At 42.2% G+C, this 71,227-nt stretch overlaps 1 protein-coding gene and 3 pseudogenes across 3 annotated transcripts; 2 read left to right on the top strand and 2 right to left on the bottom strand.

The window, feature by feature from the left end:
* The first annotated feature begins 18,062 nt into the window (after positions 1 to 18,062).
* LOC143440882 (paired immunoglobulin-like receptor B) lies at positions 18,063 to 26,425 on the top strand (annotated as a pseudogene). Its single transcript, XR_013108224.1, has 9 exons — positions 18,063 to 18,157; positions 18,316 to 18,351; positions 18,540 to 18,824; positions 18,979 to 19,284; positions 20,274 to 20,558; positions 20,684 to 20,993; positions 21,219 to 21,515; positions 21,788 to 22,090; positions 24,952 to 26,425. The product of XR_013108224.1 is annotated as a paired immunoglobulin-like receptor B (transcript).
* Positions 26,426 to 31,346: 4,921 nt separating this feature from the next.
* Positions 31,347 to 35,644, top strand: LOC143440594 (paired immunoglobulin-like receptor B; annotated as a pseudogene).
* Positions 35,645 to 59,707: 24,063 nt separating this feature from the next.
* LOC143440880 (pyruvate dehydrogenase E1 component subunit alpha, somatic form, mitochondrial pseudogene) lies at positions 59,708 to 63,632 on the bottom strand (annotated as a pseudogene).
* Positions 63,633 to 63,655: 23 nt separating this feature from the next.
* LOC143440879 (paired immunoglobulin-like receptor B) lies at positions 63,656 to 70,739 on the bottom strand. 2 transcript variants are annotated; one of them, XM_076927783.1, is made up of 15 exons: positions 70,627 to 70,739; positions 70,433 to 70,468; positions 69,967 to 70,251; positions 69,524 to 69,829; positions 68,486 to 68,770; positions 68,050 to 68,358; positions 67,531 to 67,827; positions 66,993 to 67,295; positions 66,652 to 66,702; positions 65,593 to 65,709; positions 65,207 to 65,282; positions 65,087 to 65,124; positions 64,803 to 64,855; positions 63,918 to 64,073; positions 63,656 to 63,839 (listed from the first exon to the last, which is right to left on the bottom strand). In XM_076927783.1, exons 1-15 carry the CDS (start codon positions 70,658 to 70,660, stop codon positions 63,660 to 63,662), a joined length of 2,526 nt encoding a protein of 841 aa, XP_076783898.1. In that variant the 5' UTR covers positions 70,661 to 70,739; the 3' UTR covers positions 63,656 to 63,659. The 2 variants fall into 2 exon arrangements, with proteins under 2 accessions (XP_076783898.1, XP_076783897.1); XM_076927782.1 differs by lacking the exon at positions 67,531 to 67,827 and having other exon boundaries at positions 70,627 to 70,715.
* Positions 70,740 to 71,227: the final 488 nt, after the last annotated feature.

Here is a 71,227-nt window from a genome sequence, read left to right as displayed (position 1 = left end):
GTATATCTGCTTGGAGTTAAGATAAAGCCTTTTTTGTTTCCTATTCTTCAGTGATGCATTACAATCGAGCATTGCAATGTCATATACACACGTGCACACACAAACAATCACACACATACAACTTGTGTAATTGGCTTTACTTGTACAATGTTGATCCTATCTTTCACAGACACATGTCTTTTTTTTTTTTTTTAGAAATGTACTTTTCTTTTTTTCCTTTTTTATTGGATATTTTGTTTACATTTCATATACCATCCCCTTTCCCCCTTTCCCCTCCCTAGAAAACCCCTAAGCCATGCCCCCTTTTCCTTTTTGCTTTTATATAATTTTTAAAAAATGTTAATCAAAGGCTTTATAAGTTTGGTAATGCTCAATCAGAAGTTTAACCCAATACCCAACCTAGATATATCAACTATCTTTGACTAGTGGAGACACGTGAACATCTGCCTCCATGTCCCCCCTCTCTTTCTCTCTCTCATCACCCAGCTTCTTCTCTCCTTCTTCTTCTCCTCTCCTTGCTCCTTCTCTCCCTCTCAGTACTCCTCCCAACTTAGCTCCTCCTACACATCACCCTTCCTGTTAAAATAAAACTTTTCTCTCAAAATACAATTAGAACATAATTATGCCTATTTGTACCAGTGAGGTACAAGATAGTCCTAATACCCAGTCCATCATTTTGTTGACTAACCAGAACCTCTGTCATCTCTCCTAAGTACAACACTTAGTTCTGAACGTGGCTTTTTTCTTGACTTTAGAATGAATCACAGACACATGTCTTTTAGGTGTCAGCAGGCACCTATGCACTGAGCCAACTCACTGACCCAACACTTATACCCATCATTTTCCTAAGTCCTTCTGCTTCAGTCAAAAAAAATTTTGATCCTAGGTATCCTGGGCCCAAAATATTGTCATGTTTTAGTTTCTTGGGATATAAGTTGTCTCTGTATGAGTATGGCCACGATTCTTCTTGCTGCAGTTCACTGCACAGTGGTGCAGGCATGGGCAGCATTTGTGAGCACCAGTGTATCTCCATATTGCAGTTGTAAACTTGAGAAGCTAGCAAAGGGGTTGCTGAATGATGCTACCACAGAGGTGCAGCATCAGGTACAGCGTGGACTCTTTCTTGATGTTTTTCATGCTTGTTCTCCAACATTGCCCCATGGACTCCAATTGATGGCACTCCTTATACAACATAGTCACTGAGCATATACTGAGAGGGACTCTGCTGTGTTAGACGTACAATCCTATGTGTCTATCAGGGTTTTCCCACCTGAAGATAAATCCTGTTGTTTCTCAGGAACAGGACCATGCTGGGAGAGGGTAGTTTTCCCTCCCGAATCACTGTTAGCTTTGGGCTCTGCCATGAGTCCAATATTTTATCTGTTGTGAGCAGGTTGTGATAAGGCTTTAGTAACCCCGAGGGGAGAGGAATGATAGGCCTTCTCCACTCAGGTGTTGTATACTGGATTGACTGTGAGATTTACCAGCTCCACGAGAGAGAGAGGAGAGAGTAGGCTAGAGACAGAGGGTTTGGCAATCAACTGTTCTATAATAATGTGTAGTAAACAATATATTATTACCAATGCCAAAACTAATGTAACAATGAGGTATTGCCACATTCCCTATGCATTGCCTCATCAATATCAGTACATCAAACACAAATAATAAGTTGCTAATTAATGAGGAAATAAGCCTAGCAATAAGTACATCATTAATCATGAGTTATACGACCTGAGTCCTTGTGACTGCAGTTTCCAGCAGCTCAGATCCGGAGAGTGCTTGACCACAAAGATAGTGGCATTCTGCGGCTTCCACCAGCTCACTTCCTGAGAATGCTTGACCATGAAGATAGGGGCGTTCTGCAGTTTCCAGCAGCTCAAATCCAGAGAGTGCTTGACCAGGAAGATGGAGGCAGTGGTGTCTTGGCTGCTGCTTTGATGATCCAGTGCAGAGAAGGCCTGAAAGGAGGATCACAGTAGCCAATCATGGCTACCCATGTGATAAAGTTCTCCAGATGGGGTCTCCTCTTTTATGATTGAATTGGAGTTTCTTCTGACGTGCATGGCAGATAACCAGTCGTGTCTGGTTATCTTTGGGCTATGACTTCATTGCAGATGGTTATCTTACTTATTATAATTTATCTCTATGTACACACATTTGGATTCATAAGGTTTCAAAGTAACATCTGGTTATCAGAACTTCAAGACTTGTTCAGACTTGTTTTCTTTCCTATCACAATATGGAGTCAGTCCTGTTAGGGGACCTGCACTTTACATTCCATCCCCTGATACCTGAAATGATGTCAACATGAAAAGTGTCACTCAGCAATCACAGTTGGGGGATTTACATTAATTTGGCACAAGGCTCTTTGATAATTTCCATTCATCATATCCATTACTGCATAGTCTCCTTTCATACAATCTATTGGGTGTTCTGGTATATTATTAGCTTTTTTTTTTTTTTTTTTTTTTAGCTATTTTATATGTTCCAAGCTGAGTACCAATCTAATTATCCTTCAAATTCAAAATTCAAACAATAAATGGTAGATAAATGGTCTAATCAGTGCTCTGCTAGCAAATGATTGTAAGCTTTTAGGTGAGTGTGTTTTATCATAAGTAATTCATAGCACAGTGCCAGTCTCCATCTAGGAGATGCAGGGCTTCCCAAGTGCTGTGTCTTATCATTGTTCTGCATAGCTCATAACGGGGGTAGTTTGTTGGGCCTTGAACGAGATAACTCCATTTAACCTGTTACCTTCAGTCACGTAGGACAGGTAGAGGGTGTGACTAACAAGTCTCCACCTCCAGATATTTAAATATTAATGAACTATCAAAAGGCCAGGGGCGTAGCTAATTAAGTTATTCCCTCCCCTTTCTCCCTTCCCTATAAGACTGGTCTCCCCTGGCTTTTGGCTGGGGGGTGGGGGGGAAGCACGTACCAGTTGCGCCCATTCACCATGTCATGAACAATAAAAGCTTTGGAAAACCGGACTCCACGTGTCCATGGTCTCTCCACCTGATTCTCAGCTTTTGGAACCCTGGAACCTTGCCAATGCCACCGCTGGCCCGCCCACTGACAGCTTCGTGAATGTGGGATCCTCTGCTGGCTTCCTGGGAAGCCCTGATTTCGGAGAGCCCTGAGACTCTGTCGCCGGACTCCCTTCCCCCCGCCCGCGAGATTCTTCCCCACAGTAGTTGCCTTTAGTTAAGTAGCAACTAATCATGCTACTGAGCAAGTGACATAAATGGTCAAATGGGTGTTTCGTATTCTAGCATTTCTGTTGTGATTTTCATGGTGTAGTATGTGGTTTATGAGCTCTGCCAATGGATCAGATTGTTTGGGTGAGTGTTAAAAGGTGGTGTACCTGTGTTTGCAGAAATGGCAAGTTCCTCCTAAACAATGGGGATTATGCCCATTCTTGCAACAATATCTTCTAAGGGTCGCCAATGTTTGATCCATAGAAATCTAAGTGCTTTTTTAATTCCTCCGCTCTGCAGGAAATCACATTTTCTGCTGGAGTGGCTGCCATAATGTTTTGGTGTTCTTCTTTTTCCTGGCATCCTGGAAGAGAGGGTTTACACACATGATGATTTTAAAGGTAACACAGCCTATCAACATGTAGATTATTAGCCATGCTGTTTGTTTTATCCATTGCCACCAATTGTATATTGGGGTGCCTGTTATGTCAAATTGGCTCAATCTTGCTAAATAATGCCAGAAAGAACATTCCTTAAGTTTTTTTGTCCCAGTCTTTATGGATTTAGGTATTTGCTCTTAAGATACCTACTAGGTTATGTAGGTCTGTTTGGGAATGTGATGGGTCAGCTTCTGCTTTGGTAATTGTGTTGTAAATGCCTTTAAATTGTTTTTTGTTATGTTGTATAATGCTGTGTAATTTGTTCATGTCTTCCTTGAATCTATTGTAAGCATCCATGTCCACTGTGTCATCCCAATTACTGTCTCCAGACATTGTGTGATGATGTTCAATAGATAGGCTGGTGACTAGAGTTTGGTTTAGCGTTTGAAGCATGCTGCAGTTGTGTATTATCCAGCATCCTTCTGCTACTGGTTTTATGAAGGTTTCCCAAGTTCTGGATGTGGTATAAAGGTTTGTGCATGTTTCATTCTGTGGGGAGTTTGAGCTTATTAAAAAGTTATGGTCCCCTAGAGAAGTGACTGTGTCATAAACCATGGTGTTAGTCAATCTGCTCTGTTCTATTCTAGTCGTTGCTTTGTGTGGGTATATATATATGTGTTTGCTCCATTTCCATGCAATCAGGCATTGGTATAAATGCTGGTATATTGTCTACTGGTGTCCATAGAAATTCATCAATGGGTGTTGTCCCTTTGTGCTACCATTCGTGGAAGGGAGTCTTTTTATTGGTCCATTTTTGTGGTATGGGTCTAGTGTGGTATGATTGTAATGCATTATGTGTGTATATTTGTAATAAATGGAAATAGCAGAGGCCTGACTCAGAGCCTGAGCCCTTTTCGGCATTCAGGAGTGTTTGAAATTCTGGTTCTCTGCGTCCTATGCCTGTGGACAATTAGTGAGTGATTTCTGATTGTACCTGTGACAGATGTACTCTATATTGATTGCATAGGAAGTTGTTATGGGATTCAAATTGTATGTGTTGTATCACCTTTGTAGCATGTTTGAAAAAGTCTTTTAGAGTGTTAAGTTCTAGTTGCATCTGGGAAGTTAGTATGTGTAAGGTGTCAATGGCACGGCTTGTTGCTGCCATTGCTTGAGCTGATTTGTGAGTAACCTGTTGTATGGGTTAATTTCAGGCTTAATTGGTTCTAACATTGCGGCTGAGACACCTCCTCCCATAATTCCTCTTAGGATGGCGCCTGCCATTATTCCTCCAAGTAACATTCCTATTTGTAAGGATTTCCTGCCAATTCTAACAGGAGAAGAGTATGCTAGCTCTGCTTGTTCTGTCACTGTCATTTTACATCCATATTCTTTGGGTGGAATAAGGTTGTTAAAATCTATTTCTAAATCTATTAGTCTGAATCTGGGCATTAGGATTACCATAGCTGGGGTTGTTAAATCTGGCACTATCATGGGTGCATGGATTGCTCCTGGTGTATATTTTGGTGGGATTGCTAGGCCTTTCTTGTAGTGAATGCTATATAAGTGATATTGTGTGTGGTTCCTGGTTATCATTCCTCTATATAACAATCTGAGTTGTGTGTCTGTAATGTTAGGCCAAATGTCCCATGAGAGGGGCATGTATAGTATATAATCCCAATTGTCTTGGTCATAGACCTGCATTCCTTTGAGTCTATGGGTCATGATGTCTGTTTGCACCCATCCATTAGTCTGTGAGTGGGTGGTTAGTAAATAGGTATAGTAGGGTGGGCCTTTGTGAATTAGTTTTTTATTTTTTTATGATATAATATTCGTAGTTTTAAACCACTCTAAATTCATAGTAAAGTTGTTACTGTATGTGATCCATGCTTTGGCATCTCTGAGCTCATCATTATTAAGTGGGTTAGTTACTGTCTAAAAGTCTGAGTAGGAGCCAGTTTTTGCTATGTCCTGTCCTTTGGCATGGTAATCTCTGGCTCTAAATGTAATGCTTCCTGGTAGGGGGAGGCTCTGTGAAGTCTGGGTCTAAGGTTTAGTTCATAGACGGCTTCATTGATAGCCATTTGTAAGTTTGGGTGTTTTTCTATCAATAATTTATGTTTTAATAATCCATTGAATAATTCTATTGCTCCTGCAGCTGTGGGGGTATATGGTTGATGAACATCCCACATTACATCTAGGTTCTTAGCAAATTGTTGTACTATTTTAGAGGTGAAATGTGTTCCTTGATCTGATTGTATTATCTATGGTGTATTATATGCTGTAATCCATTTCCAGTCTGCGACGTGCAGCAGCTAGGCCTAATCCTGTGGTGACATCTACTATCGTACATGCATACATGTTGTTCTAGCAAGTCAATGGGCCAATCCAGTCTATCTGTATGTATGATTAAAGGTTAATCTATGTCCTATCTGTCCATGATAATTATGTCTGAATCTTAACCCTGTAGAGGGGCATTTTGTATGTGTTTCCATGGTATTTTGATATTTCTTTGGTCAAACCATGATTTAAAGGTATGTATTTCTATATGTCCCATGTGTGTGTGTAAATGTAGGATTTCATCCTTAGTAGGGGGGAGTTCCTTAACTGGTTGTTCAATTTTCCATCCCCTTGATATTTGTAATTTGGTGTGTCCTAATGGGGTTGTCTTATACTGGGCTTCTAATTTTATTGCCAGAGATGCCAGTTTGTCTGCTTATTGTTGTATTCTGCCTCTTTGGTGTTGTTTGCTTTATGGGCATCCACATGTTTAACTTGAATTTTAATTTTCTGTCCTAATTCCCATATTTTTTGCCAAGCTTCTTTGGACCATAAAGGTTTCCCACCACTTTGCCAATTTCTGTGTTTCCATTTACCTGACCAAATAAATAGCTATGCCATTGCAAATACACCAGGAATCTGAAAAAAGTGTTATGGCGTGTGCCTGTTCCTCAGGGCATTGACTCATTGCTAGTAGTGCTGCTATGACTTCTGCGTGTTGAGTTGATTTGGATTTTCCTTCTTGACTTATGACCTTATTGTCACTGGGTCTGTAAGCTGCAGCTTTCCACTGAGTTATAGTAGGTTGAGTAATGGATGAACCCTCAGTAAACCGTGCATTCTTCAGGGAGGCTTCATAGTTCCCTGTGTACCACGTGCCTATTGGTTGTGGAATCTGCTCTATTTCTGGCTTGGATATGATGTCTGGAACCTGTATTTGTGTCCTAAGAGCATTCACAGAGGTTTCTGTCATTTTATTGGTATAAATTGTCTGTAATTGTTCTGTCAACTATGCCATATACCACTTCCATTAGAGTACTTTAGGCTCCATGGGGAATCCTGCCCAGGATTCTCCTGGTGCTATAATCCAATCCTTTATTGGCAATTCTGTTTTGATAATTAATTTATTTTGTTTTATGAGGCTGTGAATAGCTCTTAACACCTGATAAGTAGTCCAAATCGTTCTTTCGAACAATGAGTATCTGTTTTTGCTCTATGGGAAGTGCTTACAGTAGAATCCAATGGGGTTATGAAGTGCATTATGTTCTGAGAACATGTTCCAGTTACCATAGCCTTTTAAGTATAATATTTTAGGTATATTATACCATGTTGTTTAATGCGAGTTGTTGGTATTCCTGAATATACTGTATTGCTCTTTTGAATGCTTCTTCCTGCTCCTTACCCAATCAAATGTTTCTGATTTCTTAATGACCTTATACATTGGCTGTAAAATTAATTGCAGGTATGGGATGTGCTGGCACCAATAGCCAAACATCCCTACTACATGTGTGCCTGAGTTTTGGATTTGGGGGTTTCTAGTGCCTGTATCTTATCATAACTGACGGTGGTATAGTGGGGCCTGTGACTGACCATTCTACTCCAAGGATTTAACTTTAGTACCTACTGAATGTACCTTATCAGGGTTAATAGTCCAGCCATAGGATCTTAGGTGAGTTATGAGGTTGGTAAGGGTCTGCTCAACCTCTGTTTTATTGTCACTATATGTTATGACATATATGAGGCTATATATGAGTCATATTCGATATTTCCTGTAGGTTGGAAATCCTTCAGGGTGGTCACTAGAGTAGAGTGGGCTATGATTGGGCTATTTAAGTCTCCCTGTGGTAGTCTAAGAAATTTGTATTGCTTTTCTTGCCAAGTGAAGGCTGTATATTCCTGAGAATTGGGGTATAGCAGTATGCCAAAGGACATATCTGATAAGTCCAATGATGCCAGCCATTGTGGGACTTTTTGTCTAATTTTTAAACTTCTTTTTAAAAATTAATTAATTAATTAATTAAAAATAAATTTCAGATTTTATCCCCTCACCTTATTCCTCCCACCAACAGGAACTCCATATCCCATCCCCCCTCCTGCCTCCACAAGAGTGTGCCCCCACCTACTCCCCACTCCCCTCTCCCCACCCTCGAATTCCTCCCTGCTTGGTGTTCAGCCTTCATGGGATCAGGGATCTCCTCTCCCACCCATGCCCGACAAGGCCATCCTCCCCTAAGTATACAGCTGAGGTCATGAGTGCCTCCGTTTGTGCTCCCAGGCTGGTGGTTTAGACCCTGGGGAGCTCTGGTTGGCTGGCACTGTTGCTCTCCTCTTGGGGCCACCAATCCTTTCAGCTCCTTCAGTCCCCTAACTTCTTCATTGGGAGCCCTTGATCAGATCAATGGGTAGCTTCAAGCATCCACCTCTGGATATGTCAGACTCTGGCAGACCTTCGAGGAGACAGCTGCATCAGGCTCCTTTTAGCATGCACTTTCTGACATCCATATTGGTGTCTATCTTTGGAGACTGCACATGGGATGGATACCATGGTAGAGTGGTCTCCCAATGGCCCCTCCTTGACTTTCTGTCCCACACTTTGTCGCTTTATTTACTCTCTTGAGCAGTCTGTCACTCCTTCCAAGAAGGACCAAGACATCCACACTTGGTCTTTCTTCTTTATGAGCTTCATCTGGTCAGTTAGTTGAATCTTGGCTATTTCAAGCTTTTGGGCTAACATCTGCTTATCAGTGAGTAAATACCATGTATGTTCTTTTGTGATTGGGTTACCTCACTCAGGATGATAGTTTCAAGTTCCATCGATTTACCAAAGAATTTCTAGAATTCATTATTTTTAATAGCTGAGTAGTACTTCATTGTGTAAATGTACCATATTTTTTGTGTCCATTCTTCTGTTGAAGGACATCTAGGTTCATCCAGCTTCTGGCAATTATAAATTAGGCTGCTATGAGCACAGTGGAGCATATGCCCCTGTTATATGTTGGAGCATCTTCTGGGTATACGCACAGGAGTGGGATAGCTGGATCCTCAGGTAATGCTATGTCCAGTTTTCTGAGGAATCGCCAGACTGATTTCCAGAGTGGTTGTACCAGCTTGCATTTCCACCAACAATGGAGGAGTGTTCCTCTTTCTCCCCATGCTCACCAGCATCTACCATCACTTGAATTTTTTATCTTAGCCATTCTGACTGGTATGAGGTGGTATCTCTGGGTTGTTTTGATTTGCATTTCCCTGATGACTAAGGATGTTGAGCATTTCTTAAGGTGCTTCTCAGCCATTTGAATTTCCTCAGTTGAGAATTCTTTGTTTAACTCTGTACCCCATTGTTAATGGGGCTATTTGGTTTTCTGGAGTCTAATTTCTTGAGTTCTTTGTATATATTGGATATTAGCCCTTTGTCAGATCTAGGATTGGTAATGATCTTTTCCCAATCTGTTGGTTGCTGTTTTATCTTATTGACGGTGTCTTTTGCCTTACAGAAGCTATGCAATTTTATGAGGTTGCATTTGTCAATTCTTGATCTTAGAGCATAGGCCATTGGTGTTCTGTTCAGGAACTTTTCCCCTGTGCCTAGGTATTCGAGGGTCTTCCCCACCTTCTCTTCTATTAGTTTAAGTGTATCTGGTTTTATGTGAAGGTCCTTTATCCACTTGGACTTGAGCTTTGTACAAAGGGATAAGAATGTATTGAATTGCATTCTTTTACATGTTGACCTCCAGTTTATCCAGCACCATTTGTTGAAAATGCTGTCCTTTTTTCACTAGATGGTTTTAGCTCCTTTGTGAAAGATCAAGTGACCATAGGTGTGTGGGTTCATTTCTGGATCTTCAGTTCTATTCCATTGATCTTCCTGCCTGCCTCTGTATCAATACCAGGCAGTTTTTTTTTATCACTATTGCTCTGTAGTAAAGTTTGAGGTCAGGGATAGTGATTCCCCCAGAAGTTCTTTTATTGTTGAGAATGGTTCTCACTATTGTGGGTTTTTTGTTATTCCAAATGAATTTGCAAATTGCTCTCTCTATCTCTATGAAGAATTGATTTGGAATTTTGATGGATTGCATTGAACCTGTAGATTGTTTTTGGCAAGATGGCCATTTTTACTAAGCTAATCCTGCCAATCCAGGAGCATGGGAGATCTTTCCATCTTCTGAGATCTTTGATTTCTTTCTTCAGAAATTTGAAATTCTCGTCATACAGATCTTTCACTTGCTTGGTTAGATTCACTCCAATATACTTTATATTACTTGTGACTATTGTGAAGGGTGTCATTTCCCTAATTTCTTTTTCAGCCTGTTTATCCTTTGAATAGAGGAAGTCTACTGATTTGTTTGAATTGGTTTTATATCCAGCCACTTTGCTGAAGTTGTTTATCAGGTTTAGTAGTTTTCTGGTGGAAGTTTTAGGGTCACTTAAGTATACTATCCTATCATCTGCAAATAGTGAAATTTTGACTTCTTCTTTTCTTATTTGCATCCCTTTCACTTCCTTTTGTTGTCTAATTGCTCTGGCCAGGACTCCAGTACTATATTGAATAGGTAGGGATAGAGTGGGCAGCCTTGTTTAGTCCCTGATTTTAGTGGGATTGCTTCAAGTTTCTCTCCATTTAGTTTGATGTTGGCTACTGGCTTGCTGTATATTGCTTTTACTTTGTTTAGTTATGGGCCTTGAATTCCTGATCTTTCCAAGACTTTTAACATGAAGGGATGTTGAATTCTGTCAAATGCTTTCTCGGCATCTAGAGAGATGATCATGTGGTTTTTTTCTTTGAGTTTATTTATGTAGTGGATTATATTGATGGATTTTTTTGAATCATGAACCATCCCTGCATTCCTGGGATAAAGTGTACTTGATCATGATGGATGATTGTTTTGATCCCTTTTGGATTCGGTTTGCGAGAATTTTATTGAGTATTTTTGCATCAATATTCATAAGAGAGATTGGTCTGTAGTTCTCTTTCTTTGTTGGGTCTTTGTGAGGTTTAGGCATGAGCGTAATTGTAGTCATAGAACTAATTGTGTAGTGTTCCTTCTGTTTCTATTCTGTGAAATAGTTTGACAAGAATTGGTATTAGGTCTTCCTTGAAGTTTTGATAGAATTCTGCACTACAACCTTCTGGTCCAAGACTTTTTTTGGTAGGGAGACTTTTAATGACTGCTTCTATTTCTTTAAGGGTTATGGGACTTTTTAGATTGTTTATCTGCTCCTCCTTTAAGTTTGGTACCTGGTATCTGTCTAGAAAATTATCCATTTCATCCAGATTTTCCAATTTTGTTGAGTATAGGCCTTTGTAGTAGGATGTGATGATTTTTTAAATTTCCTCAGTTTCTGTTGTTATGTCTCCCTTTTCAGTTCTGATTTTATTAATTTGGATACTGTCTCTGTGCCCTTTGGTTAGTCTGGCTAAGGGTTTATCTATCTTGTTGATTTTCTCAAAGAAGCTGCTCTTGGTTTTGTTGATATTTTGTATAGTTCTTTCTGTTTCTTCTTGTTTGATTTCAGCTCTGAGTTTGATTATTTCCTGCTGTCTACTTCTCTTGGGAATATTAGCTTCTTTTTGTTCTAAAGCTTTCAGGTGTGCTGTCAAGTTGTTAGTGTATGCACTCTCCAGTTTTTTTTGTAAGCCCTTAGAGCTATGGGTTTTCTTCTCAGTACTGCTTTCATGGAGTCCCACAAGTTTTGGTGTGGTGTGTCTTCCTTTTTATTAAATTCTAAAAAGTCTTTAGTTTCTTTCTTTATTTCTTCCTTGACCAAGTCATCACTGAGTAGAGCATTGTTCAGTTTCCATATGTATGTGGGCTTTCCGTTGTTTTTCTCATTATTAAAGACCAGCCTTAGTTTATGGTAGTATGATAGTGTACACTGGATTATTTCAATCTTTTTGTATCTGTTGAAGCCTGTTTTGTGACCAATTATATGGTCTATTTTGGAGAAGGTACCATGAGGTGCTGAGAAAAAGCTATATTCTTGTGTATAAAATGAAATGTTCTATAGATATCAGTTAAATCTATTTGGTTCATAACTTCTGTTAGTTTCATTGTGTCTCAGTTTAGTTTTTGTTTCCATGATCTGTCCATTGCTGAGATTGGGGTGTTGAAATTCCCCACTATTATTGTGTGAGGTTCAATGTATGCTTTAAGCTTTAGTAAAGTTTCTTTTATGTATGTGGGTGCCGTTGCATTTGCGGCATATATGTTCAGAATTGCGAGTTCCTCTTGGTACATTTTTTCTTTGATGAATATGAAGTGTCCTTCCTTATCTTTTTTGATTACTTTTGGTTGAAAAATGATTTTATTTGATATTGGAATTGCTACTCCAGCTTGTTTCTTAGGACCATTTGCTTGGAAGATTGTTTTCCATCCTTTTACTCTGAGGTAGTGTCTGTCTTTTTCACAGAAGTGTGTCTGCCTTTTTCACAAAGAAAAAAGAGGAACACTCCTCCATTGTTGGTGGGGTTGCAAGCTGGTACAACCACTCTGGAAGTCAGTCTGGTGGTTCCTCAGAAAATTAGACATAGCACTACCTGAAGACCCAGCTACACCACTCCTGGGCATATACCCAGAAAATGCTCCAACATATAACAAGGACATATGCTCCACTATGTTCATTGCAGCCTTATTTTAATAACCAGAAGCTGGAAAGAACCCAGATGCCCTTCAACAGAGGAATGGATACAAACAGTGTGGTACATTTACATAATAGAATATTACTCAGCTATTAAAAATAATGAATTCGAGAAATTCAAGAAACCTCTGATGTCCTGGAATTCCATCTGGATGCAGTGAAGACACAGCATCAGAGGCTTATCAATTTACTCTTCCTCCCACCCCTCTTCTAATAGCTGAACACCCATAATCAGCTTGAAGAAGTTAATGAAGAGTCAGCACCCCCAATGCCCTGGGCTTAGGGACTAAGGTGGTTAATATTGGGCTGTCTTTCTAAGGAGAAGTAGTGGTTCTATTGGAACAGGGAGGATTAGCTAGGATTTATTTCATAGCCATGTCCTAGTGGTAGAAATATGTTTAATTGTTATCAAGATGAAGTTATAATTTCTTAAATGGTACAAAATTTGCTTTGATTTCAAATTTAAGGTTTCCATTAGTACGAGCTTCTTATTGATATAAAAGTGAAATGAATATTGTTACTCTCATAGGCATTGTGCTCGTATAACACATTTAGGAATACAAGGCTTAGACCCAGTCCTTCTTTAACTTTCTTAACTAATTTGAGATGGTTAGCCTGTGAGTTAAGGGCCCAAAGCAAATTTGTGACTTGAAGTTTATTGCTAGGGTGTTTTCTATATTTTATTTAGAAATAGCTGAGAGAAGTTAACAGACAACAGTCCAGGTTACCTTACATGGATAGTTGGTTTTCAAAACATCAGAAGTCCACAGAATTGACATTACAAACATTTCTGTATTAATGTTCATTTTGATTAGAGACCTGTCTGCTCCTGACAGCTTCTTGTTGTGGATTCTAAGAAGAGATTGAGCATCTTTCGAGTTACTCCAGTTGTGGTGAGACAGCCACTAGGTAGGAATTGCCTCTCTCCATCTATAGACAAAATACTGTCCAGAAAAGGAAACACTTGCAGAATAGTCGACTTATTATATCTGCCTAGACAGAGTAATCAGCCCTTAATAATTCTGCATCACTAAGGTCTGTCAGATAATCCTTGGACAGAAGGCTTAAGATCAGATGCTCTACATTTTGTAGCATTGGGACTGTCCAGGTGTTCAGCGTTATTCATAAATTGGCTAAGTTTTATAAGCTATGCTTTGTGCTTCCTACAATTTTAGTTAACTCAGCCATTCTGGATTTCTGATGGGGTTGAAAACTTATAGTCTCATAGCCAATCCTGGCTATTTACTTTGAGAGAAAAGATTTGAGTGGATGGTTTTCAGCTGACAGTCATTCTAAAGCCAAGGAAAAAGCTAGGTTCAGAACTAAGTGTTTTAGTTAGAAGAAATGACAGAGGTTCTGATTAGTCAACAAAATGATGGACTGGGTATTAGGACTATCTTGTACCTCACTGGTACAAATTGGCATAATTATGCTCTAATTGTATTTTGAGAGAAAAGTTTTATTTTAACAGGAAGGGTGATATGTAGGAGGAGCTAAGGTGGGAGGAATATGTAGAGGAAGAGAAGGAATAAGGAGAGGAGGAGAAGAAGAAGAGGAGAAGCTAGATGATGAGGGACAGAAAGAGAGAGAAAGAGAGGAGGGACATGGGAACAGATGTTCACGTGTCTCCACCAGTCAAAGATAGTTGATATATCTAGGTTGGGTATTGGGCTACACTTCTGGTTGAGCATTACCAAACTTATAAAGCCTTTGATTAACATTTTTAAAAAATTGAGTAAGAGCAAAAAGGAAAAAGGGCCATGGGATAGGGGTTTTCTAGGGAGGGGAATTGGGGAAAGGGGAAGGCATCTGAAATGTAACTAAAATATCCAATAAAAATAAAATAAAATAAATTTGCCCTTTAGAAAGGGACATGAAGCCGAGTAGCGTAGCGATGGTGCACGCCTTTAATCCCAGCACTTGGGAAGCAGAGGAAGGTGAATTTCTGAGTTTGAGGCCAGCCTGGTCTACAGAGTGAGTTCCAGGACAGCCAGAGCTACACAGAGAAACACTGTCTCGAATTTGATAAACAAACAAACAAACAAAAAACAAAAACAAAACAAAAAAGGACAAAAACAAAAACCAAAAAGGATATAGAAAATTGGCATATACTTCAAGTCTGGGATTTATATAGTAAATATACTGATCATTAATGTTTTGAAGACAAACCCAGGCATAAACTATAGTTAATACTGTCCATCACATACACTAGGGAACTTTTTTGGGGTTTTATGGGAAATGGCCTGATAAATCTTGGGCTGACTCAAACTCACTGTGTAACTACCTAAAACTCTAATCCTCCTAAGTCTAAGAGGTGGAAAATGAAATCACAGATATGAGCCATCACATCAGAAATATGCAGAAATATGCAGAGCTGGAGATCAAACCCAGGCCTCTGAGGAAACCAAACAAGTACTTTATTAATTTACCACATTTCTCATTTAATAGAGGACATATATAGACAGCCACATGATAAACAACATGGATGATTTCTAGGTTCAGAAGCAAAATGGGAAAATATTAAGTAACTTGTTGGTCCTGGGCCCATCCTTCAAAGTGATGCTGAATTAGAAGATTTTCCTCAGAGAACACAGTCTTAGCTTGGGATCATTACAAAAATGGAGGCTGAAAAATCTTAAGACCCAGAGGTGATGGATGACTACAAGAAGACTATTCTCTGAACACTGCTGAAAGGTTGCACAGATGAGCTCACAGTGTTGTGACAGTATGTAAAGACCAATAAAAGCCTAATACACACTAAAGCCAGCATGGGGATGGAAAAATGAGAGATCCCACCCTTAGGTTATGAGATATTGGAACCTATGAGTTCCTGGAAAAGAGAGAGTTGGTTTTCATTAAAGGTTTGACTAATTATGTAAAGATAGCACACACTTTTCTGAATACAAGAAGGAAAGAACAGATAATTAAATGTGTCTGAAGGGCAATGGAAGAGGAAATAGTTTGAGAAAGAGTTAAATCAAAACCCCGGGCTTAACATTTTAAACAACTGATTTCTAAAAATGAGGAAGAAACAGAGATGGTAATCTAGTAAAGACTGATATCAGACATAAACTTAAATTTCAATGAGATTTGGAGTAATGCACTTGTTACACCAGAAGAAAAATATGATAACCTGGGGACAAAAAAATCAGATAATTGGCAAAAAATAATGTTATGAAGATATACTCAGAAATAGAGAGACGGCCCAATGGTTAAGAGCACTGATTGCTCTTGCAGAGGACCTGAGATCAAGCCAAAGCACCCCATTATGGTTCACAACCACTGGTAACTTGAGTCCCAGAGAATCCAGTGTTCCCTTCTAAATACAACATATACAAGGCACACACATGTTGCGTGTGCACACACGCGCGTGCGGGTGAACACACCAACACACAGACACACAGACATGCACACACTTGAGGCAAAATACTCATACCTGTAAATTAAATAAATATAAAATTAAATCCTTAAGACAGAAACACCCACAGAAAACATAGCCAGTCAGACATTAAGGAAGAGTCGGACAATGAGATAACTCAGACCATTGTAACCACTTTGACATTGGACAGAAGATCTATGCAGAATATAGGTAAGACATTGGCAAAAACCACAAGCATTCACGACTTCAGACCAAGTGCACTACTGTGCAAAAACCTTCTAACCCACAAAGCACCTACAACACTGTCCAGGACAGGCCACTGCAGGTCACAGAACAGGTCTCTGGATTAAGATGCACTCACATCAAGAAGCACCTCGGACACAGGAAAAAAAAAAGAAAAAGAAAAAAGAAAAAAGAATACACAAATTTATTAAATGTAATGGAAAAATGAGAACTCTCATGGGATTGAGTAGCACATTTTTAAAAACCAGAATTTCACGGGAAGAACCAAAAAGAAATCCAGATTAGTAAGGAGGGTAAGCAGATGGACAGGAAAAGGGAAAGGGAAGATGAAGGGATGAAGACTCAATTAACACAATATATACAGGAATAAAATTTTAGAAACTTTAAATTGTAAACACAAGACTCATCGTGGTGGCCCACATCTCTAATCCCTGCACTTGGGAAGCATAGGGAGGAAATCTCTATGAGGTCCAGTTTAGACTGGTCTACATAACCAGGTCGAGGATAACCAGGACTACATACCAGCGACTGTCTCAATACAACCACAAAGATAACTACACCCATCAACATAGAAAAAAGATAACAGAGAAAAATTAAAACACAAAACATTGAAAACTACAGAGTAAAACTGTTCTGTAGGTCACTGGTAGAGTATGTGCTTAAAACACTGGAGGCTGTTTCATCAATCCCTAACACAAAAAAATAAACAGGAAAAATATAATTTTACTGAGTTCTTTCTCTTGAACTGTGCCACCATGCAGACATGAACATGTCAATATTTAGCAAGGCACTGAAGGGGAAGTCCATCATTTTTGAGGTTGAATTTAGTGATACCATTGAGGATGTCAAGACTGAGATCCAGGACCAAGAAGTCATGTCATAAAATCTCTAGTAGCTGCTGAGATTTCCCACTAGCAGATGGAGGGAGACACAACCCTGGCTGACTACAGCATCCAGAAAGATCCACACAGCACTTGGTGCTGGCCCATGTGCTGTCATCCTCCAGCAACCCCATTGCCAGATTCTCAGTTACAACTGCAACACAATAATACAGTGGTGCTAACAAAGGCTGCCCATGCCTGCACCACTGTGTGCTGAAATTCAGCAGGAATCCTGCCATATTCAGACACCAACAACCATTATCCCAAACAACTCAAATAAACCTGGAGAGCAGTTTGCACCAGCATCCTCATGACCACATAATTTGTTGACTCAGCAGAAGACTCAGGAAAACGATGATAATAAGTGTAGGGACAGTGACATGGCTCAGTATATAAGGGCCTGTTGCCAACTTAACCTGACTCTGATTGACAGGATCAACATGATAAAAGAAAAATTTATTATTGAAATTATATTCTGACCTCCACACATGTGCTTTGACACACATGCATGTACATATACAAACAAATATGCTGACACAAAAAATAAACACTACAGAAATAAATAGAAATGTGAATCTCTAAAATTGTACAGGAAAATCCAAATGTGAAAAAAAACAAACAGAAATTATAGTGCCCAATGCTAATGAATCATTTGAGACTATAAAAAAAAAAGGCTGTAAATCTCACTCCAAGCAGTTATACACAGTAGGACCCTACTCAGAAACATCAAAAATGTTGAAAAAAGGAAATATTTCATGTAAAAATGGGAAAAGGAACAAAGCAAAACCGCACTTAAATTTGTACTGTTGTGTGAAATGTTCACACGTGTCTGCTACAGCATGGCTCTGACAGTGATGAGCACAGGTGAGGCAGACATGGTGAGCTGAGGAAATGTCATCTGTGTAAGACCTGATTGCAGAGGGTCTACTGCCTGGCCTAGTCACAGCATTGAGGAAGTCAGAGTACAGAGTCTGAGGAGAGAATTTCCACTTCCTGTGGGGCTGCTGAAATGTGACCATATCAAAAGGACAGCCCTGCCTCCAAGGCCACACCCTGTTTCCAATCCCTTCAGAAAGGCTCTGTAGCTCTGCCTTCAAGCACAGTTGCAGCCTCTGAGAGGAGATGCCATGACCTTCACCTTCACAGCCCTGCTCTGTCTTGGTGAGATGTGAAGACGGGGAGGGGACACTGATATCTAGAAATGATCAGGACCTGTAGCTCAGCACTCATCAGGAGACCACAGGGTCTCAGGCAGTTCTGCAGAGGAGAGGACTTGCTCAGCCTTAGGGACAAATCTCTTACAAAGAACTCTCTTCCAGGACTGACTCTGGGCCTCTGGATCCCAGTACTGACAGGTGAGTGTGTCTGCAGCTCTCCTGAAATGCTCTTCTCTTCCTATCCAAGAGCCATGACTGGGCAGTGATGGTGGAAAACACCACATGTGTTAGTCTGGGGGGGCGGGGGGGTGGCTGGAAGGCCATGGGGTTACGGACTGCAATCTGAAGGTGAGTGTCCTGAATCTTAGCTTCTCTGTTACTTGCAGGGTCCCTCCCTAAGCCTACCCTCAGAGCACACCCAGACTCTGTGGTCTCAATGAGGACTAAAGTGACCTTATTGTGTGATGCGAACATTGGAGCCAACAAGTACATGTTCTATAAAAATGGCCATCAATATGCAATAGTCACAAACAACCAACAGAAGCCAGAAAACAAGACTAAATTCGCATTGTCGTATGTAGACCAGCAAATTGCAGGGCAATATCAATGTTCCTACAAGACCCAGGGTAAATCATCAGACTTCAGTGACCCCCTGGAGCTTGTGGTGACAGGTGAGAGAACACACAGGGTCCCAGACCTCATGGTTTCACTGTCTAGACTTGGGTCTGTTAACAGCAATGCCCACCCACCCACACTCCAAATCAGAGGAGCCAAGGAGGATAATGAGAGTTGACGACATTTACCTCATTCCCCCTTCTCTCCTAGGAGCCTACGGGAAACCCAGCCTTTCAGCCCAAACCAGCCGTGTGGTGACCTCAGGAGATTATGTCACCCTCCAGTGTGAGTCCAGGCAGTATTATCACGGCTTCATTCTGATGGTAGAAGGACCACAGAAGCTCTTCTGGAAGCAAGACTCACAGTATAACCTTTCTACTGGGAAGTTCCAGGCCCTGTTCTCTGTGGGCCCTGTGAGCCCCAACCAGAGATGGATATACAAATGCTACAGCTATGACAAGAACAAACCACAGGTGTGGTCAGAGCCTAGTGAACCCCTGGAGCTCCTGGTCTCAGGTAAAAAAAACCCACCATTTCCACAGAATGATATTGAAATGATACAGTCGCTCAGAGAGCACTTGGTATGTGTGTATGTGAGGATCCAGGGCTCTTTACAACTTTGACACACACCATAGGAAATATTTAGACCCAAGACACGGAATGAAAGGCTGAGGGTGACAGCAAAGCCCAGAGTTCCCAGTAGGGAGATGGTTCTTCATGAGGCTTTCTGTTAATCTGGACCAGCTTTAGCACAATCCACTAGAGTTCAGGAAATCTGGAAGAACAGAGATGAAGGATGGTAGTAGCTAGAGAGGTTGAGGGCACCTGGAGAACTCAGCCAGGAGAACACAGAACCAGCTAAGCCCAAATCATCAGGGCTCACAGAGTCTGCATGGGTCTGTCCTAGGATCTCTGCATACATGCTGTGACTGTTTGGCATGGTTTTGTGTTGTTGTTGTTGTTGTTGTTGTTGTTTGGCTGCAGGGGGCTGTATTTCACTATGTACGCCAGGTTTACTGTCCTGGACCTCACTCTGTAGACCAGACTGGGCTCCAACTCAGAGATCCACCTGGCTTTATCTCCTGAGTCTGCAGATTAAATGTGTTTGCACAATCACCTGGCTTGCTTTAGGTTCACTGGGAGTGGAGATGTCTCTGACACTTTTGCAAACACATGGGATCTTTTTGGTCCTTGTGGTTTGCCTTGTCCAGTCTTAATATGAGGGTATGTGCCTAATATTTTTGCATCTTCTTATGCCACATTCAGTAAATGTCACTGAAAAGTCTTCTACTCTCTGAAAGAACATGGAGGAACAGTGAATCTGGAGATGAAGGAAAGTGGGGAGGATTGTGTAATATTAGGAATGAGGAGAGGATGGGAGGCTGTCTTCCTGTGTATTGTATGAGAAAAGAATAAATTAAAAAGAAGAAAGCAACATCCACTGTGGGACTTTCTCTGTACCACTTTCAAACACACCCATGTGCTTCTGTCTTACTTCTATGTAGGGAACCTCCAAAAACCAACCATCAAGGCTGAACCAGGCTCTGTGATCACCTCCAGAGGAGCCATGACCATCTGGTGTCAGGGGAACCTGGATGCAGAAATATGTTTTCTGAATAAGGAGGGAATCCCAGAAACCTGGAGCACACAGACATCACAGGAGCCCGGGAACAAGGTCAAGTTCTTCATCCCTTCTGTGACAGAAGAGCATGCAGGGCAGTATCACTGTTATTGTTACAGCTCAGCTGGTTGGTCAGAGCCCAGTGACACCCTGGAGCTGGTGGTGACAGGTGAGGGGACAGTCAGATTCTCAACCCCAGGCTCTGCTCTCAGGAGTATTCCCCTCCCACAGAGTGTTCCATGAGAATATTGTGCAGTGTGAGAACATGTGACAGACTGCCTCCTTCTCTCCTAGGAATCTATTGGTACTATAAACCCATGCTGTCAGTACTTCCTAGCCCTGTGGTGACAATGGGAGGGAACATGACACTCCAGTGTGCCTCACAGAGTGACTATGATAAATTCATTCTCACCAAGGAAGATCAGAAATTCATCAGCTCACTGGACACACAGTATATAAATTCTAGTGGACTGTATGAAGCCATTTTTTGTTATGGGACCCTTGACCCCAAACCACACAGGGACATTCAGATGTTATGGTTATTATGAACATACCCCACAGCTGTGGTCAGTACCCAGTGAGCTCCAACAAGTACTTATCTCAGGCAAGTCCCTTCTTGTTATTCACCTGTCATCTTCTGAGACCCTAAGCCCTTGGCCATGGCCTGCCCCTCTGCAGAGTTGCAGGTAGAGGAGGACTAAATGAGGAGCCTGTGTTCTCAATCACAACCCAGCTTGGGGAGAAGCTGTGACATGGGCTGGGCAGGATGTGAGGGCATAAGTGTTTGGTAGAACAAAATCTCAGTCCATAGCGGTCACTTTCCCTCTAGGACTGTCCAAGAAGCCCTCTCTGCTCACTCTCCAAGACCATATCCTGGACCCTGGAATGAGCCTCATCCTGCAGTGTTCCTCTGACATCAACTATGACAGATTTGCTCTGTACAAGGTGGGGGAATCTAACATCATGCAACACCCTAGTCAGAGGACTGACACTGGCCTCTCCATGGCCAACTTCACACTGGGCCATGTGAGCCCCTCCACTGGAGGCCAATACAGATGCTATGGTGCACACAACCTCAGCTCTGAGTGGTCAGCATCCAGTGATGCCCTGGACATCCTGATCACAGGTGAGGATCTACATAGATTAAATCAGGTACTCTGCTCAGGCCTCTCTACAGAGATTAAATCAGACCTCTGCTCAGGATCTCATGGGGGAGCTGAGGAGCTTAGGGCTCAGATGAGAGACAGGAATCTTAGTCAGAAAAACATGCAGGAAGAAAAGAGTAGGAGCTGAGCTCAGTCAGAAAAGAGACAGAGACACAGGTTCTCAAGGTGGAATCTTTTCTAGTTTGAACTCAGAACAAGGAAGCCAGCCTCTCATCATCCCTCTTCTCTTCAGGACAGCTCCGTGTCACTCCTTCCCTCTCAGTGAAGCCTAACTCAACAGTACACTCAGGAGAGAACGTGACCCTGCTGTGTTGGTCAGTGTACAGTGTGGACACTTTCATTCTGTCCAAGGAGGGATCAGTCCAGCCACCCCTGCGACTAAAATCAAAGTCCCAAGATGGGCAGTTCCAGGCAGAATTCTCCATGAGTGCTGTGACCTCCCATCTCTCAGGCACCTACAGGTGCTATGGTTCTCAAGACTCATCTCTCTACCTGTTGTCACATGCCAGTGTCCCTGTGGAGCTCACAGTCTCAGGTGAGGAGATCCTGACATCTCAGCATGAGTCACAACCCACACTGTGGCAGAACTCTTGACTTGGGTGGGATTTAGAAGACAAATGGAAGACTTTGTCAGAAGATGCACTCGTCAGCACAGAACTGTATTCCAGTAATGATGCTTCAGGTAATATTCACTCTGTCCTAAGGGAGATTACAGGGAAGATGTAGGACAGACAGCAGGAAGAACATCTTCTTGTTCTGTTTCCTAGGACCCACTGAAGCCTCCAGCTGTCCACCAAAAGGCCCATCCCTCCAGCCCATAAGTATCAGGCACCTATGTAGGGAATGTGCTGCAAACACAGGAGCTTATCAAACAGCTCTTGGTAATCAAAAATCTCATTTCTCAGTCATTTCAGCTTTTAGGTATGAGAGACCAACAAATATCCCAAAAGAGAAACCAACATTGTACATTCACAACAATTATTAGCTACAATAGTGTTTGAAATGCTGCAGATTGTCAGTCAGATGAGTGTTCACCCTCATGATGGTGGGGGATACCCCAAATCATTCTAGGCATGCTCACTGCACTCCCTGCTACTGGCACCCAGAGGCTGGGGCTTAACTATTGGGCTACAGAAAGTAGCACCTAAAGAGAGACATTTAGGTTCACACTGGATGATGTGAACAAGGTTGTGAGCAAGGAACCCAGACTGTCACCTCCCCTTAAATTCTTCTAAGAAAGAAGCATTTCACAAGCATAGAGTCATGCCCAAGAGTGCCAATAAAGTCTCTGTTGGAATGTAGGCCCAGATGGGTGATAGCTACTTATGGGCTTAATACAGCTGCTTCAGGAGATCCTGCCTTGGATAAGCACTTCCCTTTCTGGGCTGCTGTTTCTCTCAGTGTAATGAGAGAAGCCTGGTTCACATGTCTAAGTTGTGCTGGTGATGCTTGTGACCTCTCCTGACAAATGACATCTCCAGAACCTGATTCTGCAGTGGGTCTGACCAATAGCCTGTTGGCACAAGGCAGGGGTTTTTCCAAATAGTCATGGTAGAGGATTCCGGCCCCTTCAGGCTAGCTCATTCTAAGATTCTCTGATTTCCATGACGTCCAAACTTAGGAGCATCTTCAGGTGCTCTAGATGCCTGCACTCACCTATACTCATCTCATAATAGACCAATGATGGTGGAGCTCATAGTTCAAGTTGAGGTGATCCAGATCTCTCTGAACTGAAGTGGTGTCTCAGCATTCTCAATTTATAACAATAATTAGCTAGCATAGGGTTTGAAATGCTGTAGAGTCAGTCAGATGGGTCTTCACCCTTATGATGGTGAGGGTTAATCTGAATCATTCTAGAGGTGCACACTATACTCCCTGTTAATGGAACCCAGGGATTTCATGTAGGTTGACAGAGAATCTTGGGGAGGACACAGAAAGATAAAGGATCCTAAACAGGAACTGGTCCCTAGGGCCAACCTCTTCTTCTTAACCTCAAATAAACAGTATTCACAGAATCCCTGTCAGATCCTTGCTCTCAGTACAGTCATGGATCATGGTGACTCCAGGAGAAGACACAGCCTTGTTGTAATAATTACAAACCCTCCATACTATCTTTCTGTTCAAATGATATTCAAATCCATAACTTAACCCTATCACACTGAATTCACCATAGGAACTACACCAAAACAAGCTTTACATCAAGCAAAATAAGCTCCACCAATTCCAATCAAAATGTATTTTTTGTGAACTCTGCAAACTTTCCCTCTAGAAAGAAATAGAGAAAATGTGAGTGTATGTGTTCAACCTTTACTACCAAGGTGATAGCTAAGAATGTCTTCTCCAAGGCCTTAGTGCACTTATCTCAACAAGAGAAAGTTGGGTGTGGGATCTCCTAGGATTGAAGTGATGTTACTCAAATGTAATATGTAAATCTTAGATGTGTCAGTCTTGGATCTATGCATAATAAGAACTAGCCCTGTTATTTGGGTTACTAAGAGGTTTGAAAACCCACTGGCTTACCATCCACTTATATTTTCTGAGGCACAATTGCATTAACACAGAGAGAGGGGTGAGAGTGTGGCGCACCCAGAGAGGTACAAGGAGAGGGACAGGGAAAGGTTGAGGGACAGGGAAAGGCATAAGGAGAGAAAGAGGGAGAGGGAGAAGAGGAAGAGGGAGAGGGAGAGGGAGAGGGAGAGGGAGAGGGAGAGGGAGAGGGAGAGGGAGAGGGAGAGGGAGAGGGAGAGGGAGGGCGGGAGATAAGAAAAATGGTCAAATCGAGTGAGAAATGGAAAAATCTGACTGTGACCAAGGAGAAAACACCAACAAAAAACCCCACTGAGAATCTGAGTCTGTAAAAACTTTGATGGGCTCACCAGGGAAACCACACTGTATTCTTCTGTGACTGCTAAGAGCAGTGATGTGGGGACCACTGCCTGAAATGAACTGTTCTACTCTGAATATACTGGTTTCACTGGCATGTCATTGGTCTTCTATTAGCACAGTGGTTCTAAAGATTGAAGTAAGAATAAGAAAGCAGACTCAGCTATGCCACAGGAAAGATTCATCCCAGAAGTCCATGAGCTTCTATGGTGAGAATGGTGGGCATCTGCAATAAATGGTAAAGTGGAACTCAGAAGAAACAATAAGGTCTCTTAAGTACACATATATTCTACTCCTCTTATTCTATTCTCAGGACCAGCTGAGACCATCTGTCCCTCCTAGAACATGCCCAAACCCAAGACAGTTCAATAAAGAAAATCCCAAGTCATAGCATGGGAAACAGTAGAGCCGACTTCTGTCCAGATAAAACATGGGCCCTTGGTGGACACTTAGTTTTCTTGCAGGAGTTTTGAACATCCCTAATTTCTGTAACTTCTTTGTCTAAATCCACAGCCCCAGAGAACCGGGATCACACAATGGAGAATCTTGTCAGGATGGGAATTGCTGTCATGGTCCTCATAGCCCTTCTGATTGTGGTCTTTGAGTCCAGGGGCAGCCAGAGACAGATCCACCATACAACTAGAAGATAATATGAAGAAAAAAAACATATATCTTTCAAGGTGCCACAGTCTGGGAATGAATCTGATGATGCAAAATTTTCTGTCAAAAAATCCAGTACTCATGTTGAGGAACTGTCGGGAGAGAATGTGCTGGGAGAAAATATAGTTGGGGTTCAGAAGAAGGTGGGAGTTTCATGATGAGATACTTCTTCAGTAAAACAATTACTGTCTCTCCACATACCTGGGCATTTGCTTCCTGAACCAAAACTCTTCTGAAACTATAAAGTTATGAAATGTGCTGTCCCATCTGCCTGGAATTTCTTTCACATATTTGATTGTGATTTCTGTAAGGGATATATTCGTTTCACTTTTAAAGGCCTTTGTCAACTTTCTAATATTGAATTAAGGTCATTTTATATTGTGTGTGTGTGTGTTTCTGTGTCTTTGTGTTAGTTTGTTGCTATTGGTTGTACTATAAGGCAAGTTGTTGGCCAGGGCCTTGGGAGAGGAGAGGCTTAGTTAGTATCCCGGGTGCCAGTAGGCTTCCTGAAATGCATGCAGAAGAGATGGGTGGGAAATGGAATATGCAGTGAAGTTTTCTGCTCTTGGGTAAGAATTCAGAGGATTAGCAGACTGAGCTTTGATAGGGAGAGGCTTAACTCTTGTCCCTTCAGATGGAGGATTCCAGGGAAACAGGCCAACTTCTGGGTGATACTGATTTTATAAAGGAGATACTAATAAAAAAATGACTTGTAGATCAATGTCTTGCTCAGCTATTATCACAGAAACTTCCTCTTACATAATATGAGAAATAATACAGACTCATAACTGAATGATGTGAAGAAAAAGATCTGACTACACTGAATCCTTAATGGAATGGCTGCCCTTTCTAGGCTCAGGGAACTTAGAGAAACAGGAGTTGGAGAGATTGTGTGAGCCAGAGATGAAGGATGACACCAAAGAAACTATGTTTCCAGACATAAGTGTCTGATGCAAATATGGACTCACAGAAACTGTGGCACCATGCACAGGGCCAGTACTGGTCTAAGTGAGATCATGTCCCAGTGCTGAGAGACAAGGTAGACACAAGACCTCATCTATAACCAGAAGCTATTACACCTGATAAACAGTTGCAAAAGAAAAATTAGTTTTTCCAAGAAAGACACACTGCTAGGAAAGCAAACTAAAGGGCAAGTTTCTGGCCCAGCAGGGTATGGACAACACAAAATGAACCCACTGATATTTTAAGCAATCTTTGCTTACAGTGCTTGGTTTTGCTTATATATAATGATTTCCTGCTTTGTGTTTTTATGAGCTTTTAGGTAATTCATAATGTAGATATGTATAAAAGTCACCAAATTATGTATCTTAAGCACAGTCTATTCTATTTACAAATGTTTCATGTACTGTTAGGAGACTTTCATTTTCTTCTTCAATTTTTGCATTCAGTACGACTAATTATTTTATTTGTCTAATGTCATTTCAGTTTAAATTTCAATTTGTATGTGAATTCCTTAATAGAATTTAAATATTACCTCCATAACACAAACTTTCATAAGCTTAAAATATGATTATACTGGCCTCTCCATTTTCTTCCTTTAAACATCTCCCATATTCTGCTTCCCCTACTCACTCTCAAAATGATCAGTTGATTTTCTTTGTTATATACATATATGTGATTATTATGTGCATAAATATGTAAACACGTTCTGCTTAGTCCATGTAGTGGTGTTTCTTCATGACTTTGAGGCTCACCATGTGACATTGCATGAGAAACTAGGAGCCCTCCCTAGAGAAAAGTGACTCTACCTCTCTCAGCATTTCTTAGTTGTCTATTGTTCTTCATTTAGGGCTGATGAACTGACAGAAATTCTTCTACCACATTACTGTATCTACTGGTATTGCACCTCTTCAGGTTTTCTTTTGGCAGCTATATTGTTGAGGTAGCACCCAAATGGTTTCCCTGTCTTTTCTAGGAGACAAAATCTTACACAAGATTTCTAGGTCTTATGGCACCTAGTCTTTCTGCTTCCTCTTCTGCAATGTTCCCTGAGCCTTAGGTACAGGAATTGCCTTGTAGACATATCAGTTGGGGCTAAGAGCTACCCAGTTAGGTGTTCTCTGCAATTTCACCAACTGTGGCTTCCTGTAATGGACTCTGTCTCATAAAGGAGATGAATTTGTTCTGAGTTGTTAGAGCTACACTTACATATTAATTTTGCATAGTCTTAAAGTGAAAAATAAACCAAGGAAATACATTACATAACTTACTAGGTTCACAGTAAATATGTCTCCTGCAATGATAAGACCATGAGTTACTTGTACAATAATAACTTATTTGAAAAATCACAGGTCTAACCACTCAGCATTGGGCATTCCATGAATGGGCTCATACCTGTGATAGAGCAATACCTTTTTTTCTAATGGTCATTATTTTCCTGTAGTTCTCTGTCTACAGATGGGACCCTTGGAAACATTGCCATTCCTCATTAATATGTTCATCTATATTGCATTGTTTAGATCCTGTTTATTTCTCACAAAAATTAAAAAGCCATTTCTTTGACAATTTCTACAAAAAGACTTCACTGATGTCTTCCTGGGTTTTTGTCTCTTACAGTCTTTATGGACTCTCTAGTATTCCCTGGGCCATGTACATAGGTGCTGTGATGGAGATATGTCTGTTGGGACTGAACTTCTCATGTTCTGTGAACGAGACTCACTGGATATATTTGTGCATCCATCAGTGAGCCCTGCAGGGTCCTATAGATACAAGCACATGCTCATATAAAAAACTTTGGATAAAATCAATGGGAAATAACAAAGCAAAAGACACAGATGAGGGAATGTAATTTTTTGGGATGTGAAGACATTTAGTATGAATAAGAGACATATAAAAGGTATTCAAACAGGAAAAATTAGAATGCATCATATACATGTATGACATTGTCAATGAAAACATTCACTTAATAAAGACAAAAATAACCTGTGTGTCTCTGTGTGTATTATATGCAGACAAGACTCTAATAACTTTATGATGGTTTGTATATGCTCAGCCCAGGGAGTGGCACTATTAGGTGAGGACCTTGGTGGAGAAGGTATGTATGTATAAATTTAAGACCCTCATCTTAGCTTCTTGGAAGTTGGTGTACTGCTAGTAGCCTTCAGACGAAGATGTAGAACTCTTAGCTCCTCCTGAACCGAGCCTGGCTGGGTGCTACCATATTCCTTTCTTGATGATAATGGACTGAACCTCTGATTCTATAAACCAGCCCCAATTAAACATTTTATTTATTTATTTATTTATTTATTTATTTATTTATTTATTTTAAATTGGGTATTATATTTACATTTCAGATTTTATCCTTTTACCCCACTTCCCCCCACCACCCAGAAACCTCCTATCCCATCCCCCCTCCTCATGCTTCTATGAGGCTGTGCCCCCAACTACACCCCCATTAAATGTTTTTTTAAGACTTGCCTTGCTCATGGTGCTTGTTCACAGCAGTAAATTCTAAGACAACCTTAAATTACATAGATCTAAAATTTGATCTTTAAGACATAAACATCCATATAAAAGCATGTACCATCAGACATTGGATGAGAGATGCACAACAAGATAAAACAAACCACTCTGGCCAGTTTGATATTGGACAGAATAGCTAGGCAGAATATCAGTAAGGCATCATCAAACACCATCAAACTTCAGACCAAGGCCACCATTCTGCAAGAAGCTTCCAACCCACAAGGCACCCACAACACTCTCCAGGACAGCCCACTGCAGGTCACAGAACATGTTTTGGATTAAGATGAGCTCACATTAAGGAGTAACTCAGCCACACACACAAAAAGACTACACACATTTATTATGTGAGAGGGAGAATGAGAACTCTCATGTGATTAAACAGCAAATTTCCAACAACCAGAAGTTCAGGGAAATAACCAAAAAGAAATTCAGGTTAGTAAGGAGGATAAGCAAATGAAAAGAGTGAGGAAAAGGGAAGATAGAAGGAAAAGGACTCAAGCAAAACACAATATACATAGGAATAAAAATTTTAAAGATTTAAAAATTTAAAACCAACACTGTGTGTGGTGGCCCACATCTCTTTTTTTCTTGTTTTTTTTTTTTTAATTTATTTTTTATTGGATATTTTATTTACATTTCAGATGCCATCCCCTTTTCGCATTTCCCCTCCCTAGAAAACCCCTATCCCATGCCCCGTTTTCCTTTTTGCTTTTATACAATTTTTAAAAAAATGTTAATCAAAGGCTTTAGAAGTTTGGTAATGCTCAGTCAGAAGTGTAACCCCAAACCCAACCTAGATATATCAACTATGTTTGACTGGTGGAAGCACATGAACATCTGCCTCCATGTACCGGCCTCTCTTTCTTTCTCTTTCTCTCTCTTATCACCAGGCTTCTCCTCTTCTACTTCTCCTCCTCTCCTTACTCCTTCTCTTCCTCTCCATACCCCTCCCACCTTAACTTCTCCTACACATCACCCTTCCTGTTAAAATAAAACTTTTCTCTCAAAATACAATTAGAGCATAATTATACCAATTTGTACCAGTGAGTTACAAGATAGTCCTCATACCCAGTCCATCATTTTGTTGACTAACCAGCACCTCTGTCATCTATCCTAACTAAAACACTTAGTTCTGAACCTGGCTTTTTTCTTGGCTTTAGAATGAATGTCAGCTGAAAACCATGGTGGCCCACATGTCTAATTCCTGCACATGGGAAGCTTAGAGTGGATATCTCTATGAGGTCCAGTTTAGTCTGGTCTACATAACTGGCTCCAGGACAACCAGGACTACATAGCTGCAGACTCTTTCAATACAAACACAAAGATAACTAAGCCCATCAGCATAGGAAAGAAGATAGTAGAGGGAAAGAAATACAACACCAAACATTGAAAATTACAGAGTAAAACTAGCATGTAGCTCACTTGTAGAGTATGTGCTCACGATACTGGAGGCTGTTCCATGAAACCCTAACACAAAAATAAGCAGGAAAAATCAACATTATGAGATCTTTTTTCTTGAACCATGTTACCACACAGACACCAGCATGTAAGTCTTTGACAAGGCACTTAAGGGCAAATGTACCATCTTCCAGGTTGAAGAGAGTGACAACCTGAAGAGAATGTCAAGGCTTAGACAGGGCAAGAAGTTATGTCATTAAAGCCCCAGCAGCCTTTAAAGCTGATGGACAGAAACCAAACACTGCCTGACCACTACATCCAGAAAGACCCACCTTACTGGTGGGTACTGTGCCTGTGTGTTGTCATCATCCAGGAACCCCTTTGCTAGATTGTCCAAGTTTATAACTGTAACACAATGATACAGTGCTGCCCTCAAGTGCTGCCCATGCCTGCACTACTGCACAATGAACTGCTACAAGAACAATGGTGGTCACACCAGCAACCTGTGTTGACAAGAAACTCAAATAGACCTGGGCACCTTTATGGGTCAAGTAATGTTTTGACTGAAGAAGAAGGACTTAGGAAAATGATGATGGTAATTGTTTGACCAGTGAGATGTCCCAGTGTTTAAGTGCCTGCTGCCATCTTTAAGTCTTTAGCCTGACTGACAGGATCAATACTGTACAAGAAATTCTAAATCTGAAGTCATTCCCCAACCTCCATGCTTGTACTTTGACAACCATGCATGTACACACACACACACAACACACACACACGAGTAGATAAATTAGCAAAAATAATTTAAAAGTTGTAATATATATATATATATATATATATATATATATATATATATATATATATATTAAAAAACCGAAGTGGTAGTACATATTTATAACCAATCACTTCAGAGTATGAGAAAAATTATATAATTCATAACATATGTATATATCACACAGATATATACACTAAGAAATTTCCCAAAAACATTAGAAAATGTTGAAAAGAAGGACATATTTCACATAAAAATGTGAAAAAGAGCAGAGCACAACCACACTTAAATTTGTTGTGGAGATGTTCACATATGTCTGATATAACATGGCTCTGACACTGATGAACACAGGTAAGGCAGACATGGTGGATGAGGAAATGTGATCTGTGTAAGACCTGATGGCTTGGAGTCTACTGCCTGGCCTAGTCACAGCATTGAGGAAGAAAGAGGGGCAGTTCCCCTTCTTGTGGGGCAGCTGAAATAATATCACAAGATGGGGACAGCACTGCCTCCAGGGCCATACCTTGTTTCCAATCCCTTTAGACAGGCTGTGTAGCTCCGCCCTCAAGCACAGTGGCAGACAGTGAGAGGAGATACCATGACCTTCACCTTCACAGCCCTGCTCTGTCTTGGTGAGATGTGAAGAGGGGGAGGGGATACTGAGATCTAGAAATGATCAGGACCTGTAGCTCAGCTCTCACCCATCAGGAAACCCCAAGGTCTGAGATGGTTCTGCAGAAGAGAGGCCCCACTCTGGTTTCAGGAAAAAAAAATCTCTTACAAAGAAAAGGAATAGCAAAAATACTCAAGGGAGCAAATATGGAAACAAAACATGGGATAGAAATTGAAGGAGGGGCCATCTGGAGACAATTCCACCTGGGTATCCATCCCATGTGCAGTCACCTAAGCTAGACACTGATGTGGATGGCTGGAAGAGCATGCTGACAAGAACATGATATAGTTGTCTCCTTAGAGGTCTGACAGAGTCTGACATATTCAGAGGCAGATGCTCACAGCTAACCACGGATATGATCAAGGGTTTCCCAATGGAGCAGTTAGAGAGAAGACTGAAGGAGCAGAAAGGGTTTGTGACCCCATGAGGAGAGCAACAATACCAAACAACCAGAGCTCCCCAGGGTCTAAACCACCAGCCTGGGAGAACATAGGGAGGGGCCCATGACTCCAGCTGTATATGTAGGGGAGGATGGTCTTTTTTGGGCATATGTAGCAGAGGAGATTCTTGGTCCCATGAAGGACAAACACAGAGTGGGGGTAATTTGAGGGTTGGGAGGAGGGAGTGGAGGCAGGGGGTAGGTGGGGTCGCAGCCTCATAGAAGCATGAGGAGGGGGGATGGGATAGGAGGTTTCTGGGTGGTGGTGGGAAGTGGGGTAAGGGGATAAAATCTGAAATGTAAATATAATACCCAATAAAAAATTTAAGAAACGATGCACATGTATACAAAATATAAAAACCAAAATAAAATTAAAGACTATAAGAAGGAAAAAAAGAACTCTCTTCCAGTACTGACTCTGAGCCGCTGGATCCCAGTGCTGACAGGTAAGTGTGTCTGCAGCTCTCCTGAAATGCCCTACTCTTCATATCCAGGAGCCATGCCTGGGCAGTGATGGTGAAAAACACCACATGTGTGTAAGTCCTGTGGGTGGCTGGAGGGTCATGGGGTTAGGGACTGCAGTCTGAGAATGGATATTCTGGGACTTAGCTGCTCTTTTTTTCCCCAGGGTCACTCCCTAGGCCTATCCTCAGAGTACTGCCAGACTCTATGGTCTCCAAGCACACAAATGTGACCTTTTTGTGTGAGGGGACCTGAGGAACCACAGACTACAAGCTCTACAAAGAGGGGCCAGCTCCATGGAGAGCAGAAATTCTACCTAAACTTGGGAAGAAGGTTGAATTCTCTATCTCAAAAATTGACCTGTACCATGCAGAAAAAGTATCACTGTTACTATCAGACCTATGATGGATGCTCAAAGGACAGTGACCCTGTGGAGCTTGTGGTGACAGGTGAGAGGAAAAAATTGTCCCCATCCTCAGGCTTCATTGTCAAGAAGTCAGGCTGCTCTCAGTGCTGCAGTTACCTCACAGCCCTGGAGGATAACAAGGCCTGACACACGTAACTGATTCTGCCTTCTCTCCTAGGAGCACACAGTAAACCCAGCCTGTCAGCCCAGCCCTGCCCTGTGTTGACCTCAGGACAGAAGGTCACCCTCCAATGTGTTTCAGGGCAGAATTATGACAGGTTCATTCTGACTTAGGAAGGACCACAGAAGCTCTACTGGATGCAGGACTCACAGTATAACTATAAAACTAAGAATTTTGAGGCCTTCTTCTCTGTGGGTTGAGTGACCTCCAGTCAGAGATGGACATGCTACAGCTGTGACAGGAGCAGGCCACAGATGTGGTCAGAACCTAGTGACCCCCTGAAGCTCCTGTTCTCAGGTGAGGAGCCACAGCCTGTGAACAGAATATTGAGATGAGACAGGTGCTCAGGGAGGCATTGATGTGTGCTGTATATGAAGAACCAGGGCTCTTTACCCATTGACACAGAGCACAGGAGACACTGGGAACCAAGACACAGAATCCAACACAGAAAGGGATAGCAAAATCCAGGATGTTCAGGAGTGACATGAGTCTTCATGGGTCTTTGTCCCACTCTGGATCAACTTAAATGCCATCCATCTCCAAGAGAGACTTTCTCTGTACCACTTTCAAGGAGACCTACCTCCTTCTCTCCTACTTCCTTGCAGGGAACCTCCCCAAAGCCTTTATCAAGCCTGAACCAGTCTCTGTGATCACCTCCAGAAGTTTTATGACTATCTCGTCTGAGGGGACCCTTGATACAGAAATGTATTTTCTGATGTAGAGGAAAGCCAAAAAACCATGGATAATACAGACCCCAAAGAAGCCTGGGAAGAAGGCCGCCTTCTCTAACCTTTCTTTGACACAGCAACATGCAGAGCAACATTGCTGTTACTGTTACACCTCATCTGGTTGGTCATAGCATAGTGACGCACTGGAACTGGTGGTGACAGGTAGGGAGACTGTCACAGTCCAGCCATAGGCTCTGTGCTCAGGAGTATTTCCTCCTACAGATTAGGCATAAAGAGTATAGTGACTGCATGAGAACATGTGACTGTTTCCTCCTTCTCTTCTAGGAATCTGCTACAATAATCCTGTCCTTTCAGTACTGTCCAGCACTATGGTGACCTCTGGAGGAAAAATGAAGCTCAACTGTGGCTCAGCAAAGGGATACAACAAGTTCATTCTTTCCAAAGAAGAGAAATTTTCCACCTCTCTGAATTCACATTATGTAGATGCCACCAGGCATTCGATATCCCTGTTCACTGTGGAAAAGGAGACCATAACGTAAACAGGAACATTCAGATGTTATATTTACTACTAGGATACCTCAAAGTCGTTTGTACAGAGAGAGCCTATGAAAATTCACTTCTCAGGTGAGTCTCCAGTATCATTCGCAATCATTTTCTGAGACCCTAAGCCCTTGGCCATGGCCTGCTCACCTAGAGGACTGCAGGTAGAGAAGGACTAAATGAAGAACCTGTGCTGTCAACAACATCCTCTCTCAGGGAGAATCTGTGACATGTGCAGGGCAGGATGGGAGCCCACAAGTATTTGTTGAGACCAAGTCCTCAGTCCCTAGCCTGTCACCTTCCTTTGAGGACTGTCTAAGAAGCCATCTCTACTGACCCGCCAAGGCCATATTCTGGTCTCTGGAATGAGCCTCACCCTGCAGTGTTGCTCTGACATCAACTATGACAGATTGGTTTTGTACAACGTGAGAAAAGCTGACTTCCTTCAGCACCTTAACCAGCACACCCAGACTGGCATCTCCTTGGCCAACTTCACACTGGGTTATGTGAGCCTGTCCACTGGAGGCCAATATGGATGCTATCTATGGTCCAGAGAACCTCTCCTCTGAGTGGTTGGTCTCCAGTGATCCCTGGACATCCTGATCACAGGTGAGGAACTAAAGAGATTCTGTCAGGTACCTGACATCTGCTCAGGCTTTCATTGGAGAGCCCAGGAACTGAGGGTTGAGATGAGGGATAAGAATCTTGGGCAAGAAGAGATGGAGAGCAAGATCAGCAGGAGATGAAATCGGTCAGACCATAGAGACACAGACCCAGTGTCCTCAAGGGAAAACCAGGACAGTTTTCAGCTCAGAACAAAAAGGCAGCTTCTCATCATCTCTCTTCTCTTTAGGACCTCTCTTTGTGACTCATTCCCCCTCAGTGAAGCCTAACTCCAAAGTACACTCAGGAAATAATGTGACACTGCTATGTATGTCAACATACACTGTAGACGCACTCATTTTTCCAAGAACGATCAGCTCACCAACACCTTCGCCTAAATCAATGTTCCAAAATCAGCATTTCCAGGCAGAACTCTCCATGAGTGCTGTGAGCCCCACCCTCTCCAGCACCTATAGATGCTATGATTGTCAAAAATCTTCTCTACCTGTTGTCACATTCCAGTGTCCCTGTGGAGCTCATAGTCTCAGGTGAGGTGATCCTGACACCTCAGAGTGACTTACAATTCAAACCATAGAACTGTTGATTTAAGGGGGATTAGGGGGACAATAGGAATGCTTAGTCAGAAGGAACATTTTTCCACACAAAACTGGATGCCAGCCATGATCTTTCATGTAATGTTCACTCTGTCCTGAGGTAAAATACAGGACAGAGGTAGGACAGACAAGAGTGAGAACATCCTCTTCTTCTTCTGTTTCCTAGGACCCATTGTAGCCTCCATCTGGCCACCCCAAAAGACCCATCCCACCAGCATGTAAGTTTCAAAGACCTCTGCTTATGGAGTATGATGCAAACACAGGCAGCCTAACAAACTGCTCTTGGTAATCAAAAATCTCATTTCTTAGTCATTTTAGCCTTTAAGTATGAGAGAGAAAAAAAAAAAAAAACCTCAAACAAACAAACAAACAAAAAAAAACAAAAAAAAAGGAGAAATCAATTGTCCATTTACAATAATTATTTACTACAATAGAGTTTGAAATGCTACAGAGTGTTAGTCAGATGAGTATTCACCCTCGTGATGGTGGGGGATACCCTGGATCATTCTCGGCATGCTCACTGCACTCCCTGCTAATGGAACTCAGAGATTTCATGTAGTTAAAACATCTTGGGAGGCCACAGACAGATATAGGCTCCTAAGCAAGAACTGGTCCCCAGTGCCAACATCTTCTTCTCACCCTCAAATAAACAATATTCACAGGATCCATGTCAGACCTATGCTCTCTTGGCCCACGGTGACTTTAGGAGAGTACATAACCTTGGTGTAACGCTTACAAATCCTGCTATACCACTCTTCTGTCAAAACAGATTCAGATTCATAACTAATTACTATGAGACACAATTCATTATGAGAACTACACCGAACAATTCACATTATGCAGTTTAGCTTTCATTTGAGAGGTGACAGCCAAGAATGTCTTCTGCAAGGTCTTGGGATACTGTTTGGGGGTGGGACCTCCAGAGAAACTCTACCACTGACCTTTGAGTCTTCTACAGTGATGGAGGACCTTCACCACTCTCTTCTCACAGTAGAACTCATCCTGTCATCACAATAACGATTATTTGTAAAACCAAGAAAAGTAAGAGTTAAATGTGTCAGTCTTAAGATCTATGCTTAACGTGAGCTAGCTGTGGTATATGCAAACTCTTAAGTAAAATCCCAGTGGCTTACCATTTACTTTTTTTCTGTTTTTCACACACACACACACACACACACACACACACACACACACACACACACACACAGAGAGAGAGAGAGAGAGAGAGAGAGAGAGAGAGAGAGAGAGAGAGAGAGAGAGAGAGAGAGAGAGACATTAGGGGCATGATCAGATCAAGGAAGAAATTGAAGCATCTGAATGTGACAAGGGAACAAACACACTGAGAATCTGAGTCTGGACAAACTCTGATGGGCTCTCCAGGGAAACCATACTGAGAACTGTCCTGTTGCTACTCAGAACAGTGATCTGGGGCCCACTACCTGGAATGAATTGTCAATTTGTTCTACTCTGAATTTGCAGGTTTCTGTTTACACAATGGTTCTGAAGAATTTAGTTAGAATAATAGAGGGGACACAGCTATGCCACAAGAAAGATTCATCCCAGACCAGTGGAACTCAGAAGGAACACTAAAGTCTCCTAAGAACACACACATTCTACTCCTCTTCTTCTATTCTCAGGACCAGCTGAGACCATCTGTCTATACTAGAACATGACCAAACTCAAGAGAGTTGAATAAAGAGAATTCCACATTATAGCATGGGAAAGAGTAGAATCAAGTCTTCTCCAGGGATAACATGCACCCTGGATTTATGCTTAGTTAAGAAACTTTGACCCATCTTAACTTTTGTAACTTCTGTATCTAATACCACAGCCCCAGAGAACTGGGAACTCATCAGCATGGAGATGGATGCTGTGGTCCTCAGAGTCCTTGTTATTTTAGTCACTGAGGCCTGGCAAACACAGACTGACCTTGTATCTGGGATCTATCTAAAGAGAAAGAACTACATCTTTCAATGGTCTACACCTGGGAAAGAAATCTGATGATCCTAAGTTTTCTTTAAAACATCCTGTTGTGGTGTTGAGGAACTGTTGTGATAGAATGTCCATGGAGTTCCAAGGAAATTGGAAGATTCATGATGATGTGCTTTCTTGGTAAACAAATTATTTTCTCTCAACATACTGGGAGCCTTTGCTTCCTGAACCAACACTCTTCTGAAACTATAAAGTGATGGAATATGCTGTCCCATCTGCCTGGAATTTCTTTCACCCGTTGATTGTATTTTTCTGTATTTCTTTTAGGCATTTATTCATTCACTTTTAAAGCCTTCTGTCATCATTAGTAATTGTATTTAAAGTCATTTTCTCTTGTGTGTGTGTGTGTGTGTGTGTGTGTGTGCACGCATGTGTGCTGATGTTAGCTTACTGCTTTAGGGTATGCATTTAGGCAACTTGGTGGGCTGTGGTTTGGAACTCAAATGTTTAGTTCATTTTCCTGGTGGCATCAGGCCTCCTAGAAAGCATGCAGGCCTTAGGGTGGGAAATGGAGTATGCAGTGTAGTTTACTGCCCTCTGCTAAGCATCCAGGGGAGTTGGCAGGCCAGGGCTTGGATAGGAGAGGCTTGCCTGATGTCCCTTAGGATGGCAGCCCTCCGAGTAATCAGGCAGAGTTCTGGGTGCTACTATTTTTTTTAAACATACCAATAAAATGACTCCCAGAACAATGTCTTGTTCAGTAATTATTAGTGAATCTTCCTCCTGCAGGAGATGGGAACTAATACAGAGACCCACACCTGAACAATGTGCAGAGAAGTATCTGAAGACACTGAATCTTGAGTAGAATGTCTGCATATTTCTTGGCTTGGGAAACTTTGAGGAATGGGTGTTGGGGAACCTGAGAGCCACAGCACATGAATTACCCCAAAGAAACTATATTTTCCAGACACAGGAACCTGAAACAAATATGAACTTGTAGAATCTGTGGCAATATGCACAAAGCTGGCACATGTCTATGTGGGTTCATGTCTCAGTGCTGACAGATGTGGACACAGATTTCATCTATAACCCAGAAGCTAACTACAACTGATACACCTGCAAAAGAAAATTTAGGTTTTCCAACAAAGTACGATGCTATGCAAAGCACACTGAAGAGCTGGTCTCATGGCCAGCATTATGTAGACAACAGAAAATAAAACTAGTGTTATTTTTGGAGGTCTTTGTTCATTAGGCTTGTCTTCTACTTATATATTATGATGTCCTGTTTTGTGTCTTTGGGATATTTCAGGGAATTCATAATGTAGATGTGTAAGAAATCACAAATTTATACATCTCAAGCACAAACAATTCTCTTTACCATTGATTTGTGTATGATTAGAAAAAAGAGTTTTGCTGTTTTCTTCATCAAGTTTTCCATTCTGTGTGACTACTAACATTATTGTACCTAATGTCATTTCACTGTAAATTTCAGTTCAAATGTAAAGTATTTTACAGAATTTAAATACCACCTCCATAACAAAACCTTTTATATCTTAAATATGATTATATTGATCCCTCCACCTTTCTTCTTCGAAGCATTGCAATATTTTTCTTTCCCTACATACTCTCAAACTGATAGGCTGGGGATTTTTTTGGTCAAATATATATACATATACATACACATGCATAAATATGTAAACATGGGGAGAAGAGCTTATTATGTGTTGTTTGTATTTGACTTTGGTCCTCTGCATATGAGGTTGCATGAGAAACTAGAGGCCATCCCTGGAGAAGAGTGATTGTACCTCTCTCAGCACTTCTTAGTTGGCCACTGTTCTTCGTCTAAGGCTGGTGACCTGACACAATTTCCCCTACCACATTAATGTGTCTGTTCATGTTGTTCTTCAGGCCTTCTTTGGGCAGACATATTGTTGATATTTCACAGGAATAGAATCTCAATCATTTCTAGAAGACAAAATCTCACAGAAGATTTCAAGCCCGTATGGCACTTAGAGTCTTTCTCCTCCTCTTCCTCCTCTTCCTCTTCCTCCTCTTCCTCTTCTTCTTCTCCTTCTCTTTCTCCTCCTCCTCCTTCTTTTTTCCCTTTTACTACTACTACTTCTATTTCTTCTATTATTGTTGTAATTATTATTATTTTACTAATATTTCTTCTATGATATATCCCGAGCCTTACATGAAGGATTTCCATTGCAGATGGATCAACTTGTTCTAAGAACCTCCCAATCAGTTACGCTGTCCAATGTGACCAGTTGTAGTTGTGTGTAATGGTGTCTATCTCCTATGAAGATAATTCTATAATGAATAGTAAGAGCTACACATACCTGTTAATGTTTCCATTGTTTTAAAATGAAAAATACACCAAGAAAATATATGACACACATTAATAGATTCATAGTTAATATGTTTTCCTTCAGTTGTGAGCCCATGATTTGATAGTAGCATTGTAATGTATTTGTTTGAAAAATTATAAGTCTAGCCTGAGCAAATGATAAATGGGCTCATATCTGTGAAGAACTAATTCTGTTTTTCTAGTGTTCATCATTTTCATGTACTTCTCTGTCTATGCATTGGACTCCATGAAAATATCACCTTTCTGCATTAGTATATTCATTAATACTGCATTTTCTAAAATTGTTTATTTCTCCAAAAATTAAAAACATATTTCTCAGACTATATTAATAAGAAAAACTATTTCCCTGAATTCTTCCTGATATTTTGTCAATTATACTTATGAACTCTCTTCTATAGTGTTCCCTGAGATGTACATACATGTGCTGTGATGTTGATTTATCTTTGGTTCTGGATTCTTCATAATCTGTGAAGGAGACTCACTGTACTAAGTTATGCACCCAAGAGTGATCCTGCTGGTTTCTATAGATACAGACACATAGTTATGTAAAGAACTTTATTTAATGTAAATACTTGATGTACCAGGTAGGGGGATAAAAATGGGGATCTCCAATATCTCAGAGGAGAAGAGAATGGGGAATGGGAGGAGGAACCTTGTGAAGGGGAAACCAGGACACAGGTGAGGGAGTGGAATTTTTAGGGATGAGATGAGAGTTGCCATGGATAGGAGATATATAAAAGAGATTCAGAAAGGAATGATCAAATGCATTATATACATGTATGACAGTATCACTGAACATACACATTAAAAGAAAGAGAAAATTAACTTGGAAAAAAGTTGAATTTGCTCTGGAAAAAACAAGGGCTTTATATTGATCTGACTTCTCTGTTTCAGTCAACTTGTTGTAAAGGGACTTCATTTTTCCCAGGTTTGTAGCGCCCCCACTTGACCAGCAAGGAAGATGCAAACAATTGGATCCTTCCCAAAACCTCTATTGAAGCACTTCATTCATCATTGACCTGGGAACCTTGAACACCCGGAGTGAGCTGCTTATATGCCCAGCCCCAGTCAGGGGGTGCGTGTGGAGGTGCATGATTGATCAGAATTGCAGTGCTTCATAAACATATTCCACTCGGGAGGGATTGGCACCAAACTAAGTTGGCCCAAGGATGACCGCATGCTCAGTACACTTGTTTACCAGTAGATCATACCAGAGGCCTGCACCATCTTTACCAGCTGAGTCAGGTGGGCGGCCTACACAGGTTCAAAATAACTGTGAAGTACATATGACAATATTTAGCAAGCAGAGCAATGAGGAGATGTTTGAATTGATGTTCATTGCAGAGGAAGTCTCAGTTTCCAAATGATTATCGATAGTATTTAATGCCTTTAAATTAAATCAACATCAGATATCTAATGACCTGAATCCCATCATGCTGGTGGTTGATATTAAAACTCAGGCAAACTCCAGGCCAAAAGATAAAATTACTGAAGGCTGTCTCTTACACATGCATACAGCCTGGCTTCTTTTTCATAGGTAGCGACAGTAATTTCTATGAATTCTTATTGTACTGAACCGCAAACATACTTTCTTAGCAAACACTGATCTCACCTCTCCTTGCTCTAGTTCTTAGTTCCTCGTGTGGTTTTTAATCCTTGGAGAGTCATGGAAACAGCTTTTGAGGAAAGTTTCAGAGACCTGATTTCAGTTTAGAGTAGTTGAATCTTCATATCCTCAAATTCCTTGTCCTTTAATGAAGATTACAGCTTCACACCAATGGAAACCATTATATACATCCCTAAAAATCCAAGCCCCACCACAGCTCTGATGGCCAACAACCTGAGCTGAGATAGGCCATGGATGCATACTACTGTTTTTCTGAAGTAACACAGCAATAACATAACTCCTAGATCAATGTCTTGATCATTCATTATCAGAGAAGCCACATCTTTCTAAGAGATGGGAACTAATGCAGATACCCACAAATGAACAATATCCAGAGTGAGTCCTTGGAACAATGAATCCTTAATAACATGTCAGCACCAAACATTCACCATTTCCTGGTCACAGGAGACTCTAGGGAGAAGGAATTGGAAAGATTATAAGAACAAGAGGCCTTCTGTTCTGCGCCAGAGCACTGAGCAGATCTTGGGCTTCAGCTCTGCACCCAATACCACAAAACCCAGAGGAGGAGCTCTAACCCCTGCAGTATCTTAGATAAGGAGACAGCAACACCTGTCCCAAACAGGGAGTAATTGGGACTTACTGCAACCCAGGAATTCACTCCTGGCCTGGAACACTGGTTCCTTCTGGTCTGCGCCCAAGCACCGAGCAGATCTTTTGCCCCAGCTCTAACCCCAGCAGCAACACCCACCTCACACAGTTCTGACATAACCAAGATAATAGGAAATACAGGCTCCAGTCAGAGACAGGGCAGGTAGCACTAAGAACATTCAGATGGTGAAAGGCAAGTGCAAGAATATAAGCATCAGCAACCCAGGGTACTTGGCATCATCAAAACCTAGTTCTCCCACAATAGAAAATCCAGAATACCCTATCTAACCAGGAAAGCAAGAGTCAAATTTAAAATCATGTTCAATGATGACAATAGATGACTTTAAAAAGAACATAAATAACACTCTCAAAGAAATTGAGGAGAACACAGGTAAACAGGTAGAAGCCCTGAAAGAGGAAGCACAAAAATTACTTTAAGAATTACAAGAGAACACAACCAAACAGGTGAAGAAATTGAACAAAACTATTTAGGACATAAAAATGGAAGTAGAAACAATAAAGTAATCACAAAGGGAGATAGAAAACCTAGGAAAGAAATCAGGAGTCATAGACACAAGCATCACCAACAGAATACAAGAGATAGAAAAGATAATCTCAGGTGCAGAAGATATTATAGAAAATATTGACACAACTATCAATAAAAACACAAAGTGCACACAGTTCCTAACCCAAATATCTGGGAAATCTAGGACACAAGGAGAAGATCAAACCTAAAGATAATAGGTATAGAAGAGAGTGAAGATTTTTAACTTAAAGGGCCAATAAATATTTTCAACAAAATTATAGAAGAAAACTTCCCTAACCTAAACAATGAGATGCCCATAAACATACAAGAAACCTACAGAATGCCAAATAGATTAGACCAAAAAAGAAATACCTAGGTCACATAATAATCAAAACATCAAATGCACAAAAAAGAAAAAAAATATTAAATACAGGAAGAAAAAAGGACAAGTAACATAGAAAGGGAGAACTATCAGAATTACACCAGACTTCTCACCAGAGACTATAAACACAAAAAAGAAAAAAAAATATTAAATACAGGAAGAAAAAAGGACAAGTAACATATAAAGGGAGACCTATCAGAATTACACCAGACTTTTCACCAGAGACTATAAAAGACAGAAGAACCTTGACAGATGTCATACAGACCCTAAGAGAACACAAATGCCAGCCCAGGCTACTATACCCAGCAAAACTCTCAATTACCATAGAGAGAGAAAACAAGATATTCCACAACAAAACCAAATTTACACAATATCTTTTCACAAACCCAGCACTATAAAGGATAATAGAGAGAAAACTCCAATACAAGGAGGGAAATGATACCCTAGAAAGAGCAAGAAAGTAATCTTCTTCCAACAAATCCAAAAAAGATAGCCACACAAACAATGCCACCACTAACAAAAATAACAGAAAGCAACAATCTCCTTTCCTTAATATCTCTTAACATCAATGATTCAATTCCCCAATAAAAAGAGATAGACTAATGTTGGGAGCCGACTTTTAGCAGAAAGCGGCTATCAGTTTTGCAGCCATCTTGAGCCATCTACCCTGACGTGAGACTTGTATTACAATGGCCAACAACAGCTGAGCACACTCTGATAACATCTTGCTTTAGATACTCAGGACTTTCCTTGGGTGTGTGAGATTGAAGGCGTGTGAGATTAAAGGTCTGTAACTTAAGAGTGTGACTTAAAGATCAGATTTAGAGACAAGACCTAGGGGCATGATTAAAGGCGTGACCAAAAGGCATGGCTTATAAGTGAGACATAAGAGGCAGACAGAAGAGAGGAGAGAATAAGACACTTTAGAGAGAACAATTTGGAGTAACAGAGATTCAGACACTAGGAGTAGGAATAGACATTAGACACTCAGAAGAGAATAACAGGTTGTACAACTAGGAAGTAGAAGGAGTACAACTATGAACTAGGAACTCAAGACTTGAAACTTGGACTAGGAAGAGAGACTGAAAAATAAACGGGATTGAATCACACTCTGTCTGGTCTCCATTCTTCAAGTCCATCCTCACTCTCTCTTACTGAACCATGACCCGCAGACCGGAGCGGCAGCTTGGGTCAGGAAACAGTGGCCACCAAGCGTGGAGTGGAGAGGGCCACAACATTTTTGGCCGCCCAAAGTGGGGCAGCTCGGGCCTCAACATTTTTGGCGCCCAAACGTGGGCTAGTGCGGTTCTCAACATTTTTGGCGCTCAACGAGAGGCAGCGAGAATGAGAGATCCAGCAAGGGATGTTACCAGAAGAAGGATCTGTTGATTGTTGCAGGAATCTGCCGCATCCAGAAAAGTAAGGAAAATGGGACAAGAAATTTGTCAACCTGAATCCAACTCTCTGTTTTGGTTTGCTTTGAGAAACGTAATGAAAATGGGACAAGAAATTAGTCAGCCTGAATTCAACTCTCTGTTTTGGTTTTGTTGTTTGCTGCTCACATGTGTTAATTTTCTGCTTTTGTTCTTGAATGCTGTCTTTTTTTTTTTTTCAAAATAAAAGGAAGCATAAGTTAGAATCCAAAATACAACCAAAGGTTGATGACAATTTGTCAGAGCCAGATTGTGCTGACCAAGAGGAAGAGGAAGTCAAATTTTATGACGATAAAATGCCCTATGTGTCTCCACCTCCAAGTGCTCCCCCAATGGAGACAATGGTTGTAGATCCCAAAAAGGAGTTACAGGACAAAATTTCTACCCTTAAACAACTGATAGAGTTAGAAAAAGAGTATCAGGACTTAAGTAATCAGTTACAGAAATTAAGGACAGGGAAGAGGTCTCAAGAGACCAACTGCGAAAATCCCCAGGATTTTCATGTTTCTCAACTCGGTGTCCAAAGGCAGTCCCTCTCCTCTAGCCTTAGTTCAGCTACGGATCAGCCAGAGGAGGGAAATGCTGAGGCTTTTCCTGTATCAGAGACCAGAGATGCTCAAGGGGTTGCTTGGAGACATCATACAGGGTTTAATTTTCAAATTATTAAAGAATTAAAAAAATGCAGTATCTCAATATGGTGCCACTGCTCCTTTTACTCTTGCAATTTTAGAGTTTGTTGCAGAGGAGTGGCTGAGTCCTAGTGATTGGAATATGTTAGTGAGAGCAGTTCTTAGTGGTGGAGACTATCTTATTTGGAAATCAGAGTATCATGAGAATTGTAAAGAGACAGCTAGGAGAAACATTCAGGCAGGCAATGGTTGGTCCTTTAATGCCTTAGTAGGAGAAGGGCAATTTGCTTCTAGTGATAACCAGATGCAATATGACCCAGGTTTATATGCTCAAATTCAAAATGCAACCATGAAGGCTTGGTGTAAACTTCCAATAAAGGGAGACCCTGGTACATCTTTAACAACAGTCAGGCAAGGGCCTGATGAGCGATTTTCTGACTTTGTTCATCGATTAATGACAACAGCAGGGAGGATTTTTGGTAATGCAGAGGCAGGTATAGATCATGTGAAACAACTTGCATATGAAAATGCTAATCCTGCCTGCCAAGCAGCCATTAGACCTTATAGGAAAAAGATAGACCTTATGGGGTATATCAGACTCTGTTCTGACATAGGTCCCTCTTACCAACAGGGCTTAGCTATGGCAGCTGCCATGCAAGGACAATCAGTAAGAGATTTTTTGGCAAGTAATGACAGAAAGGCATATTTTAAATGTGGCAAGCCTAGACACTTTGCAAGAGATTGCAAGGCAGAAAATGAGTCAAGCCAGAGACAGCCCAGCAAACAGCCTGGGCTTTGCCCACATTGCAAACGTGGAAGGCATGGGCTAGTGAATGTAGGCCCAAAAGAGATGCACAAGGAAACACCCTTTCCAATAATAAGGGAAACAGGAACAGGGGCCAGCTCCAGGCAGTGAATCGACGCAAGCCAAAACAGGCTTATGGAGCAGTCAGTATCATACCAACAAACACCAATCCCTCTCTGAACTTAGTCGAGCAACACCAGGAAGTGCAGGAGTAGACTTCAGTTCTGCTACCCACACAATATTAACCCCAGAAATGGGACCTCAAGCCTTAACCACTGAAGTGGCTTTATCAGATACAAAATCTAATTTGGATCAGGTCATAAAGGCTCATGAGTTACATCACCTTAATTCTAAAACTTTAAAAGTTATGTTTAAAATTACCAGAGAACAAGCTAGACAAATTGTCAAACAATGTCAATCATGTGTTAAACTTTTACCAGTTCCTCATTTGGGTGTAAATCCAAAGGGACTGATACCAAACAGTATCTGGCAAATGGATTTTACTCATTATAATGAATTTGGCAAGCAAAAATATATACATGTATGTGTAGATACATACAGTGGTTTCATTTATTCAACATTACAAACTGGAGAAGCAAGCAAGCATGTGATCGCTCATATGATTGCTACAATCACTGTATTGGGTGTGCCTAAACAGATAGTTTGATCTCAGGTCCTCTGCAAGAGCAATCAGTGCTCTTAACCATTGGGCCGTCTCTCTATTTCTGAGTATATCTTCATAACATTATCTTTTGCCAATTATCTGATTTTTTATCCCCAGGTTGTCATATTTTTCTTCTGGTGTAACAAATGCATTACTCCAAATCTCATTGAAATTTAAGTTTATGTCTGGTATCAAGCTTTACTAGATTACCATCTCTGTTTCTTCCTCATTTTTAGAAATCAGTTGTTTAAAATGTTAAGCCATGGGTTTTGATTTAACTCTTTCTCAAACTATTTCCACTTCCATTGCCCTTCAGAGACATCTAATTATCTGCTCTTTCCTTCTTGTATTCAGAAAAGTGTGTGCTATCTTTACATAATTAACCAAACCTTTAATGAAAACTGACTCCCTCTTTTCCAGGAACTCATAGGTTCCAATATCTCATAACCTAAGGGTGGGATGTCTCATTTTTCCATCCCTATGCTGGCTTTAGTTTGTATTAGGCTTTTATTATTTCTGATATGGTGGCTCCTATCTGTGATTTCATTCCCCACCTCTAGGAGTTAAGAGGATTAGAGTTTTAGGTAGTTACACAGTGAGCTTGAGTCAGCCCAGGATATATCAGGCCATTTCCCATAAAACCCCCCAAAAGTTCCCTAGAGTATGGAGTATGTGATGGACAGTATTAACTACAGTTTATGCCTGTATTTTGTCTTCAATACATTAATGATCAGTATATTTACTATATAAATCCCAGACTCGAAGTATATGCCAATTTTTTATATCCCTGTCTGTTTTTCTGTTTTTGTTCTGTTTTTGTTTTTGTTTTTTTTTCTTAGTTAGTTAGTTAGTTTGTTTGTTTGTTTCGAGATAAGGTATCTCTGTACAGCCCTGGCTGTCCTGGAACTCACTTTGTAGACCAGGCTGGCCTCGAACTCAGATATCCACCTGCCTCTGCCTCCCAAGTGCTGGGATTAAAGGTGTGCACCACCACTGCCCAGATTCATATCCCTTTCTAAGGGGCAGATTTTTTCCTAACTCTCACACCCCCCATCTCATGAACTCTGTGAACTGTCATGCCCCATGGGTCGCATGGCTGTGGCTCCTCTTTTCTGGCCAGTTGTTTTTTCTTGACCTGATAATAAGTGATGGGTCAGTCATGTGAACCTGTAAGACTTGTATTCAGTGCTGTGAGCTCAGTCTCACCATTCTCCCCACAGGAATGAATCTCAAAAGGAAAATGTGCTGCCCTCTCCTGGTTAGATTATCCAAGTGAGGAACTTAACTCACATGTCTTATAGGCACACAGGGCCTCTCATCACTCTTCTGTGATGCTGATGGGTCAGATGCAGAGAGCTGGCAGAGACATGAAACTTGTTAGTGGATATGAACTCCTTAGGACATTGTGTCATGCTTTCTCTCAACATTGCCCATGGACTTCCATTGATATCACCCCACATATGTCAGTCTCTGGGCACATAGTGAGAAGGACTCTGCTTGGCTAGACCGACATAGACTCCCCATATACTTCACTTTCACAGGCTTCCAGCCTTCCCATGATGCCCCTCACTGATTTCAGTTCTCACTCTCTGCCCTCTCCCACCTTCCTCTTCCCACATCTTGTTGCCATTCCTATTTCCCTCCTCATCTTTTCTCCTACCAATCTCTAATGAATATTTAGTTTCCCCTTCTGAGTGAGAATCAAACAGCCTCTCTTGAGACCTCTTTATTACCTTGTTTCTTTGGGTCTGGTGGATTGTAGTGTGGTTTCTGCCCTTCATAGCTAATGTCCACTTGTAACCGAAGACATACCATATATGTCTTTCTGGTTCTGGGTTTCTTCACTCAAAATGGTATTCTCAGGTTCCATTCATTTGTGTGCAATATTTGTGATGGTTCTGTTTTCATTAGCTGAATAGTATTGCATTGTGTTGATGTTCTAAATTTTTTAATCCATTCTTCAGATGAGGTCTGTCTAGGTTGTTTCCAGTTCCTGGCTATTATGAATAAAGTTGCTGTGAGCACTGATCAGTAACTGTCCCCGTGATATTGTGTGGCATTATTTGGGTATATGCCCAGGTGTGGAAAGGCTGAGTCTTGATGCAAACCTATTCCTAATTTTCTGAGAAACCATCCAATTGATTTCCAAAGTGGTTGTCCATGTTTGGTCTCCCTCCAACAATCGCGGAGTGTTCACCTTTCTTCACATTCTCACCAGCATGCATTATCACTTGAGTTTTTTATTTAATTTTTTTATAGTTCAGACTTTATCCCCCTCTTAGTCTACCATCTGACTGTTTCAAATCCCATACATTCTCTCCACCCTACCCCCAACACACACTCTGTCTCCATGAGCATGTCTCCACCTCTCCAACACTACTTCACCAGACCTCCATTTTCTTTGAGTTTTCCAGTCTCTTGAAGGTTAGGTGCATCTTCTCTTACTGAACCCAGATCTAGCAATCTTCTCCTGTATTTGTGTTGGGGGCTTCATATCAGCTGGTGTATGCTGCCTGTTTGTTGGCTCAGTTTCTGAGAGATCACTGAGGTCTAGGTTAGTTGAGAGTGCTGTCTTTCTATAGGGTCACCCTCCTCCTCAGCTTCTTCCAGCTTTTCTCTAATTCAACCACAGGTCTCAGCAGCTTCTGTCCATGGATTGGGAGTAAATATCTGCATCTGACTCAGCTGCTTGTTGGGTCTTTTGAAGGGCAGTCATGATAGGCCCCTTGTTGTGAGCACTCCACAGCTTTAGTAATAGTGTCAGGCCTTGGAGGATCCCAATTTGGGCCTGTCACTGGATGCCCCTTTCCTCAGGCTCCTCTCCATTTTTGTCTCTATAATTCTTTCAGACAGGAACAATTCTGGGTCAGAGTTTTTGACTGTGGGATGGCAACCCCATCCCTCACTTGATGCCCTTTCTTTCTACTTGAGGTGAGCTCTACAAGTTTCCTCTCTTCACTGTAGGGCCTTTCATGTAAGGTCCTTCTCTTCAAGTCCTGAGAGTCTCTCACCTTCCTGGTCTCTGGTACTTTCTGTAGCATTCACTGACCTCCTACCTCCTGAGGTTGCCTGTTTTCATTCTTTCTGCTGGCCCTCAGGGCTTCAGTTCTGTTGCTCCCACCCAATACCTGATCATGTTACTCTCTTCCCCTCCCTGTCTCCTTTCCCATCCAGGTTCCTTTTCCCCACACCCCTCCCATGTGTTCGGGGACCTCGCTGCCAAATGTTGGAACCCACACTGCCAATGCTTGGGGGCCAAAATGTTAGAGCCTGCACTGCCCCAAGCTTTGGGCTAAATTGTCCTGGTTTGTACTGCTTGTACTGGGTTCTTCGGGTCATGGTTCAGCAAGAGAGAGAGAGTGAGGGCGGACGCAAAGGCACGTGAAGAATGGAGACCAGACAGAGTGTGATTCAGTCCCATTTATTCTCATGTCTCTCTTTCCTCCAGTCTCTCTTCTCTCTTTCCAAGTTCCAAGTCGCTAGTCCCTTGTTCCAAGTTCCTAGTCCCAAGTCTCAAGTCTCAAAATCCCAAGTCTTTTCTTCTGTCTGTCTCTCAATTTTTACACCACTCTTAAGTCTCACTTCTTAAATCATGCCTTTAAGTCACACCTTTAAGTCTCATCTTTAAGTCACACCTTTAAGTCTCACATACCCAAGGGAAAATCCTGGGTACCTAAAACAGGATGTTATTAGAGTGTGCTCAGCTGTTGTAGACTGTTGAAAACAAGTGTCTTGTCAGGGTATGTGGCAAGAGATGGCTGTAAGGATGATAGCTGCCTTCTTTTGGCTCCCCACACCCATGATATCTTTTTTCTCCCTCTCAAGTGGGATTGAGGCTTCTTCACTTGGGCCCTTTGGCTTGTTAACCTTTTTCAGTTTTGTGGATTGTATTCTGGGTATTTTGTACTTTTTTGCCTAATATCCACTTATTAGTGAGTACACTTGAGTTTTTGGTCTTAGGTAGTCTGACTTGTGTAACATGGAATCTCCACATTGTTTTGATTTGAATTTCTCTGTTCACTAAGGATGGTGAACATTTCTTTACGTGTATTTGCTATTTCCCTTGAGATGAAGAAAACAAGATATTTGATATCAAGGTCAAATTTCAACACTATCTATCCCCAAATCCAGTCCTAAAGAAGGTACTAAAGAGAAAAAACTCCAAGCTAAAGAGGTCACCTATACCCAGGAAACACAGGAAATAAAGAACTTTACACCAGCAAAACAAAAATGAGGAAGGTACACACACACACACACACACACACACACACACACACACACTACCACAACCAACACAGTTCAAGGAATTAACAGTAATTGGTCATGCATATTTTTCAACATAAACAGACTCAATTTCCCAATAAAAAACACATCCAAACAGAATTGATGCAAAAACAAGATCCATCTTCCAGCTGCACACTCCCTGGGCCACGTATATAGAAAGCATCACATTCCACTCCCTGGTTCCAATAGTGTTGTTCAAACATATGAAACTATGGGGACCATATCTAGCCATAGCATAATGCAAAGGTACATTTAGTCCAACTTCCAAAATCTCCACAGACTATAGCAGTCTCAACAATATTAAAAGTCAATATCAAGGTCTCTTCTGAGATTCATTCAATCACTTAACTCTAATGTCCAAAGCAAGACAGGAAACCATCTGGGCAAACTCCAAACTCTGCATCTCCATGTTGGATGTCAAAGTGGTCTTCATATCTCCAATCCCTTTTTCATCTTTGTTGACTGACACAAACTTCTTTCTCCTGAGCTGGTTCTACTCCCTGTTAGCAGTTTTCCTCATTAGATAGCCCATGGCTCTGGCATATAGAATATCTTGGGGCCTCCAGGGCAACTTCAGTATTACAGCTTCTTGTTTCAATGTCTGTGATCTACATTTGACCTTTTGGGCTCTTCCAAAGGGCTGGTGATACTTCTGCAGCACTGCCCTCTGTAGCACTCTAAGCACAGATTGATCTACTCCACTGCTGCTGCTGATCTTGGGGATCATGCCATGGTACTGGCATCTCCAACACACTGGGGATTTGTGCTGCAACTAGGCTTCATCAATAGCCTCTCATAGGCTCTTTTCATGATGCCAAACCTCAACTCCCTTGCATGACCCCTTCAGTCCTGGGCCATTAACTGCAACTGAGGCTGCACCTTCACCTATGGCCATCCATGGTCCCTCACAGTGCCACACCTCAGCTGCTTTTCATGACCCCTTCATGTCTTTAAAACCAGTACCACCTGGGGAACTCTTACACATTACCAAGTATAGCTGCAGTATGAGGTACAACCTTGGCTATCTCTGAAATACAGCTTCTTTGTGCTCTCAGAAAACACTTCCCAGAAGATCTTACCTCACTAATGCTGCTCTCTTCTTCTTTTTAATTTTTATTTTTTACTTTTTCCTAAGCTGCTTTCATACCATTTTAATTACATCAAAGTATTAAGGTCAGTCCTAGGTTGAGGAACTAGCAATACAATAGATGCAAATAGTGAAGGAACAAGCAAGACAATAAACACAAATAGTCAAAGAACACACAAGACAATAAAAAGTCGCATGATCATTCCCATGATCACTGTTTCTAAGGGCTTATTAGGATGACCAAAATATCTGAGTCAACTTTCCTGTCCTAGCCCAAAGTCATTTTCATGTTTGAAGCCTACTTTTTTGTTCTAGGTTAAGATTTAGATTCCTGCCTGAAATTACTTCTTTGTTCTAGCCTAATGTCAGATTCCTGCCTGAAGCCCATTTCCTTGTCCTTGGCCAATGTCAGATTTTTTCCAAGCAGCCCCAAGAGCTCTCCACATCTTCACCCTTTTTTAAATTTCATAAAGAAGACTGAGCCTGTCTTAGGTCATTCTGACAAGAATGCCTTTCTTTCCTGTTTTGGAATATGTATTATCAAAAGCAATGCATTTATGTCTTAGATTGGTAAGGCTCTGTACAGAATATTACCCGTTCTTGGCTTGCCAGTCTGTTAATTTAATAACTCTGTCTGGGGGTTCATTTTCAGTTTCAAGCCATGTACTCTGGCCGCCAATAAGTTGATGCTGTTAAAGACAAGCTTTAACATGATGGACAGGAATAAAAGTATTCCCAGAGCAAAACGGGCTAGCATGATCAAGCTACATATGCCATTCTTGAAGCTTGACCAAAATAGAAGTACTGACCTCAGGTCATGGATAATTTTATCAGCAGTATATTCAGCATCAAAGCTCAGCAGAGCAGCATTCTTTAAATTCATAATGTCACTATGAAAAGTTAAAATATTCAGAGAGGTGTTAAAATTATGCCAAATACCCTGCAAGTGTCTTTAAACTTTTTCACAATTATAATGTTTATCATTATAAATTTTATAAGTAACACAAATCCATTGATATTTGGCACAACACTTGAGATGGCTCCTTACTCTTGAACTCTGAACCTCCTTCCAATAATTGAAAAGGATAAAGAGCATCAACCCAATGTTCCAAATGCCTATCTAAATCCTCTAGTATATTCAACACACTAGTAACATTTTTTTTGTTAAATGACTAACAAAAGTAGTTGTCTTAACTTCTTTTGTCAAAGCAATTGCAGAAGCAGTGTTGCTAGCAGTTAATGTAATTAGAGCTATTATATGAGCAATAATCAAGCCCTCTCCCCTCTTGCTTCTGTTTAAAAGCTTGACTCACTTCTTCCAGTACTTGCAAGCTTTTTTTTTCAGAATACCAAGGTCCTGTAATACTCAGGGCAATAAAACAAAAGCTGGTTGATAGACCCCACAACAGACATCCCAGGTTTCAACACACTAACACAATTAGAAAGTGTACAATCAATACACTTACATTAAATACTGTAAAAGGAACAAAAGTAATTTTAACTTGACCATTAAAAAAGCCTGGAAGCTTTAGGGTTCTGGTTTGTCGATATTGTTGTTCTTCCTATGGGGTTGCAAACCCCTTCAGCTCCTTCAGTTTTTTTCTCTAACTTCTCAACTGGGGACCTGTGCTCAGTTTGATGGTTGACTGTAAGCATCTGTCTTTGTATTTGTCAGGCTCTGGCAGAGCCTCTCAGGAGACAGATATATTAGACTCCTTCCAGCATGCACATCTTGGCATCTGCAATAGTGTCTGTGGTTGATGTCTGGATCTCCAGGTGATGCAGTCTCTGGATGGCCTTTCCTTCAGTCTCTGCTCCAAACTTTGTCTTTGCATTTGCTCTTTGTATCTTGTTCCCTCTTCTAAGAGAAACTGAAGCACCCACATTTTGGTCTTCTTTCCTTCCTTCCTTCCTTCCTTCCTTCCTTCCTTCCTTCCTTCCTTCCTTCTTTCCTTTCACCCTCCCCTTCCTCCTCCCCCCTTCCCCTCCCAACTCCCCCTCCCCCCCTCCCCCCTCCCCCTCCCCCTCCCCTCCCATTCCCCTCCCCCCTCCCCTCACCCTCCTTCTCCTTCTTCTTCTGGTTTTTTGAGACAGGGTTACTCTGTGTAGTTCTGGCTGTCCTGGAACTCACTCTGTAGACCAGGCTATCCTCGAACTCAGAAACCTGCCTGCTGATGCCTCCCAAGTGCTGAGATTAAAAGTTTGCGCTGCCACTGCCTGGCTTTGGTCTTCTTGAGCTTCATTAGGTCTGTGAATTGTGTATTGGTTATTCCAAGCTTCTGGGCTAATATTGGAGTTTCAGTGAGGGCATGCCCTGTGTGTTCTCTTGTGACTGGGTTATCTCACTCAGGATTATATTTTCTAGTTCCATCTGTAGGGACCCACCTCTAATAGTGCGAGTCTCTGGACTGAGCATATAAACAAAGAATCACATGGAGGAAATTTTTTTAAAAATTCAGATCTAACTACAAAAGCATTTACTCAACAAAACTGGAAGATCTAGATGGAAAGGATGACTTTTTAGAGAGATACTTCATACCAAAGTTAAATCAAGAGCAGATAAACTATCTAAACTGCCCCATATCTCCCAAGGAAATAGAAATCATTAAGACCTCACAACCAAAAAAAGAAAAAGAAAAAAAAAAGAAAAGAAAAAAGAAAAAAGAAAAAAGAAAAAAGAAAAAGAAGCCCAGGACCAGATGGCATTACTATAAAATTCTACCAGATCTTCAAAGAAGAGCTAATATCAACATTCCTCAAACTATTCCCTATAGTAGAAACAGATGGAACAATCCTTAATTCATTCTATGAAGCCACAGTTACTCTGATACCTAAACCCCACAAAGACTCAACAAAGAAAGAGAACTTCAGACCAATCTCACATTTGAGTATGGATGAAAAAATACTGAATAAAATTCTGGCAAACCCACTAGACAGCCCCAGATGTCAGGGAAGCAAGAGGCTCCCAGGACCCATTGAAGATGATATTAGCTGAAATACCCAACCAAAGGGAAATAAAACCTGTAGAGACTACCTCTAGTAGTCATACCTAGCCCCGAGTTGAGGGATGGTAGTGGTCACCCACTCACCTCAAAATTTTTAACCCAGAATTGTTCCTGTCTAAAAGAAATGTAGGGACATAAAATGGAGCAGAAATTGAAGCAAAGGCCAACCAGAGACTGCCCCACCTAGGGATCCATCCGAACTGCAGACACCAAAGCCTGACATTATTGTGGATGCTAAGAAGTATTTGCTGAGAGGAGCCTGGTATAGCTTTCCTCTGAGAGGCTCTGCCAGCACCTGACTAATACATATGCAGATAACTCATTGGACTGAACCCTGTGACTCCACTGGAAGAGTTAGGGTCCTGCAAAGGCCTGATGTCTCAGCATAGAGGGATGTTAGAGGGGTGTGGAAGGAGTGGGTGGGTGAGAGGAGGAGCACCCTCAGAGAGTCAAAGAGGAGGGGAGATGGGATGGGGGTTTTGTGGAGGGGAGACTGGGAAGGGGACAACATTTGAAATGCAAATATATAAAATAACCAATTTTTTAAAAAAATCCTGGCAATCTGAATCCAAGAACACACCCAAACCATCGTTTACCATGATCAACTAGGCTTCTTCTCAGGAATACAGGGATGGTTCAATATATGACAATCCATTAATGTAATCTAGTATGCAAACAAACTCAAAGAAACAAATGGTTGGATATAAGTATCTGTGTCTGTCTCAGTCAACTTGTTTTTGGGCCTCTAGGGGAACAGTCATGCTAGGCTCCTATCTGTAAGCACACCATAGCATCAGTAATAATGTCAGCCTTAGAGCCTCCCTTTGAGATGGATTCCAAATTGGGCTGGTCACTGAACCTCCTTTTCCTCAGTCTCTTCTCCATGTTTGTCCCTCCAGTTCTTTTAGACAGGAACAATTATGGGTCAGAATTTTTGACAGTGGGATGCCAACTCCATTCCTCTACTTGATGTCTGGCTTTCTACTGGAGGTGGACTCTATAAGTTTCTTCTGTGCATTGTTGTGCATTTCTCTAAGCTCCCTCCCTTTGAGTCCTGAGAGTCTTTCATCTCTTATGTCTCTGGTAATTTCTAGAAGGTCCTTCCACCTCCATCCACCCAAGATTGGATAATTCCATCCATTCTGCTGAACATCAGGGCTTCTCTCCTGTCTTTCCCCACCATACTTGATCTTGTTCCCCTTCCCCACTCCCCTCTTCCACCCAGGTCCCTCCCTTCCTCTGCCTTCCATGATTGTTTTCTTCTTCCCCCCACCCCAAGTGGGACTGAAGCATCCTCACTTGGGCCCTTGGCTTGTTAATCATCTTGAGTTCTGTGGATTGTATTCTAGGTATTCTGTATTTTTTGGCTAATATCTACTTATTAGTGAGTATGTATCATGCATGTCCTTTTGGGTCTAAATTACCTCACTCAGGATGATTATTTTTTAGTTCCATCCATTTGCTTGCAGAACTCAGGATGTCGTTTTTCTTAATAGCTGAATAGTATTCCATTGTGTAAATGAACCACATTTTCTGTATCTGTTCTTCAGTTGAGGAACATCTGCTTCAAGCTTCTGAGTATTCCAGACAAGGCTGCTGAACATAGTGGAGCACTTGACCTTTGGTATGGTGGGGCAATTTTTGGGTATTTGCCCAAGAGTGGTATAGCTGGTTCTTTATGTTGATCTATTTCCAATTTTCTGAAGAATCTTCAGGTTTATTTCCAGAGTGGTTTTGCCAGTTTAAAATCCCACTAGCAGTGAAGGAGTGTTCCTCTTTCTCCACATAAGGATATTGAACATTTGTATTTAAGTGTTTCTCAGCTGTTTCAAATTCTTCCCTTGAGAATTCTGTTTAGCTCTGTACCCCATTTTTAAATTGGGTTATTCGGTTTTTTTGAGTCTAATTTCTTTTTTATTGCATATTTTATTTACATTTCAGATGTTATCCCCTTTCCCCATCCCCTCCAGGAACCTTTTATCCTATCCCCTGTCCTCCTGCTTCTATGAGGACGTGCCCCCACCCACCCACCCACTCCCATCTCCCTGCTCATGAATCCCCCCACACTGGGGCATCCAACCTTCACTGGAACAAAGATCTCTCCTACCTATGTTCAACAAGGCCATCCTCCACTACATATACAGCTCAAGCCATGGGTCCCTACTTATGTGCTTCTAGGCTGGTGGTTTTGACCCTGGGAGCTCTGGTTGGTTTGTATTGTTGCTGTCCCCATGGGGCTGCAAACCCTTTCAGCTCCTTCAGTCTTCTCTCCAACTCCTCCACTGGGAACCTCATGATCAGTTCAATGGTTAGCTGTGAGCATCTGCCTCTGTATATTTCAGGCTCTCGCAGACCTCTAAGAAGATAGTTATATGAGGCTCCTGTGAGCATGCACTTTCTGATAGCCACATCAGCGCCTACCTTTGGTGACTGAACACAGGATGGACACCCAGGTGGAACAGTCTCCAGACGACCCCTCCTTCAGTTTTTGTCCCACACTTTTTCTCCATATTGGCTCCCTTGAGTATTTTGTTACTCCTTCTATGAAGGACTGAAGCACCCACACTTTGGTCTTCCTTCTTCATGAGCTTCATGTGGTCTGTGAATTTTATCTTGTGTACTGTGAGCTTTTGGGCTAATATCTACTTATCAGTGAGTAAATACTATGTGTGTTCTTTTGTGATTGGGTTACTTCACTCAGGATGATATTTTCTATTTCCATCCATTTGCCTAAGAATTTCTCAAATTTATCATTTTTAATAGCTGTGTAATACTTTATTGTGTAAATGTACCACATTTTCTGTATCCATTCTTCCATTGAAGGACATCCGGGTCCATCTTTGTTGCTGAGGTTTGTATGCAGCAGAATGACTGACCCCTTTTTACATATCTAGTCTGTTAGACTGTTTTTATTGGGGATTTGAGTCTATTGATGTTGAAGACTATTAATGACCTATTCTTGTTAGTTCCTGTTTTTTGTTGTTGGAGGTGGTATTATGTGACTGTTATTTACTTTTTGTATTGGTTTTGTTGTGAGCTCATTAATTTCTTGTGTTTTTTGGATGTAGTTTCCTTCTTTGTTTTGGAGGTTTTCTTCTATTAATCTCTGTAGGGCTGGATTAGTAGAAAACTATTGTTTAAATTTAGTTTTGTCATAGAATATCTTGGTTTCTTCATTGATGATGATTGAACATTTTGCTGGGTGCATTATCCTGGCCTGACATTTATGTTCTCTTAGGGTCTGGATGACATCTGTCCAGGATCTTCTGACTTTTAGAGTTTCTGTTGAGAATTCTGGTATAATTCTGATTGGTTTTCCTTTGTATGTTATTTGGCCTTTTTCCCTTACAGTTTTTAATATTCTTTCTGTTTTCTGTGTGTTTAGTGTTATTATGTGAGGGGAGGATTTTCTTTTCTGGTCTAATCTATTTAATGTACTGTAGGCTTCTTGTACAGTTATGGGCATCTCTTTTTTTGGGTTTGCCAAGTTTTCTTCTACGATTTTGTTGAAGATGTTTTCTGGCCTTTTGAACTGGGAATCTTCATCCTCTTCTATACCTATTTTTCTTAGTTTTGTTCTTTTTATTGGGGTCTCAATTTCTTAGATGTTTTGGTTATTAAGTTTTTTTACATTTGACATTTTCATTAACTGATGGATCAGTATCTATGGTATCTTCTACACCTAAGATAGTTGCTTCCATCTCTTTATTCCATTGGTGAGGCGTGCATCTGTAGTTCTGTCCTCTTTCCTAGGTTTTCCATCTCCATGGTTGCCTCCATTTGTGATCTTCTTTTTGCTCTTATTTCCATTTTCATATCTTTGTTTATTTTCTTCACCTGTTTGATTGTATTTTCCTGTATTTCTTGAAGGGATTTATTTATTTCCTCTTTAAGGCCTTCTACCTGTTTGCCTGCCTTTCCCTGCATTTCTTTAAGAGAATTATTTGTATCCTCCTTTAAATCCTTTATCATTTTTATGAGATGAGATTCAAGGTCAGAATCTTGGTCTTCAGGTGTGTTAGGATATCCAGGGCTTGCTGTGCTAGGAAAGCTGAGTTCTGTCATCTTGCCACATTTGCATTGGCTTTTGTTGATTTTGATCTCACACTTGCCTTTTGCCATCTAGTTGACTCTGATGATAACTAGCTTGGGTGTCTCAAATTGGAACAGATCTCCTTCAAAGAAAGGTGGAGCTGTGTGCCCCAGGTTACAGCAGACCTCCTGGGATTCAGACAGTGCTGTCTCTGGTTAGACTTGGCGTCCTGTCTCCCTGGTTAGAGTGGGCCTTCTGTGTCTGTAGTTATAGCAGGTATTCTGGGAGACAGGCAGAGCTAAGGTGTGGGGGAAAGGGCACACTGATCAGCCCAGTGTGCTTGTAGAGTTGCAGACCAAAGCCCATCAGGGGCTCCAGCAGGGCAGAACAGATACCAAGTCTGCTGAGCACCGTGGGTGTCCAAGATGACATGTGTATTGTGTGGGTGGCCTCAACTGTGTCCCCAGATAGGGTAGATCTCCTGGAGAGACAAATAGGGCTGTTGGGTTAGGGAGCAGGCACATAGATGTGCCTGGGTGCAGGTGGAGTTGCAGACCAGAAGGGCAATTGGATCCTGTTACTACTTTTTAAAGAAATGTAAAAGGGTGTGGATATGGCTCTGTGGTTAAGAGCATACAACTTTCTTGCTGAGGACTCAAGTTTAGTTCTCAGCACCCCAGGTTATAGCTCAACCATCTATTCTCAGTTCCTATGTCTTCTCTATCCTCTGTGCACACCTGTAAACACATGACATGTACTCACACAGGCACACAATCATACCCATAAATAAAACAAAAAGGCCATTAAGAAAATTAAGTGAATACAGTGTTGTACAGGCCAGTAGCTGAGGCTGAGGGACAGCAAGTTTAAAGCCAGCCCTGCTTTGATTAGACGTTTACACCATGATACCAAGTTTTCTGTTGTGGTTATTTGTTTGTTTGTTTATTTATTTTTTTGAATCAAACAAGTTTAATTCATCTCCTTTTCACATCACATTTACATTTCTGTTTGGATACATCATTACATCCACTTTACTTTTGAAGCACTTTATGGTTATACATTACTATACAAATAAAACAAAGTTGGAATCATTATAGGTGATACAGGGAAACCACTACCCCCTGATGGACTGGGAACTGACAGAGAGCTTATAGACTGGTTACAACTACAAGGAGTGGATGCTAATACAATAGAAAAGGTAAATTTCTAAATCAAAGTATTCCTATATTGTTGAAAAGCTGCTTATCCACACATCAAATCTTTCAGATTGTTGAAGAGGATTACACACTTTCTGATATTCTCAATGACATCACTAAGGAAGACCTAAGGTGCCTCAGACTACGGTAAGAGAACCTCCAAACACTTAAATAACAGAAATGGTTTTTCATGTGAATGTTTTTTAAAATGCTGGTAGCTTCCCCCTGTCTTTGAAATTTATCTTTCCTATGTCATAGCAAACACAGCTCTTTTTCCTCAGGTTTAAGGTGACAAGGCATGAGGTGATTGACCTTTCTTTATACACTCTTGTTTAAATGCCCACACCTCTACACAGAGCCACCAGCATTCCTATGGTACCATGTCCAGAAAAAGGCAACATACTTTTTTTGCTTTTAAGTTAGAGATGACATTTGAAGAGTAGATGGCTGCCTTCAAGTTTGGTTTTCTTATGCAACTTATTGTCTTGCAGTGGTGGTGTCCTCTGTAGGCTCTGGCATGCAGTCTCCCAGCACAGAAGGCAAATCCAGGAGTCCTCCCAATAAGCCAAGCTGGGGGGAATGAGCAAAAACTACCCTACACCTGCTTATGACTAACGCTTCTATTAGTGTACACACAAGCCCCGCGTTTACACAGAAAGACCCCTGTTCATTTAATTCAAGCACGTGTGATTTTAGAGCATCCTTGTTTATAAACAGGATTGTAGGTAATGTCAACCCTGACCTAGTATTTAAAATGTTAGCATACCTTATAGCGATTGCTGGAAAGATGAAAGCATACATATTTTATATACTAGTGTGATTACTTAAATGTGAAAGGTTAAAAAAGGTGTGCCTGGCAATGAGAGTATAATTTCATGTTTTTTTAATGTCTAAATGGAGAAAATTAAATTATTTTACATCTGAATTGATTGAACTTATTTTATTTTATTTTATTTTATTTTAAGATTTATTTATTTATTTTATTTATATGAGTACACTATAGCTGTCTTCAGACACACCAGAAGAGGGCATCAGATCCCATTACAGATGGTTGTGAGCCACCATGTGGTGGCTGGGAATTGAACTCAGGACCTCTGGAAGAGCAGTCAGTGCTCTTAACCGCTGAGCCATCTCTCCAGCCCCTGAACTTATTTTAAAACACATGATTATATATAGCCTTTGATCAGACATGATGGTCAGTGCCAGACGGAATCCAGCCTCTACACCTCCCGCTGGCGGCGGCTGCACTTCTACCTGTGCTGTGCATTATTGATCCCAGCTTGTCTCCATGAGGTCATTCATAGCTATGATCACACTACCAAATGGCAGAATTAGTCCTGTTAGTAACTGACCTAGGATATGATGAAGTGAGGGAAGGTTTATAAACTCTTCATTACCCATCTCAAATCTTATACAAACACACTCTTATTCACATGAATACACCGAATACAACAATGTACAAACTGCGTGCAATTTTACTCTCCCTTAATTTACATGTTTTCAAGACCTTTGTTGTCTGGGTATTTCCTGTCAAAGTTGAGAACACGAAGAGTTCCTTACAACAGATGAGGAACACCCATCCATCTAACAGTCTCCAATTAACTGACTGACTTAAACTTGATCCACTGGTTGGCACCACGCACTTCAAAGGCAGGCTCACTGCTGTAGATGTGATAGCCTAGCTCCTCCAGCGGTGGCTCTGGATCAGCCGTGGCAAACTGGGCAGCATCCTCCATTTCTTTCCTCACTTCCACATCCATCTCCTTTAATTCTTCCACACTTGCAAGATTGCTGTTCACCGTTCTACCCTTGAACAGCATCATAGGGTTGCTCTTACTTCTTACTTCCTGGATTTCTTCTCGAGTGCGGTAACTGACTCCAAGGTCACTCATACTATGTCCGTGGTAGAGGTAAGTCTGTAGCTCCGTCAGGATGGGCCCCTTACCAGACCTACAATAGGCAGCTGCAAACTTTGTTGCCTCTCGGACACACAGGATATCCATTCCATCTACCCTCGGTCCAGGAATAAAATCTCCTCTTTTGTAGTAATCAGTGCTGGCTGCTGCTCTCTCAACCGATGTCCCCATGCCATAGCGGTTATTCTCACAGATGAAAATACAAGGTAATTTCCACAATGCTGCCATATTGTAAGCTTCAAATTTGTGACCCTGATTAGCAGCCCCATCGCCATATAATGTCAAACAGACCTCATCTTTTCCATTGTACTTGCAGGTCAGAGCAATTTCTGCTCCCAGGGGCACCTGTGCTCCAACGATGCCATTGTCCCCATAGAAGTTCTTGGTGTATATGTCAATTGATCCGCCTTTCCCTTTCGAACAGCCTCCTGTTCGTCCTGTTAGCTCTGCAAGAATTGCTCGGACAGGCAGGCCCCAGTGAAGGTGAAGCCATGAGCTCGGTAGGCGGTGATGAGATGGTCTGTGGGGTTTATGCCAGCCTCCAGGCCCACCCAGCAGGCTTCCTGACCATCACACAAGTGACAGAAACCACGAATAATTTTCTGCTTATACAGCTGATCTGCCTTTAGCTCCATCCGGCACACAGTCTGCATCATCCTGTAGCACTTAAGCCCATCCTCCCTAGTGAACATTGTGACTGGAGGGCCCTCTTCTAGCTGATGAAGGTCACATTTCTTCTTCTCAAATGTAGCATCATTTGCAAAATTACGGGAAGCTACTAGCACTCTGCTTGCCGGCTTCTGCGCAGCGCTTGCCAACACGCGGGACACAGCGGCAAGCATCTTCCTCATGGAGCGCAGCAGACTCATGCGGCAGCCTCAGCACCCAGGCACTCAAAAGGCGTTTGTTTATTTTTTAATTGTTCTACTTCCTCATTGGGTGTGGGAAAGACATAAAGAACTTAGGTAGAAGTGAGAGAACGTTTGTTGGACTCCTTTCTCTCCTCATGCTGTTCCTGCTGCTGAACTTAGGATATTAGTCCTGGTCGCAAGCACCTTTACTGCTGAGCCGTCCTATTGACCTTATTTTATTTATGTATTTGAGACAAGATTTCTGTATATGAACCTGTCTGTATTGGAGGTCACTCTGTAGACTAACTGGCCTTGAACTCACAGAGATTTTCTCATATCTGTCTGTCTCTACTTTCTTAGTGCTTAGATTGAAGGCATGCACTACAATGCTTGGCTTATTTCTTATCTATTTTTACAGTGTCTAGTGTGTCCCAGGCTAGCCTCTTACTCCTAGGCTATGTAGCTAAAGATGGCCTTGACTTCTTTACTCTCCTTTCCGTTCCTTCAAAGTGCTAGCATTTAGGTGCACACCTCCACCCTGGCCTTTGGTGACTAATGTTATTTAAAACATGTCTCACTCTGTAGCCCAGTCTATCATGAAATTCACTAGATATCCCACCATCACCACAAAACAAAGGCAATTCTCCTGCCCCCGCCTCACATTTGTTGAAAGTAAGGGGCTGTGCAATTGTGCCTGTAATTTTTCTCTTTTCTCGTTTGATGAGAAATATCATTAAATTTAGCTCTCAGTGTAAAACCTTCCCTTCTATTTCATTTCTCATTTTCACTTGCTTATTGTGTGTGTAATCACTGGCTTTATTTCCAAACTGTGAGGTTACTTAAAGTGCAGTCAGGTTTCCAAAAGTTCCCAGAGTACCTTGGAGGTCTCTGTTAGTCATCCTGGGAGGCAGAGAGTCATTGCTCCTCGTCCTTGGGAACAGCCCCCGCACGAGCAGTCGCCAGAGCAGCATATACAGTTGGCTCCTCTGGGGCTTCCCCTGCCTGAGAGAGAGGAGGTGCAGCAGTCCCCTGTTGGAGTGTCCTGCTGCACAGCTGGGCATAGGTCACATCCTGGGGCTCCTCGGATTCTGCAACCTGGAATGGGAGAGGGTGACAGGAAGATACACGCTTGGCTTGGGGAAAACTTGAAGGTCTGTGGAGGATAGGACCCACCTGACTGTCCACTTCTTGGCCCTCTTCTGCTTGTTCATATTCTGTGTCCAGCTGTTCCCTTGACATGACAGAAGGTGAAACAGCTCCTGCCCTCCTGAGCCTGGAGGGTTTCACCTGGGCATATGTCTCTCTCTGGGGATCTTCCTCAGGTGGTCTCTGTAGCAGTTAAGTAGTAAGGTACAGATAGCATCTCCATGTTCCCCTGGGAATCTCCTGTGATCAGTTTTCATAGCATGGCTGGAATGACCTGTTTCCATTACTGCCTCTCTGCTGGGATCATCCTGGGCTTCCTTCTTATAGTTTTGGCTTAACCCAACATTCTAAGCCTAGCTGTGTTGTCTTCAGCACAGTTCATATTCCTAAAAATGGTTTCTGGGAGTTGGATTGATGTCTCCTGAGTTAAGATCACTGGCTGCTCTTGCAGAGGAACTAGCTTTGGCTATCTGAACCCACATGACAGTCTACAATCAAATATAACCCTATTTTAGGATACCTCACATGCTCTTTTGGCCTCTAGGAGCATCAATATGCATGTGATGCAGAGACGTACATGCAGGCAAATCGCCAGTATACAAACTAAAAAACAAAATCTCACGTAGCTGCCCAAGTTCCTTTTGTTCTGCTGTGTCAACTGATGGCAGTTGCTGGTCCCTTAGATGTCACTGTGGGTTTCTCCACCCAGGCTTCCCCCTCAGAAGAGATCAAGACAGATGCCAAGACAGCAGGAAGGAGTGAGTCCATAGCACAGAGGAGGCATTTGCTGGCAGAAAGGAGAGAGAGCCTAGCTGTGGATATTGCTGAGGGCTGAAGGAGACAGAAGAAAGAAGGCCCCTGGACTAAACTGAGCCCCAAGTTTTAGACTGTGGATGGGGACAGGGACCTTACCGAACTGTTCAGCTCCACACCATCCCCAGTTTGCATGTCCTCCACTGAAGCATCTGTCATAGCAGAACAAACAGAATGTCTCCTGACCAGAGTCTAGGGATGTCTCAGACTCCTAGTTTCCTGCCTGGCTCCAGGTGGGGACAGAGAAACATGGAAAGGGGTGACATCCCTGTTTCCATCAAGTGCAGTTCAGACCCACACAGTGAAACCCCCAGGATGTCTCCACCACCCCTGCAATTCTGACACTTCAGACATCTCCCCTCCCAGGACCCTCTGTTTCTCACAAAGGCTTTCTTCCTGGGTGGCAGCAGTTGGGATGGACCTGAAGAGACAAGGAGATGTCAGTTTGAAGTGAGGAGTGAGGTGTGTCAGGGAGGTACGGGGTCTAGGTGTCTGTCATTTACCTCTTCTGGTGGCCTCTGTCCCCGGTTATTGGTCCTGTAGCTCCTGCAGGAAGTTTCAGCTCTTTCTCTTTTTGGGCTGCAAGGGAGAGGAGTCTCAGCTAGGAGGATGGGAAGCCCCTCCCTAGGCATGTTCAGGGAAGGAAGGAAGGAACTTTACAACAAAAGGTTGAGTGAGTAAATGTCCCAGAACATAGTAATGTTGACAGAATGTCTAACATTTCACAGGTTCTGAGAAAATTGTACCCTGATCTGAGATCTGAGTGTGTTTATAAGCTACCTTCCCTCAGTTTAAGGTTTCCCTGTGGCTGCTGTACTGAGCCCCTGCTTGGATGTTCACAGTGGCACCTACCTCCTTCTGAGACCCATTTTACACATAACCTTCTCACCATCCTTCCTGAATTTTCTCTGATGTCTTCGTTGGAGAAAAATGAAGATGAGGATGAAGAGGAGTAAGAGGAAGGCCACAGACACTCCTATCAGAGCCTTCAGGTACCATTGCAGACCTGAGGAACAAATGACATCATGAGTGTAGAACCTTGCTGCTTACCTGAGGACCTTCTCCGTGAAAGGTACATGCTGGGTCTCTGCACACATCACCTCCCACCCACAAAATCATGCACCATGGATTTTTTTTTTTTTTTTGGATCTAGCCAGTTGACCTGCCTCAGGTCACCTGACTGGAAGTGTCAGAACTGGCAGTTGAACCCAGGGAATGTAACTTTCATCCCTGTTCTCTGTACCAGAGCCAAGTCCCATGTATTGAAGGGAAGGAGCCTGAATGTCCTGCCATGGCCTCATGTCCCACCCTTGCACATGTTGCCATATTGTTGGTCTGTCCCACTGCATGTTGTGGAGCCCTTCTCTGTCAGGGGAGTTCACAGTCAAGGGCAGGACGGAAAGAAAAAAGAAACAAATCAGCACACACACACACACACACACACACACACACACACAAATCAAAAAACCTAATACGTATGGGCCCGGCTTCTTCCATGTATACTCAGGAACAGCAGCTTTTAAAGAGAAGGACTTGACTAAGTGAAGATCTTTAAAAATAGGTGCATCAAACCTATAACTAGCTAATGCTCACCTCCTCCCACATTTTAACTGAGTGTTTATTATCCTTCTGAGGCCTGACTCCATGCACGTAATAGGTTTACTTTCAAAGACTTGGGGACAGGATGGGGAGTTGAGTGTCTGTGTCCCTTGTTTTCTACTTCCCACACCTGCTTCATCCCCAATGCTGAGTGTAAATATTTCTCTCTGAATGCCCCCTCTGCAGCCCAACCTCTATGCCCTAGCCTCTGTGGTCTCTGTTGGATCTTTGTTTGCCTCCTACATTCACAAGCTGAAGTGAGAGAGAAATGAGAACTTTGGTGGGACAAGAGCTGCCAGGCAGCCTGGGGTTGGAGCCTACTCCCTGCACAGAGGTGCCTGATACTTACCATCTGTTCTCATGGACGTTGTGGGCGGCAAGGTAGAGGTTCTGATGCGTCCTAGGAAACAGAAGAAGAGGATGAGGTGCAAACCCAGGATCCTCACTCTGTTCACTGTCCTTGATCTGCCCTGTAACCTTCCTGAGATCCTCATATTCTCTACGCCAAACCTAGATTACAATCGAGGACTGAGTGGACATTATTCAAGGGACCACTGCTGACACCCACTCCTCTGCCAGGGAAAGTGTCTTCTGACAAAACCTGCCTTTTTTCTCCTCAATCTCACCCAAGTCAAGAGCTCTGCCACAGTGTGGGTTGTGACTCATGCTGAGATGTCAGGGTCACCTCACCTGAGACTGTGAGCTCCACAGGGACACTGGCATGTGACAACAGGTAGAGAGATGAGTCTTGAGAACCATAGCACCTGTAGGTGCCAGAGAGATGGGAGGTCACAGCACTGATGGAGAATTCTGCCTGGAACTGCCGATCTTGGAACTTTGATTTTAGTCTCAGGGGTGGCTGGGCTGATCCCTTCTTGGACAGAATGAAAGTGTCCAGCCTGTACATTGACCAACACAGCAGTGTCACGTTCTCTCCTGAGTGTACTGTTGAGTTAGGCTTCACTGAGATGGAAGGAGTGACAAGGAACTGTCCTGAAGAGAAGAGGGATGATGAGAGGCTGGCTTCCTTGTTCTGAGCTCAAATTACACATGACTCCATCCTGAAAACTTGGATCTCTTTTGTCTGGCTGAGTTCATCTGCTCATCTGTTTCTGCCTCTGTTCCTCCCCAAGATTCCTGTCTCTCATCCCAGCCCTCAGCTCCTCAGCTCCCCCATGAGATCCTGAGCAGAGGCTAGGTACCTGATTGAATCTTTGTAGATCCTCACCTGTGATCAGGATGTCCAGGGCATCACTGGACACTGACCACTCATAGCTGAGGTTGTGTGCACCATAGCATCTGTACTGGCCTCCAGTGGAGGGGCTCACATGGCCCAGTGTGAAGTTGGCCAAGGAGAGGCCAGTGTCAGTCCTCTGACTACGGTGCTGTATGATGTTAGATTCCCCCACCTTGTACAGAGCCAATCTGTCATAGTTGATGTCAGAGAAACACTGCAGGGTGAGGCTCATTCCAGGGTCCAGGATATGGCCTTGGTGAGTGAGCAGAGAGGGCTTCTTGGACAGTCCTAGAGGGATGGTGACAGTGACTGAGGACTTGTCTCTTACCAAACACCTTTGACCTCTCATCCTGTCTAGCCCATGTCACAGCTTCTCCCCAAGTAGGGCTGTGATTGAGAACAGAGGCTCTCCATTTAGTTCTTTTATACCTGCAACTCAGCAGAGGGGCAGGCTATGGCAAAAAGCTTAGAGTCTCAGAAAATACTGGAAGAACAATGGTGCTGACTCACCTGAGATGTGAATTTCCAGGGCCTCACTGGGTACTGACCACAGTTGTGGTGTATTCTTGTAGTAACCATAACATCTGAACGTCCCTGTGAGGTTTGGTGTCATGGGTCCCATAACAAACAGGGCTTGGTACTGTCCACTAGAAGGAATATGCTGTGTGTCCAGTGAGCTGGTGAACTTCTGATCTTCCTTGGTGAGGATGAATTTATCATAGTGACTCTGGGAGGCACACTGGAGTGTCATGTTCCCTCCTACTGTCACCACAGGGATAGGAAGTACTGACAGCCTGAGTTCATAGTACTTATAGACTCCTAGGAGAGAAGGAGAAAGTTTGTTACATGTCCTCACAGTGTCACACTGTTCTCTTGGATCACTCTGTGGGAGAGAGAGTACTCCTGAGAGCAGAGACTGGAGGTGAGAATCTGACTGTCTCCTCACCTGTCACCACCAACTCCAGGGTGTCACTGGGCTCTGACCAACCATTTGAGCTGTAACAATAACAGCGATATTGCCCTGCATGCTCTTCTGTCACAGAAGGGATGAAGAACTTGCCCTTGTTCCCAGGCTCCTGTGGTGTCTGTGTCTTCCAGGTTTTTTGGCTTCTCTCATTATGCAGAAAATACACTTCTGCATCCATGGTCCCCTGACACCAGATGGTCACAGAAGTAGTGAAGGAGATCACAGAGCCTGAATCAGCCTTGATGATGGGTTTGGGGAGGCTCCCTGCAGGGAATTCGGAGGGAAACAAGTGGGTGTGTTTGAAAGTGGTACACAGAAAGTCACACGTGGAGTTAGATGGCATTTAAAGTGATCCAGATTAGGACAAAGACCTGTGAAGACTCATCTCAGTCCTGGACATCCTGGGTTTCTGTACTACTTTCTGCAGTGAAATCTGTATTTCTGGTCACATGGTCTCCTGTTCTCTCTCTGTCAATGGGCTAAAGAGCCCTGGCTCCTCACATCCAGCGCACATCAAGTGTTAGCATTCCTTCTAGGCTCTGCCCATCATCTACCTGGCAACAGGCAGGTAGGCCTGGCTTCCTGTAAAAGAGGTGTTTGGTCCCTCCTCACTCTCCTATTCTCTTTGCCTTTTTTCTCTCTGACTGCTTTTCCCCTCTGTTCCTTTCCCCTCACCTTCTTTGTCCAAGTGTTCCTGGCTGGCCTCTTCCCCTCCCACTCTGTCTGTCTGTCTGTCTGTTTGTCTGTCTGTCTGTCTGTCTGTCTGTCTGTCTGTCTGTCTGTTTCTACTCAACTCCCCTTCCAATGTCCATAAACAAACTCTATTCTATACAATATCTGTCATATGTTTGGTACCTCATGGGGAAGGGATGGGTCCCTCAGAGTCATCCCTCACACTTCACCAGCCTGGCACTACAAAGCATATGCTGACTCTCTCTTTTGAATAAAACACAACAGCAAGGCCTCCCTGAGCACTGTTTCACCTCAGCATTAAGTGGGAAGGCTGTGGCTCCTCACCTGAGACCAGGAGTTCCAGGGGGTCACTAGGTTCTGACCACACTTGTGGGTTCTGACTGCCATAGCTGTAGCATCTGAATGTCCACCTCTGGTCAGAGGTCACTGGTTGCACAGAGAGGAAAGCCTCAATATTTTCAGTATTATAGTTATACCATAATTTTGGCATCCAGTAGAGCTTCTGTGGTCCTTCCTTAGTTAGAATGAACCTGTCATAATTCTGCCCTGACACACACTGGAGGGTAACCTTCTGTCCTGAGGTCACCACGGTGCTGGGTTGGGCTGACAGGCTGGGTTTACTGTGTGCTCCTAGGAGAGAAGGCAGAATCAGTTACATGTGTCAGGCCTTATTATCCCCCAGGGCTGTGAGGTGCCTGTGCAGCACTGAGAGCAGCCTGACTTCTTGACAGTGAAGCCTGATGATGGGGCATTGTCTTTCTTCTCACCTGTCACCACCAGTTCCAGAGCATCACTGTCCTCTGAAAATTTACCATGGATCTGATAATAACAGTGGTAAATTCCTGCATGATGTTGGTCAATTTCTGAGATGAAGAATTCAGCCTTGTTGTAAGGCTCTGGTAAAATTTTTGTGCACCATGGATATTGGCTTGCTTTTATATAGAGACAGTAACTTCTTGCTCCTCGGATTCCCTCACACAAGAAGGTCACCTTACTCTGCATGGAGACCACAGAGTCAGGATGTACTCTGAGGATAGGCTTAGGAAGGGACCCTGCAAGTAAAAGAACAGCCAGGACTCAGACCATCTATCCTCTGATTGAAGTCCTTAACCCCATGACCCCCAGGTTACCCTCAGGGCTAACACACATGTGGTGTTTTCTATCAACCCTGCCCAGGCATGGCTCTTGGATAGGAAGAGAAGAGCATTTCAGGAGAGCTGCAGACACACTCACCTGTCAGTACTGGGATCCAGAGGCCCAGAGTCAGTCCTGGAAGAGAGTTCTTTGTAAGAGATTTGTCCCTAAGGCTGAGCAAGTCCTCCCCTCTGCAGAACTGCCTGAGACCCTGGGGTCTCCTGATGGTTGCTGAGCTACAGGTCCTGATCATTTCTAGACCTCAGTGTCCCCTCCCCCTCTTCACATCTCACCAAGACAGAGCAGGGCTGTGAAGGTGAAGGTCATGGCATCTCCTCTCAGAGGCTGCAACTGTGCTTGAGGGCAGAGCTCGAGAGCCCTTCTGAAGGGATTGGAAACAGGGTGTGGCCCTGGAGGCAGGGCTGTCCTTATGATGTGGTCACATTTCAGCAGCCCCACAGGAAGGGGAACTGCCCTCCTCAGGCAACATGCTGTGACTTCCTCAAGGCTGTGACTGGGTCAGGCAGTAGACCTTATGCAAACTTGTCTCACACAAATGGCATTTCCTTATCTGACCAGTGTTTGCTGTACCTGTGACCAATACTGTCACAGCCATGGTGTAGCAGACATGTGTGAACATCTCACACAACAGTACAAATTTAAGTGTGGTTTTGCTTTGTTCTGTAAAGTCCAAGCAAAGAGGACCTCACGATCTGTGGAGAACTGCAAATGCACCCCAAATCACTCACAAGAAACACGGCTTGATGCAATAGCAAGAGGTTTACTCAAAACTAGCATGCTAGGGCATCCTTCACTCATAACCCAAGCAGGGATAGAGGAAATCTGCCCCCCAGCAACGAGTTCTTACAGCTTATATAGGAAGAATCCACAAAC

Source organism: Arvicanthis niloticus, chromosome 30, assembly GCF_011762505.2.
Source record: "Arvicanthis niloticus isolate mArvNil1 chromosome 30, mArvNil1.pat.X, whole genome shotgun sequence".
Lineage (NCBI taxonomy): Eukaryota > Metazoa > Chordata > Mammalia > Rodentia > Muridae > Arvicanthis > Arvicanthis niloticus.
The sequence above is the reverse complement of the archived record's forward strand: the minus strand, read 5'-3'. Positions and strand labels throughout refer to the sequence as shown.

Excerpts from the sequence above, each read along its gene's own strand:
- LOC143440879 (XM_076927783.1), bottom strand. The coding sequence starts at position 70,660 with ATGACCTTCACCTTCACAGCCCTGCTCTGTCTTG. Across the intron at positions 68,359-68,485 it reads CCTGGAGTTGGTGGTGACAG|GAGTCTATAAGTACTATGAA; the intron begins GTGAGGAGACAG and ends CTTCTCTCCTAG. Across the intron at positions 64,074-64,802 it reads GTGTGGAGCTGAACAGTTCG|AGACCACCTGAGGAAGATCC; the intron begins GTAAGGTCCCTG and ends TAACTGCTACAG.